This window comes from Notamacropus eugenii, chromosome 2, assembly GCF_028372415.1.
Source record: "Notamacropus eugenii isolate mMacEug1 chromosome 2, mMacEug1.pri_v2, whole genome shotgun sequence".
Lineage (NCBI taxonomy): Eukaryota > Metazoa > Chordata > Mammalia > Diprotodontia > Macropodidae > Notamacropus > Notamacropus eugenii.
Window position 1 is genome coordinate 72,555,794 of NC_092873.1, and position 72,089 is coordinate 72,627,882.

At 37.3% G+C, this 72,089-nt stretch overlaps 1 protein-coding gene across 3 annotated transcripts; it reads left to right on the forward strand.

Annotated features, from left to right (window-relative positions):
• The first annotated feature begins 29,484 nt into the window (after positions 1 to 29,484).
• On the forward strand, positions 29,485 to 57,605 carry ZKSCAN5 (zinc finger with KRAB and SCAN domains 5). Of its 3 annotated transcripts, XM_072640927.1 has the most exons (8): positions 29,570 to 29,625; positions 30,485 to 30,514; positions 30,762 to 31,211; positions 36,271 to 36,409; positions 39,353 to 39,444; positions 39,996 to 40,131; positions 54,359 to 54,970; positions 55,968 to 57,605. In XM_072640927.1, the coding sequence occupies exons 3-8, from the start codon at positions 30,801 to 30,803 to the stop codon at positions 57,089 to 57,091; spliced, it is 2,514 nt and encodes an 837-aa protein (XP_072497028.1). In that variant the 5' UTR covers positions 29,570 to 29,625; positions 30,485 to 30,514; positions 30,762 to 30,800; the 3' UTR covers positions 57,092 to 57,605. The 3 variants fall into 3 exon arrangements, with proteins under 3 accessions (XP_072497026.1, XP_072497028.1, XP_072497027.1); XM_072640925.1 differs by having other exon boundaries at positions 29,485 to 30,514; XM_072640926.1 differs by lacking the exon at positions 29,570 to 29,625 and having other exon boundaries at positions 30,081 to 30,514; positions 30,700 to 31,211.
• Positions 57,606 to 72,089: the final 14,484 nt, after the last annotated feature.

The following is a 72,089-nucleotide window of genomic DNA, read 5'->3' on the forward strand; positions in this document are numbered from 1 at the left end:
ATATACTAGGAAAAACATATTAAGTTCTACAAAGAGTTTGAAATCATCTCTGTTCTCTTTAGGTTACCTTAAACTATGCCAATATTCTAAGACTAGGCTTTTGATCCAGGCAGAGACCTAAGGCACTGCCAGTCTCCCCAGGCAGAAGCTTCCATAGTTTCGAAAGGTTAAATAATTGACTGCCTAAGGATTCACTCTCCTTGTCTTCATCTTTCGGAATCTGGAGAGAGTTGCTTCTAAATGCTTCTAAAAGAAATCACTGAAATTCTAAAGTGAATTTTAAACACATTTTCTGTTATGAGATATATTGACTTAATTTAAACATAAAGTGCAGATTTTAGCTTTGAGATCTCAGTAAATCAAAACTCAACTTTTCACTCCAGATTGCCTGTCTTTTACTTTGCTAATTTCCATTACAAAAGAGACTGTCCTTTAGGTGAGGTGTGGCATGGCCTGTCCCTCCCCTTGTGTGTCTTCGTCCTTCGTTGCTGAAGATCATGCTATCAGAGAAATGATAACATGACTTGCACTTGACTTTGTTTTGAGTGAGGGAGGGCTGTGTAGGTCACCAGCCTCACATCTCCTCCAGAGTCATATGAATCCAGTGACCAGATATTCATCAGGATAACTGGAGATGACCCAGGATGAGGCAGTTGGGATTAAGTGACAAGGTCACACAGCTAGTGAGTGTCAAGTGTTTGAGGTGAAATTTGAACTTAGGTCCTCCTAACTCCTGCACTGGTGCTCTATTCACTGCACCACCTAGTTGCCCTGCCGCTCCCCTATGTGAGGGGAAAAGACCTTCCCAGTTCCTTCAAAAAAAAAAAAGTTTTGAGTCAGATTAACTAAGGAGCCTACCTAACTCAGACAAAAGGCCTAAATAATTTGATTTAATGCTGGCAAAGTGTGACTTCCAAGCAAGAAGCTTGGGAGCTTAATAACTAATAGTAATAATATGAAGTCACCATAAACAACTTTTAAATCCAATAACCTTCTATAACTTTGTCTATTGGTTTCCCAATCAGGCTAAATATTTTCTGAAGTGGAATGGGGCAGGGGAAGGAAGTACAAGGTCTGAGCACATGGACATTCTGTAGTTCAACACATGTTCCCCCTCAATTACATTTCAGATAAACCAAATACTCATCAAGCTCTTCCAACTTCTTTGTTCCTTAAAAAAGAAACCTTAGAAGTTAAGAGTCTAACAGTTTATATCTCAAGAAAGCCACATTTTTTAAAGTTGAATACTCTGCAAAGAGTGATCTGAGGAAAAAGATTTTCCTTTCTTTTGTCTTTCTTTTCATATTCAAAAACTTGGTGAGAATGTGGAATGTAGAAAGATTTTTTTTCTTTAACAACTTTTTCAGAAGGTTTGCAAAATCTCTATTAAACACCATTTCTGCAAACAGAACAAACTGAACAGCGAAATATTTCTCTCTCTCTCTGTCTCTCTCTCTCTCTTTCCCCCCCCCCCCTTTCCCCCTCTACCCATCCCACTCACTCCTCTGAAACTGCTCCAGAATGGGGTGGAAGAAGGGGAAGATAATGGGGAAACCTTGCTGGCTAGCTACATTTATAATTTTACTAAACACTTCACAAGTACACCCAGACAAGACATTTAACAAAGCTTTTTAGAGTGCACATCCATTTTGAATTAGAATTTAGACCAGTCAAAAACTCAGGGATGTAATTCACTCTGATTTCTAGGCAATTTTAAAAGGATCATTCCTAGAATTTGGATTCTCCCTCCTCCCCCTCCTCCTCTCTACTCTCATTCAGGAGTAGATGGGAGAAGGAATACATCCAGAATTCCTTCAAAAGTGCTTCTGAAGGAATACTCAGAGGATTGTCTAGACCTTTCCTGCCATTATCTTAAGAGCACTCACTTTGCATCTTAATACTAATACTCCAAAGGTCTCTGAAGGACTAGTCATGCCTAAGATCCTGAGAGAGAAAAAGCAGTACTTAGCCACCAATATTTTCCTGCAGTTGCTCAGGTCCCTGATTTATGCTGCCTCTGGCCATTCAATCTATTGTTTTAGCTGCGTTCCTGGATTCACAACAATTCAAAACAGTCCCGGAGAAGTTAGCTTTCAGAAGAGGGAATGCTTGCCAGTGGATGATTGGGCCATTGAAAATAGATGTACTCCCATCCCCCACAAGCAAGCTTTTCTTCTGATGCTAAAGATCCCAGATGAGCCCCCAAATTGTGAGAAATGAGCCCATCTAACAAGCCCCCAACTCTGAGAAACATGCTCACATTAAACAAAGAACAATACCTGTTGTGAAATCAGGAAAGCTTTTATTAATCTTTACATTCATTCGCCCTGAATGAATGGGTAGCTTGCCAAGTAAGGTTACAGGAAGACTACAATTTGTTCAGACTAATGGGAGCTTCTTATACTGTTCTGAATTTTGGACCTCCCACCACACCATCCATTGCCACATGACTTCATGTTCTCCTCTTTGATAGGCTTTCCCTCAAATTCCTCATCCAGCTTGTGCACAAGTTCCTGACCTCTAATCTGACCATACTAGGTCACAAATCTGATCACCCAAAACAGTGGAAGCAGAACTTCCTTTTTTTCCCACATGAATTTATAAATTCAATTATTTAGTATTATAGTTTGTATAAGAACTATTTATTCCAAGAATTTCATATTTTGAGATTCACTACTTCTAGCTAATATACTGCCAAAGAGTTTAAAGTGACATTATAAAGCAAGAGGAGCTTAAGACACATAGGGTCCTCCATTTTTATTTCTCCTAGTCTTCTATAGCTTTGTCTATTGACTTTCAACTCAAACTACAAAATTTTCATTCTCAATCTGTCTACTTACAACAAAGTCAAATTTCTTCATATTCTCTCAACATACTTACACTGTCTGAAGTTGGTACAAGGGAATCCAGAGCAACCATGCAGGGACAGAAGGTGTTTGAAGTACATGGGCTTGTTGCTGCAGACCTTCTGTGTGCAGGGTATTTCCCCAAAACCTTCTTATATATCTTCCATGTTGTCACTCAAGTCTTTATTTCCCTTCCTAAATCGTTCAAACCAATTACACAGATATAATGCTAATGAGATTAAAGATATTCCCTACCAATTAATGGCCCTGCCCATTAAGGGGAGTTTGATATGGGGAGATTTGCAGGAAGGTTCATACCCTTTTTTAATGAGGCACTGGTTCTTAAGGGTTCTGATGCCCTCTGGCTCTAAAAAGTGTATATATACTCTGAGGTGAAGTTTTGTTTTGGGACTTACTCATTGGAAGTATTTATTTGGCCAGATGAAACTTTGGGCAGCCACTAAGGAACCATCCAGCTTTGAAAACCCAGATGTTGGTGCTTCTCTCTCTGGCATGCATGTATATATGTAACATCAAACAGTTATATCAGTCTGTTGGTCTATCAGACAGTTGGAAGCCCTGTCTATTGATTGACCTTTGTTTCTCTGTCTTTTCTCTGAAGTTCAGGGTGCTAACTTTTTCCTCTGAATTAAGTGAATGATGTATGTGCTTGATTAAAGTGATTGCTGACCCCTCAAAAGTTACCTTGCCTTTTCAAAATGCAGATCAAAGAACCTGTGATAGCAGGCCATCCCGTATATGTTGAGGTCCTTGCTTTTACATCAGACTATCCCACTTCCCTTTACATTTCAACCATATCCCAAACTGCACAGTGTCTTACTAAAACTTTACTTTTAAAGAGCTCCAAATCTCTCATTCTTCCAAAAGGAGATAAAAACCTGCACTACCTATTCCTCTTCCCAATAGAGGAAGAAGTTTGTGGGACAAATCTTTAAAAAATCCATTAAGATGCTTTTAGTAATGACAAAACCTTTTAGGAGGCATGCAGTGGCTTTATGTTCCTGTTGAAATATAAGAGTGGGGTTCTGGCTACTCCCAAACCCCATTTAGATTCCAAAAGGCTTGAATGCCTACTTAACACAGTTTTCCAAATGAAAAATCTTACTGACCCTCCTTTTTTTGTCCTGCTTGTCTTCACCTTTTAGAACCTGGAGAGAGTTAACATTTAGTAATTTACAAATCAACAAAGCTATATTTCTCTCACCCTTCACCAACATTACTTAATAAAAACAGTTTTTACAGTGTTAGTATAAAGTTTCAACAAATAACCGAAATTCTAAAGTAATTACATTTAAGGCTATGATATAAAAGCCCTGATCAAAGTGTCTTAAAAGACAAAAATCTTATTTTTGCAATTTCAGATACATTACCCTGATGTTAGCTATATTGGGGGAGGGGAGAGAAGGAAGGGAATGGCAAAGACAATTCTCTAGATTTCATTTAAAACATGCCATAGTGGTTTTAAGTAGCTTATTATTTAACCATACTTGAGATGTGAGCCTTGCTCTTAAAAAGTGCCATTGCAGGCTACAGTCAAGCCCATAGGCTGCTTGTTCTGAGATGTTATCAGTTTAGAACTACAAATTGTGTGTGTGTTCGTCCTTCGTTGCCGAAGATCATGCCATCAGAGAAATGACGACATGACTTGCACTTGACTTTGTTTTGAGTGAGGGAGAGCTGTGCAGGTCACCAGCCTCACTTCTCCCACAGAGTCATGTGAATCCAGTGACCAGATATTCATCAGGATGACTGGAGATGACCCAGGATGAGGCAGTTGGGGTTAAGTGACTTGCCCAAGCTAGTGAGTATAAAGTGTCTGAGGTGAGATTTGAACTCAGGTTCTCCTGACTCCTGCACTGGTGCTCTATCCACTGCACCACCTAGCTGCCCTAGAGCTACAAGTTATAGCCCACCAGAAGGAAAAAAAAAACCCAAAACTTGGCTTTTTTATTCAGAGAGAAAGATCCCTTCTTTGATTCTACTTTCCAAACTATTTCCTTGTAGAGTTTCACCCTGATTTTTCAATTAGCTTACTTAACAAGTGCTTACTTAACAAGAAAACCTCACACAAATGGACACAGACACAGACAAAGACAAATGGAACAGAACCTTAATGACCCAGAAAGTGAAAAGTTGAGAAAGATAAGGATAGTCAAGAACATAGAGCATACTCTCATAACCTTAAGTTTTGATATTAAGCTCTGTTAAATAGAACTCTCAAAAGTTCTCTTTGGCAAAACATTATATTTCCAAAAGTTTATGGCTCTTCTATTGGAACTCTCCTGCAAGAGACTTTGGATCATGCTAGCTCAGCAAGACTGAAATGATACAGGCCCCTATTCCACAGTATATCCAAACCTCCCAAGTAACTCTCCAAAAATCTGTGTGTGCAAGGGGACTACCCCTTATTGTTGAGAGTAAAAATTCAGAAAACTATAGTTCAAACACTTAGAACAGACATATAAAACATATATGCTTACCCGGAGATGATCAAAGTGGAATCAGAAGTTTTAGTCTGAGGAGAACCAAAATCTCAACTTAAGAGTTTTGTAGGAAAGAACTCCTCTCCAGGTAAAGAAATCTCACCATGAGTACTTCAAGAAGAATGGTTTCCTGGGAGACCTTAAGCTAGACCTGTCTGTTTTCCTTTATGGTCACCATAGATAGCTCATAGATAGGACAATAGGTCCCAGACTTCCTAGCACAGCATGAATGTAAATACTAAATAGTAACTAGTTCTCTTTTGACCAGCAACCTGAGGGTCATCCCCTCCCAGTTTGATTGATTGATTGATTGATTGATTGATTGATTTATTATAGAGACCATGCTTTGAGTAACTATTTAAAGAGGCCTATTCACTGAATGGGCAAATTGAGAACCTGAAAAGACTTTAGCCTAAAGGGGCAAGGGTCTCCCCTTGCACCCTGGGCCATCTCCAGTCATCCTGATGACTATCTGGCCACTGGACCCAGATGACTCTGGAGGAGAAAGTGAGGTTGGGGACCTTGCACAGCCCTCCCCAACTCAAATCAAAGTCAATTGCAAATCATGTCATCATCTCCCTGTCATTCATAGTCCTCTTTGAGAAGGAAAGACAAACACACCAACATAACTGTGATGTTTAAAAATGTTGGAAAGGAATAGTTTCTGTGTAATTTAATCACTTTATTAATAAGGTCATCAGGTTATTGATAGAATGGTCCTTTGGCTATCTCTCTTAGACTAAAAACAATTATGCTGGGCAGGCTCACAGTTTTATATCCCTCCAGTGGAGGGGCTGGTGTCACCCATCATCATGTCACTTTTGGGCAGAGAAAATATCTTTATATGAAGACCACTCCCAGCCTTGGGCTACCTAGACAAAAGGATGTCTCCACCCAGGTTTGAGTAGAAGACAACGAGTATGTATAGTACTCAAAATGATTGTGAGGGATGATTAAACTTTTGTTTCCACAGAAATTATATAATATATGACTTATGAAATCTAGGGGATCAATACATACCAAAAAGTCTTTTGACTTGCAGCAAAATAAATTGATTGTTGAAAACACTAACAACATAGACTAGTACTAGATTATCTTCTAGCAGAAGAGGGAAAATAGAGAGATATAATGGAGAAATTTGTTTCTATAAATTCAGAATAACAATCAGCAGAATGAGAGACATAATGAAGGAGTTGCGTCTCACATAAAAGATAATAGGCAAAGCCAGGATCCAACTGGTTTTTATCTTGTTTTGAGGTTAGAAGTCAGCTAAATAGAGTAAAAGTTAAATCTTGCTTGGAGAGCTCATGTGTAATAAGCTTATGAATATGAACTTCTCCTCAGGGAGGGCTAATGCTTCATTTCAGTGGTCATACAATGTATGTAGAGGGAGGGGGAGAACATGTGAGGAGGAACTACATAGTAGAAGTGTTGGAAAGTTGTACACCCTGTATTACACAGCCAGTGGGGAGACAGGGGAGGGACTTTGTGTGTTGGGCATAGGTTTTTAAGGCTTACTTTGGTTTCTGTAGGGTGTATCTATTTTGTGAGGCATCTACCACTGCAGTGGTATTAATAAATTTTCTTTTGTCTTCATCCTTCCTGAGCCTGAATGAGTTATTTCTCACAACTTCATCGTTCAAAGTTGTTCTTAGAACAACATTACTATTACTATGTACAACGTTCTCTTGGTTCAGCTCATTTTACTATTCATTATTTCGTGTAAGTCTTTCCACGTTCTTCTAAAATCATCCAGTTCGTCACAAATACAGAATAAAGAAACAATCACATATCATAAACTTAAATACAAAGTAAAAAAGAAAAATGGCACATCTTGTGCATGGCAGAACATAATAGAGGATTCAAAATATGTAACAATAAATTTTCATTTCAAGAAAGCCTGTATGATGAGTAATTCACTTTGCATTGTCCATCTATTCTTTGCTTCCTTGTGAGTTTTCTTTTGTTCACTGCTATATACTTTTTTTACTTTGTTCTTTTTTCCTTCCCCCTGTCCCCCTCTGAAGGCTACAATAAAGTTTAAATATGTTTCTCTATAGCTGTGTATATATATATATATATATATATATATATATATATATATATATATATATATATATATATATACACACACACACACACACACACACACACACACACACACACATATATGTATATATACACACACACACACAAACACACACACGCACACAATCTTTGTAGCCTTTCCTAAATGGTTTTGCTTTTTAGGGTAATATCAAGGTAAGATTTACCTCAGTCTTTGTTATGAGCTACCTAATTATTGATAAAAATCTTAGATATACATTTTACATATATAAATATATGTATATATATAATATGTGTATTATATATAAAATATATATAAATTATATATGTGTTAAACAACATATATATATATATATATGTATAGTAAACAATCTGTTCTTATGGTCAAAAGAGAAATCGTTACTATTTAGTATTTACATTCGTGCTGTGCTAGGAAGTCTGGGACCTATTGTCCTATCTATGAGCTATCTATGGTGACCATAAAGGAAAACAGACAGGTCTGGCTTAAGGTCTCCCAGGAAACCATTCTTCTTGAAGTACTCATGGTGAGATTTCCTATGTATCTCTTACACTCAATCATTGGTATACACCTTACATTTCTCTTGGTTCTTGTATGCAGAATCTTCTATCGAGTTCAGGATTCTTTTAAACAAAGCCTTGAAAGTCTGAGAGTTTATCAAATGTTGATTTTTTTTTCATTCTGGATAATGCTTAGCTTTGAAGGGTATGATATTTTCTGCCAGAGCCTCATTTCTTTGGCTCTTCCATATATTGTGTTCCAAGACTTGTGGTCCTTTAATGTCTCTGCTGCTAGGTTTTATGTGATTCTAATTGTGACTTCATCATATTTAAATTATTTAAATCTTGATGCTTTTAATATTTTATCCTTGAGCTGGGTGTTTTGGAATTTGACTATGATCTTCCTATGAGTTTTCCTCATAGCATCTCTTTTAAATGGTGATTGATGGGTTTTTAATTTTTTTCTTTTTCTAGTCTCTCCCCCCCACCCCCTGCCCTTGTTCTAATGCTTCAGGACAATTTTCTTTAATTATATCTTGTATTATTGTATCAAGATTCTTTTTTTAATTATAACTTTCAGTTAGTACAATTATTTTTATATTTTCTCTTCTTAATCTTTTCTCTAAATCTGTTGTTTTCTTATAGGATATTTCACTTTCTCTTCTATTTTCTCATTGTTCATATTTTAAGATCATACCTGTCTATAATTTTTTTCCTTTTTTGACAGGATTATTAGATTGGCAGATCAGGATTTTTTGTCAGAGGAGCTCTAACCTTTCAGTGGGCTCTATATGATCAGATCTAGGAAGCAGTCTGATTGCTAGCTGAAAGGTTCAATTTCAGAGTGATTGTGTGGATGACCTATTCCTGTTCTTGGCCCTGGACTAAATTCACATCTGCTCTGAGAGACATTGGGCTGCTGATCCAGCCCTATTTAGAGGCTTTGGGGCTAAGTCCTCTATCTTCCTGTCCCCTGAGTGATCCAATGCTGCTTTACTTTTCTACTCCCAACCCTCCTTATACTCTGAGTGTCCCTGCCTTGCTGTTTAGTGTTCTAGGGCCTGAGTACATAAGTCTAGCACTATTGCAATATCTCCCATGGCTGAATGCATTCTAGGAGGACACTTTATGGAGAAAAGCATTTAGTTAAAAGTCCTGACCTTATTAAACAAAGGAGAAGCCATGCTAGAGAGAAATCTATGATTGTGATGAATTTAGTCAAGGTGAAGCATATATGAAGAATCATATTGGAGGGAATCATGTTATCGTAGTCTTCCCACTGATCTAGTCTAGACCATGGTTTTGAGTACACATCTTCAGATTTGGCACAGATTTCAGATTTAAAATCTATTTCATTATTTATTTTGTGCGTGATGTTTTATCATAAAGGATTTAAAAAAAAATATTACCCTAGTCCTATTTTATGTAAACACAAAATAAGCAGTTCCCAACTAAGGAATGAATTGTGCTCCAAAACTTCATTTGTTAGGGTTATTTGGATATCAAAATTCATTTTCCCCAACCACAATTCTATAGGTAGTGACTGGGTTTCTAAGGTAGTTCACAAAACCTAACAACCAATAATGTTACTAGACTACCACCGTATCAACACCATTTGGATTATTATCTAGATGTGTGTCCAGAGGTCCTGAGCTGATGCTGGTTGGTAGCATGGAAAGCTTCTGTGTCAGATAGGGTAGCTACTCAAAAGCAGAATGGACTCTAATAGTACTCAAAAAGTACTCTAATAGACCTTTGGGATCTTACCATGAAGGGATGAAGTGTGAAGAGAGAAATATTTTAAGGTCCAGTTCAATTTGGGTCAGACTATTTTTTCCTTAAAACTTATTGAAATGGTTTCCAAAATTTAATTGACCCAACAGAGTAGAACTGAAGTTGTTATGTATCTTCCTGATTATTTGAGCACAAAAAGAACCAGAACACTAGAAGTTAGAGCTTCTCCCTCAGACTATAAATTAGCATAGGAGAGCTACACTCAGCTGAATCATCCACTCTTTCAACAAATATTTATTATGGGGCAGCTAGGTGGTGCAGTGAATAGAGTACCAGTGCAGGAGTCAGGAAGACCTGAGTTCAAATCTCACCTCAGACACTTGACACTCACTAGCTGTGTGACCTTGGGCAAGTCACTTAACCCCAATTGCCTCATCCTGCGTTATCTCCAGTCATCGTGATGAATATCTGGTCCCTGGATTCAGATGGCTCTGGAGGACAAGTGAGACTGGTGACCTGAACAGCCCTCCCTCACTCAAAACAAAGTCAAGTGCAATTCATGTCATTATTTCTCTGATGGTCTGGTCTTCTTTGGAAATGAAGGATGAACACACACATTAAGCACCTAAACTATTTGCCAGGTACTGTGCTAAGCACTGAGAAGTGGCAAAAATAGGCAAAAGAAAGTCCCTGCCCTCTGCATCTTCAATGAATATTTTCCTCCTGCTCTAACTGGCTGTGATCTATTGTGGCTAAGTAGACTATTTATTAACTGTTGAATGATCTAAGAGTTCCTCATTTTGTTCCAGTTTCAGACCTATGCCACCAGATCAGCCTTTTTACATTGTAAACGTAAATAAAATAGGAGTTGAGAGAAGGAAGGTCTGCCTGATGACAGACTAATGTAGGATACTTCACTTATTGAGTTTGTTGGTTGTTGTCTATTCTCAAAGAAGACCAAGATGAAAAATGACATCACTATGTTGATGTCAAGGTATGATGCGTCTGACTGTGAAATAAGTAAATTCAACCAATATGAGCTCAGAAGGCTCTACTACAGATTGGGCACAAATAGTCCACATGAACATTTGGAGTGGAGATGTCTCTAAATTTGCACATAGTAAATGGTAAGTATAGCATAGGAAGAGGAAGAACTAACTAGGGAGATTGAAAAGTAGTTAAGGAGATCAGTGAACCAGAAGATAGCAGCTATATAAGACAAAGTGGTGGAAAATATAGAGAAGCAGTGCATGATCAATAGTATCAGATGCCATAGAAAGTACAAGAATGATGAGACCTCAAAAGATACAAATGGATCTAGAATTTTTAAAAAGATTGGTGATGTTGGAGAGGGTAGTTGCAGTAAAATGGTAAATTGGAAGCTAAATTGCAAGAAGCTGGGTGAATGATTGGAGAAGGATGATATTTCTTATTTTGCCCCTAAAATTTGTGGGTGCATCTTGTTTGGGACCTGTAGAATCCTATTCATTGATTCTAGTAGGTACACTAAACCACTTCTAAATTTGTTAACAGTAACCTTCCTGCTTCTATTGTAGTTATCTTCTGTCTAATTCTCTTCGAAACAGTCAGCACTTGTAAAAATACAAGTCATTCCCCAATTGATAAATGGTCAAAGAATATGAACAGTTTTCAGACAAAGGAATTAAAGCTATCTGTAGTCATACAAAAAATGCTCTAAATCACTATTAATCAGAGAAATGCAAATTAAAACAACTCTGAGGTATTGCCTCACACCAATCAGAGTGGTTAACATGACACAAAAGGAAAATGTTGAATGTTGGAGGGGATGTGAGAAAACTGGGACCCTCATGCACTGTTAGCGGTAGTTAATTGTGAACTGATCCAGCTGCTCTGGAAAGCAATTTGGAACTATGCCCAAAGGGCTATCAGACTGTGCATATCCTTTGATCCAACAATACCATTGCTAGTTCTATATTCCAAAGACATCCAAAAAAAGGAAAAGTTTGTACAAAATTTGTACAAAAATATTTATAACAACTCTTTTTTTGTTGAAATCAAAGGACATGCTCCTCAGTTGGGGAATGGCTAAATGAACTGTGGTATATGATTGCAATGGAATATTATTGTACTGTAAGAAATGAAAAGTAGGATGATTTTAAAGGAACCTGGGAAGACTTACTCATGCATAGGGATGCATACTGATGCATAGTGAAGTCAACAGAAACAGGAGAACATAGGACACAGTAATGGCAATATTGTTGAATGAAGAACTGTGAATGACTTAGTTATTCCCTGCAACTCAATGATCCAAGACAATCTCAAAGGACTAATGCTGAAGCATGCTATCTGCCTCCAGAGAAAGAATTGATATTGACTAAATACAGACTGAAGCATGCTCTTTTTCACTTTCTTTCCTTTCTTCTTTTATTCTAGTCTTCTTGTATAAAATAACTGATATGGAAATGTTTTACATGATTGCACATGTATAACCTATATCTATCTGATTGCTTACAATATCAAGGGGAGGGGAGAGAGAAGGAGGGATAAAATTTGGATCTCAAAACTTTAAAAGAACATGTTAAATTCTTTTTAAAAATTATATATATGTATATACCGAGCAGCAAAAGGATACAACTGCAAGAATGCAGAGGAAAGGTCACCCAGATCCATGCATCTTCTCACCCACAGTGAAATTCCAGGTTAAATTGCATGACTTTTATAGCAGCTACCATTAGAATATGATGGGAAGTAAATAAGTTTTTTTTTCCACTGAAAACTAGCACAAATATTTGGAATGCCTGCTGAGGGGGAAATGAATGGAGAAGACAGGAGAGGAGGAGAGGGGAGGGAAAAGGATAGGTGGAATGGGAGAGGGAAAGTAGTATGAGAATAATGGAAGAGAAGAAAAGAGAAGAAGGAAAAGAGTCCTTAGACTAAAGACTCTTTTCTGTGCTCTTTTGCTCTCTTTACATCTAAAAATGGTAACTAACGCACTGATACTTTGGAAAAGCTCTCAAACACAAGGTACTTTTTTAAAAAAATACTTTTTCTCTCCCCAACATGAAGAAAAGTGTGAAGGAGTAACTATCAAAAAGCAATTTGCTATCTTTCCCACAACCCTATCCTAACTCTTATGATTACAGGATAAACACCTGTTAATATCATACTGTCATGGCATTAACTATCAGACTTATTTTCAGAGGTTTAAAATTTGGTCTGAATTCACCAAACTAATTTGAAGGCAAAAATCACATTAATATGCAAGCCAATTTTGTAGATTAAGGAAGGATTTGAATATGTTTCCAGAAAAGAATTTGTTGGACTTTTGAGCACTATGATTTCCTTACGTCCCAGACAAATGCCCTTCGTTTCTCAGTCTCCAAGCACATCAAGGTTGGTGGTGCAGAAATACTGGGTGCCCTGCCAGTGTAACCAATTACTCTGTCACAGAGAAAAGACTCTTTTAGTGGCTATGCATGTTATATTAGGTAATAAATGTAGATATATAAAGTGAATGAATATGTTCCTTGAATCTCTTGAGTTCTTGTTATGTCCATTACGGCATACAGATAGACCTGCATTCCCTAAAGCTACAACAACTGAGTATAAGATAGAAAGTTTTCAAGTATGGTAACAATCCATGTTATTGATAGGCAAGAACCAATCTTGATTACTTCAACAAGATTAATTACCAAGTTGTTGATCCCAGGGAGGTAAATTTTCTTTTGTAACATGGCTAGTATGAAATGTTTTATATGACTGCACATGTATAATCTACAGAAAACTGCTTGCCTTCTCAAGGAGGGGTTAGGGAAGAGAGAGTGAGAAAATTTGGAACTCAAAATTTAAAAAAAATGAATGTTAAAATTTTTTTACATGTAATTGAAGAAAAAGTAAAAATAAAAAATACAAATGTTAAAAAAAAATAGTCAACACATTTGCATTCCCCTCCTTTTGCTTCTGTGATATTACACTTTCCCACTGTGACTGTTTCTTTCTTCACTGGTTCTAGATTTCTTCCCACTGCAAAATAGGTTATCCTCAAGGACTCTGTTCTTAGTTTTTGCCTTTTGCTGTATAGACTGTTTTTTACTACTTTAGAGTAGGGGAAAGAGCAGAAGAAATAGAGGAATCTGAATAAGAAAAATATCCTGTATGGGATTTGGATTAGTTAAGTAGGTCAAAAGTTGAATTTGGGGAGGAGAAATTTTAAAATATGTAAAGGAGAATGTCATACAAGTATAGAGTGGAGTTTGAGTAAATGGCATACAGTAACAGCTGGATGGGTCAAAATGATTTATTGATACTCAGATCCAAGCAAAGGATAAGAGGGTATGGAAAGCAATTCAGTCAAGGATGGAGCTCCTCCCTAATCTTATCATCCCATGAGGCAGCATGCACGGTTATGGCCTGGATGAACAATGGGATGGGAGCTTTGGTTGAAAGCCAAAACTGTCATAGGATATTCAAAGAGCCTCTTGTTCAGCTGCCACATTGTAGTTAGAGTGATGGTGTTAGGGATCTTAGACCAATAGAGCAGCAGAACCCACAACAGAACAGGGTGAAACAATTATCCAGCCTAAGGCAACTTAGAAGGTCAGCAATAAAGGTCTGTGACAGCAGGTTGAGAGTAGAACACAGTTCAGCACAGGCAACCCCAGCAAGCCACCAGCAGGCTGGGCCTAGGCAAGTCAGCAGCAAGCTTTGGGGGCAGCTTAACTAGTAGCAATGGCTTCTGGAGCTCTCATCACACAGACATTAAGGGGACCAGACAACTAGTCCAAAGGAGATTATAAGGTTCCTTTTGTTGGCACTAGGTGCAGGACTTTATTGCATAGTTTGTATTTAGATCCAGGTTGCAGTTCCAAATCCCAATGCCAGGAAGAGCAATAGTACACAGCTCTGGTCACAACTCTCAGGTGGAAAACAGAACTTGTGGTTGCTCACAGACCAGAGCACAGGCCAAGAAAGTACTAAAAGTGCATTTCCTTGAATGATACCACTTTGGAAGAACTGAAAAATTATAGGACCCCTCCACCCTCAACTAGCTGCGCAAAAAACTTGAAATTTGGCAAAGTCTCTCTTCTACACCAGAAGTAGAGCCCAACTTTAAAATAAATTAAAAATCAAGAGAAATAGGCTGGAAAAAACCAGCAAACAACAAAAACAAATCTGACCAAAGAAAGTTACTAGGGTGACAGGAGAGATCAAAACACAAACTCAAACTGAAGACAACAAAGTCAAAATTTCTACATTGAAAGACTCAGTGAAAAATGTGAATTGGCTTCAGGCCCAAAAAGAATTCCTAGAAGACTTCAAAAAAGAGTTAAAAAACTAGAGAGGGAGAGGAAAAATTGGGAAAAGAAGTGAGAATGATGCAAAAAAATTCATGAAAAAAAGCCAACAACTTAGTAAAGGAAGGACAAAAAAAAAATACTGAAGAAAACAACACCTTTAAAAACAGAATAGGTCAAATGGTAAAACAGGCACAAAAATCCACTGAAGGGAAGAACTCCTTAAGAAAGCAGAATTGGCCAAATGGAAAAAGACATTAAAAAATTTCACTGAGAAATCTTTAAAGACTTCTTAATTGGTCACATGGAAAAAGATGCATAAAAGTTCATGAAGAAAAGAATTCATTAAAAAGTAGAACTGGCCAAGTAGAAAAGGAGGTTAAAAAGCTCAATGAATAAAATAATTACTTGAAAACTGGAAGTGAACCACTTCTAGGCTGTATTTGTATTGTTAATGTATTTTTATGGAAAGGGAAGATCTTTCCCATCCATTAATAGGTCTATATGACCTGCTTAAGTCATGTGGAAGCCTAAGTAACATGAGTTTGAGTCACATGAAGCCTGTGGTGGGAGGAAGAGGTGTAGCTAGAGCAGAGCTGAAGGGAAGTTGGTCAGACCAATTAGAGCTGGGAAGGACAGAGAAAGAAGGTAGATGGCTATGAGTGAGAGAAGGGCATTTTGCTTAGGGGAGCCTGTTTGTGGGAAGGCCTGGTATTGTATATAGACTTCTTTGTTACTATGATGGATTTCTTTGTTGCTCTGATGGATTTGTCTTTCTGGTGTTGGAATTCAGTTTTCTGGTGTCTAAATAAATGTTTTAGTTCTATCTTTCATGTAGAGAGTCTGTTATATTTTGTGATTCAGAACTGTGCTGGCATATTCATAACTGCTGTGCTGTTCATAGGTGCTATGAATATCACATTGGTGCTACAGTATCCTAAAGAGATCATACAAATGGGAAAAGATCCAACCTATACAAAAATATTTATGGTAGCTCTTTTTGTGGTGACAAAGAACTTTAAATTGAGAGGATGCCCATCAATTGGGGAACGGCTGAACAAGTTGTGGTATATGAACGTAATGGAATACTGTTGTGCTAGAATAAGTGATGAGCATACAGACTTCAGAAAAGCCTGTAAAGACTAACACGAACTGATGCTGAATGAAAAGAGCAGAACCAGAGGAACATTGTGTACACAGTAACAGTCATATTGTGTGATGGCTAACTTTGATAGAGTTGGCTCTTCTCAGCAATGCAAAGTTCTAAGACAACTCCAAAAGGCTCATGATGGAAAATGCTATCCACATCCAGAGAAAGAATTATGGAGTCTGAATGGAGATTGAAGTATTTGCACTCTCTTTTTGTTTTGTTCTGTTTTATTTCTTCTTTCTTGTGATTCATTCCATTGGTTCATTTCATAATTCTTCTTTGCAACATGACTAATATGAAAATATGCTTAATGTGAATGTATATATATAGCGCCTATATCAGATTGCATGCCATCTTTGGGAGGGGAGAGGGAAGGAAGGGGGAGAAAATTTGTAACTCAAAAGCTTGTGAAATTGAATATTGTAAATTAAAAATAAGTAAATTTAAAAAAACCATGAAATTGAGCAAGTGGAAGCTACTGACTCTATGAGACATCAAGAAACAATGAAGCAAAATCAAAAGAATGAAAAAATAGAAGAAAATGTAAAATATCTCCTTGGAAAAACAACTGACTTGGAAAATAGATCAAGGAGTGATAATTTAAGACTTATTGGATTACCTAAAAGCTATGATCATAAAAAGAGCCTAGACATCATCTTTTGAGAAATTATCAAATAAAAAACTGTCCAGTTATTCTAGAACCAGAAGGTTAAATAAAAATTAAAAGAATGTGCTAATCATCTCCCAAAAGAAATCCCAAAATGAAAACTCCCAGGAATATTATACCCAAATTCCAGGTCAATGAGAAAATACTGCAAGCAGCCAGAAAAAATAATTCAGATATTGTGGAGATACCTGATTTAGCAGCTTTCATGTTAAAGAAGTGGAGGACTTAGAACATGATATTCTAGAGGTCAAAAGAACTAGGATTACAATCAAGAATCATCTACCAAGCAAACTGAGTATAATCTGCGAGAAATTCTTATTTTGGGGAGATTCTGAGCTTTCCCTTTTCCCAAAGTCCTGATTTTTTAAAAGTTCAGTCTTTTGAAGGACATTACTGATAATGAGGTTGCATTAACTCCCAATCTTGGTCAGACCCTACCCAATTTGACAAGGACTTTAATCTAAGGTGGTGGAAGATTATTGTGGTCTACTCAAGCTTGGGTGGAGACAGATACTTTTGTCTAGATAACCCAAGGTGGTCTGAGTAGAGAAAATTTCTCCATCCAAGGATCTCTCTTAGTCCATTATTGACCACCTATTCTTTTGAAGGGTATATAAACTGTGAGTCCACCAGTCATGATTGTCTTTGGTCTAAGAGAGATAGTCAAATGACCATCCTTTAATTACTAACTTGCTGGCCTTATTAATAAAATGATTAAATTACCCAGAATCTATGTCTCTCAGACCTTTTTAAATGTCACAAATCTTTCAAGGAGAAAAAATGAACATTCAGTGAAAGAGAGAATTTTCAAGTATTCCTGATGAAAAGACCAATGCTGAGTAAAAAATTTCACTTTCAAATTCAAGATTCAAGAGAAGAATAAAAAGGCAAGCAAGCAAGAAAAAGAAATAATAGAGGATTCACTAAGGTTAAACTTTTAAAATTCCTATATAGGAAGATGATACTTTCTCATTTATTAGGGCAGTCAGAAGGAGTATATATAGACAGATAGTGTGAGTTGAAGATGATGGGATGATATTTAAAACACAAAATTAAGGATTAAAAAAGAGGAATGCACTGAGAAAAGGGAAAGGAAGAAGAAGATAAATTATCTCACATAAAAGAGACACAAAAGAGCTTTTACACTGGAAGGGAAGATGGGGGAGGTGGTGGAGGGAGCAAGTGAATTTTACTTTCTTTAGAATTGACCAAAAGAGTGAATAACATACATAGTCAGTTGGGTATATAAATCTATCTTACCTTACAGGAAAGTAAGAGGGGAAGGGAATAAGAAAAATGGGGTGCTGATGGAAGGTGCAGTTTGGGAGAGGTGGTAGTCAGAAGCAAAACACTTTTGAGGATGGACAGAGTGAAAGGAGGGAATAGAATAAATAAGAGAAAAAACAGGATGTAGGGAAATACACAGTAATCATAAGTGACTTTTTTTTACAGTTTCTCTGATAAAGAACTTATTTCTCAAACATATAGAGAACTAAGTCAAATTTATAAAAATAAGAGCCATCTCTCAATTGATAAATGGTCAAAGGCTATGAACAGGTAGTTTTCAGATAAAAAAAACCCCAAGGCTATCTGTAGTCATATGAAAAAAATGTTCTTAATCATTATTGACTAGAAAAATGCAAATTAAAACAGTTCTGAGGTATCACTCCACACCTATTGGATTGATTAATATGACAAAAAAGGAAAATAACAGATTTTGGAGGGGATGTGGGAAAATTGAGACACTAATGCATTGTTGATGGAATTGTAAACTGATTCAACTCTTCTAGAGAGCAATTTGGAACTAAACCAAAAGGACTATATAACTTCGACCCAGCAATACAGTTACTAGGTCTATATCCCAAAGGGATAGAAGAAAAAAAGAAAAAGCATTTATATCTACAAAAATATTTGTGGTAGATTTCTTTGTGTGTGTGTGTGTGTGGTGGCAAAGACTTAGAAATTGAGGGGATGACCATCAACTGGAAACTGGCTGAATAAGTTATAGTATGGTTGTTCGTTGGTTGGTTGTTGTCCTTCATCTTCGATGAGAAGATAAAGTGAAATTTCAGTGTGTCGACTGTGGCTGATCAGACCAATAGGAGCTCAGAATGCTCTACCACAGGTTGGGCACAGATAGTCCGCATGAATATTTGGGGTGGATATCCCAAATTTGCACATCTTGCATTTATCTTGTGCTGTTACAATTCTGCTTTGCTCAAAGAGCACAGCACCGTTTCTGATGTGGGCACACCATGCTGAGTGGTCCTGTGCCAATGTCTGCCATGTTGCACAGTCAAATCCATAGTTCTTGAGAGACCTTGAGAGTATCCTTGTGTCGTTTTTTCTGACCACCATGTGATTGCCTGCCCCATGTGAGTTCTCCATAAAACAGTCTTTTTGGCAAGCATACATTTTGCATTAGAACATCGTGGCCAGCTCATCAGAGTTGCTTTCTCTGAAACATAGTTTGAATGTTTGGCAGTTCAGCTCAAGCAAGGACTTCAGTGTCTGGCACTTTATCCTGCCAGGTGATCCTCAGAATCTTCCCAAGACAGTTCAAATGGAAGTGATTCAGTTTCCAGGCATGGCCCTGGTAGACTGTCCGTATTCATAAGCATATAACAATGAGGTCAGCATAATGGCTCAATTGACCTTCAGTTTGGTAGTTAGTCTAATACCTCTTCTCTCCAAAACTTTTCTTCAGAGCCTCCCAAACATTGAGCTAGTTCTGGCAATGCGTGCATCAACCTCATTGTCAATGTGTACATCCCTGGAAAGTACACTACCAAGGTAAGTGAACTTATCCACAGCATTCAAAATTTCTCCATTTGTTGTAACTGATGGTTCCACATATGGATGGTATGGTGGTGACTGATGGAGCACCTGTGTTTTCTTGGTGTTAATTATTAGGCCAAAATTAACACAGGCAGCAGAGAATTGATCCACACTTTGTTGCATCTCAGCTTCAGAGGCCTCACTGAGTGCACAATCATCTGTAAACAGAAAATAATGCACCAATACTCCCTCCACTTTGGTCTTGGCTTGTAGCCTTTTCAAATTGAAGAACTTGCCATCAGTATGGTAGCTGACCTTGATGCTGTGTTCATCCTCATTGAAAGCATTTGTCAACATGGCTGAAAACATCATGCTAAAAATCATGGGAGCAAGCACACAGCCCTGTTTCACTCGATTGGTGACTGGGAAGGCACGAGAGCATTGTTCATTATCCAGAACCCAGGCAAATATGCCATCATGAAATTGACATAGAATATTGATGAACTTCTCCAGGCAACCAAATTTTGACAAAATTTTCCATAAGCCCTTATGACTAACAGTGTCAAAGGCCTTGGTCAGATCTACATATGTTGTGTACAGACCTATGTTCTGCTCCTGGCATTTCTCCTGAAGTTGTCGGGTAGTAAACACCATATCGACTGTTCCTCGAAACACTTTCTGAAACCACACTGACTCTCAGGTATATGATCATCTTCCAGGTGAAGGATCAGTCTATTAAGGAGGACTCTAGCAAGAACTTTGCCAGCAATGACTAAGAGAGAGATCCCCTTGTGATTGTCGTAGGACAATCTATTCCCTTTACCCTTATAGAGATGGACAGTGGAGGCATCCTTGAATTCCTGGGGGATAACCTCCTCTTGCCATCTTGCCACTGGAAAATTTCAGTCAGCTTTTGTATGAGCAATGGTCCCCCACCTTGTAAATCTCAGCTGGAATAGAATCAGCACAGGTGCTTTGCCACATGAAAGGAGTCTAATGGCCCTCAAAACCTCTTCTCCAGTTGAAAGTTCAGCTTAAGGAGGGATTGACTTCAACCTGAGATAAATGGTCAATGGCCTCAGCATTGATTGATGATGGTCTGTTGACAACAGTATGGAAGTGTTCAGCCCATCTCTCTAGGATCACGTCCCTATCACTAATCAATGTGACTTCATCAGCACTGAGTAGTTGTGATGCACCATAGGTTTTGGGTCCATAAATAGCTTTCATGGAATTATAAAAGTGCTTTGGATTGTTATTATCAGTATAAAACTGAATTTCATCTGCCTTCTTACTGAGCCAGGAATCCTGCATCTCTCTAAGCTTTGCTTGTACTTTGCTTTTGATGGAATTCAATGCTACCTTCTTAGAGATGGGTGAACTATCCTGCTGGTAAATCCTGAGGGGTTCTCATTTTTCATTTAGCAGCTTCTGAATTTCACCATCATTTTCATCAAACCATTCTTGGTGTTTGTGAGTGTTCTGACCCAGATGAACAAATGCAGTGCTGTATACCAAATCTCTGAAAGCTGCCCACTCCTTCTCTGCTCCCCTGTTGCCATTTGTGTGTTGGCTCAACTTTCCCTGCAAGTCAGCAACAAACTGTTCATGCTCAGAGAAGAGCTCTAATTTGTTGACATTAATTCTTCTGGTAGTCATTTTGCCTTGGGGGAGGCGATTTTGATGAATGCGAATATTTAGCTTAGAAAGGATAAGTCTATGATCAGTCCAGTACTCTGTACCACACATTGCTTTTGTCACTCTCACATCTTGTCTGTCTCTTCTCCTTACAATCACATGGTGATTGTATATGTAGTTATATATATGTTATAATATGTGATTATGATGGAATACTACTGTGCTATAAGAAATGGCAAGCAGGATGCTCTCAGAAAAACCTGGAAAGACTTACAGGAATTGATGCAAGGTGAAGTGAGCAGAAACAGAACCAGAACCAGAATCAGAATTGTTCACAGAAACAGTAATACTGTATGATGATCTATTGTGAATGACTTAGCTATTCTTAGCAATACAATGATCCAAGACAATTCTGAAGGACTTATAATGAAAAAACCTATCCATGACCACAGAAAAAACTGATGGAGTCTAAATGCAAATCAAAGCAAACTTTTTAATACTTTCTTTCCCTTTCTTTTTTGATCTGTGTTTTCCTTTGCAACATGACTAAAATGGAAATATGCTTTGAATGACCACAAATGTATAACCTATGTCCAATTGCTTCCCTTCTCAAGGAGGAGCAAGAGGAGGGAAGGAGGGAGAGATTTTGGAACTCAAAATTTTCCAAAAAGTGAATGTTAAACATTATTTTTACATGTTTTTACTGGGGAAAAATAAAATACTAAACAGAAAAACAAAATGCACTCCATTTCCCTCCTCTGTGCTGTTTCATTGCCTTTCGCCCAGACCTGGAATAAAGATGCCTTAAAGCTTATATGGACTACACTTGAAATGGACCAAGGAGATTTGAACACACAGATATACACATAGAGTTTGTTGTAGAAACACAAAAAATTTTAGGGGGGAACAAGCAGGGGTGGAGAGCAGAGTGGTTAAGAGGAAGAATAAAAGTGAGGAGGGAATTTTGTTACTCAGTCATTTTTCAGTTGTATCTGATGCTTCCTGATCCCATTTGGGGTTTTCTCAGCAAAGACACTTGACTGATTTATCATTTTCTTCTCCAGAGAAGTCACAAACAATACAAAATTTTTGTATAGTTCTCAGATGGAAAAATCACTTTAGTTCCTCATTTGATTTCTTGATCATTATTCTGTCTAATGTCTACTCTGCTTACTTTTCTGTAACAGTTCATATAGATCTTTCCAGGCTTCTCTGGGTTAATCATATGTATCATTCCTTACAGAACAATAGTATTCCATTATATCCATAGACCACAGTTTGTTTAGTCATTCCCTAATCAATGGACGTCTATTTTGTGTCTAATTCATAAGTATGAAACAAGTGCTGCTATAAATACTTTAGAGTATATGGATGCTTTTTTCTTATCAATACCTTACTTGGGATAAAAAGCCCAGTAATAGTCTCTAGTTCAAAGGCATAGACATTTTAATCACTTTGTTTGTATAATTCCAAATTGTTTTCCAAAATCGTTGTTTCATTTCATAGCTCCACTAACAATGTATTAGTGTATCTGTCTTCTTATAGCTCCTTAAACATTGGTTGTTGCCACTTTTGTCATTTTTGCCATTTTGCAGGGCATGAGGTAAAATCTCAATTGTTTTGATCTACATTTCTTAAGTGATTTGGAGCATTTTTTTCACGGGGTTGTATATAATTTGCAGTTCTTTTGAGAACTGTTTATTCATATATTTTGACCATTTTTCTATTAGGGAATTGCTATTAGTCTTATTTGTTAATTGTTGAATTTGTTAATTATTTTAGATACCAAACCTTTATCAGAGAAATTTCATACAAAGATTTTTTTTCCCAATTGACCACTTACTTTCTCATCCTATACGCATTAATATTGTCTCTACAGAAGCTTTTCAGTGCCAAGAAATAGTAGCTATCTATTTTGTCTTTTGTAATTGCCTCTATCCCTTATTTAGATATAAATAGCTCTGATCTCTAGCATGATCTGTTTGTCTTCTAATTTTTTTAAGGATGACTTTTAGTTATGTTTTCAGGTCACATATCTATTTGGAATGTATTGTAGAATATAGTATAAGGTATAAATCTGACTTCTGACAGACTGTTTTCCAGTTTTTCCAGCAGTTTTTTTTTTTATCAAATAAGGAGTTTCCCCTAGGTAACTTATGTTTTCCATTTTAACAAACACTGAATAAGCATTTAAAAATTAAGAGAGCTGAGAAATAATTGAGTTTTATTGTGTCTGAATCTCTCTTGTCTAGTCTATTCAATTGATGTATCTCTCTATTTTTTAACCAATACCATGCAGTTTTGATGACTGCTGCTTTATAATATAATCTGAGGTCTTGACGTGCTATTCTCCCTTTTTCCTTTCTTCTTTTCATCATTTCCTTTGATATTCCAGATCCTTTGTTTTACTAAGTGAATTTTATTAATATCTTATCCAGCTCTCCAAAGTATCTTCTTAATAATTTGATTAGGATAGCATTAAAAGAATAAATTACAGTTTGGTAGTATTGCCATTTTTATTATATTGGCATATCCTGGCCATGTGCAGTGAATATTTCTCCAACGATTTAGATTGTTCTTTAATTCTTTAAGAAATGCTTTGTAATTAAATCTACATACATCTTTTGTGTGTTTTGGAAAGTTAACGCCCAGATATTTTTTGCATTGTAGAGACTGACAATGGGATTTCCCTTTGTATTATTGTGTCTTCTTGTTGTTTTTTTTGCTATTATATAGAAATGCTATTGATAATTGAGGATTTATTTTGTAGCCTACAGCTTCACTGAAGATACTAATTATTTCAGTTGTTATCTTTGCTGTTCCCTGGGTCTTTTCAAGTAAATCATACCATCATGAGATTGGATAGTATTTTTTAAAATCTCTTCTTTACCTATTTTTATTCCTTTAATTTCTTTCACTTGTCATTGCTATTACTAATATTCCCAGTATTATAGCATATAATAGTGGGGAAGTGGGCATTCTTGCTTCTCTCCTATATTTACTGGAAAAGGTTCTATTGAATTCTCATTGCATTTGATGCTTGATTTTGGTTTTAGGTAGATGCTTTTAATAATATTTTTTTAAAGGTCCCTCTATGCTTATACTTCGTAGGTTTTGGCGTGTGTGTGTGTGTGTGTGTGTGTGTGTGTGTGTGTATGTGTGTGTATGTGTGTTTTAAGAATAAAAAAGTGTTATACTTTGTCAACGGTCTTTTCTGTATCTATTGAGATGATCGTATGATTTGGGATATTTTGGATTTCAATATGATTGCTTATGTTGATGTTTTCCTAATGTTGAACCCATCCTTGCAACCCTGGTATAAATCCAGCTTCATCATAATGAAAGATTTCTGTTCTAACTCAATGTAATCTGTTTGATAGGATTTTATTTTAAAATTTTGAGTCAATATGCATTAATGATAATGGCCAACTGTTTACTTTCCATTTTCTGTCTTTCCCTAGTTTAGGTATTAGGACTGAATTTGTCTCATAAAAGGATTTTGATAGAATTCTTTTTCAATTTTTGAGAATAATTTGTGAAGTATAAGTACTAACTATTCCTTAAAAATTCAATAGAATATTCCTGTGAATTCATCAGGTCCAGGATTTTCCCCTTCCTTTAGTAGTTACTTTATAGCTAGATCTATTTTCTTTTCTGAGATTGGCTTATTTAAGATTTCCATTTGGTCTTCTTGTAGTTTGTGTATTTCATATTTTTGAAGGTTATTCCTCTATTTCTTTTATGTTCTTAATTTTGTTAGCATATAACTGTATATAGTATATTCTGATTATTCTTTTTATTTCTTTTGATTTTATTGTGATTTTACCTTGCTCATTTGCTATTTTGTTGATTTGATTTTCTGTTCTTCTTGAGCAGATTAGCTAAGGGCTTTTTGACCTTATTAAAGTTTTTAAAAAATAGCTTTTAGTTTTATTTATCACTTCTAAGGTTTTGTTTCCAACTTGCCTATTTCCCCTCTAATATATAATATCTCTTTTGTACTTATTTTAGATTTGTTTATTTGTCAGTTCTCTAATTTTTAAAAATGCGCATTCAATTCATTAATCTTCTTTTCTGTTTTATTAATGTATGAGCATAAGGATGTGATTTCCCCCCAAGAACTACTTTAGCTGCATCCCAGAAATTTTCATATGATATTTCATATTATACATGGTTAATCATGTTTTCATGATTTGCTTTTTAGCTCACTCATTATTTAAGAGTTCATTGTTAAGTCTCCACTTGGGTCTGTATCTTTTGTTTGTGGTCCCTGAATCAATTTCTAGTTTTATTACACTATGGTCTGTAAAGGATGTATTGATTATTTCTGCCTTTTGATATTTGTTTGAAATATCTATGTGCCCTAGAACATGGTCAAGTTTTGTAAAAGTTCCATGTAGTCCAGAGAAATATATACATACTCCTTTGCTGACTCATTTAGGAGATGCCATGAGTCTTTTAACTCTATTTTCTCCAGAAATTTGTTCAGTTCCATATTTCCCCTTTTGTTTGTCTTTCTGTTATACTTTTTCAAAACTGAAAGAGGGTCTTCTAGCACTAATTTGTTATTGTTTATGTCTTCTTGAAGCTCAGATAATGCTAAGACATTTGGACCATGTAAGTTTATTCCTGATATTGGCTTGTTGCGGATGAGTTCTTTCATCATAACATGGTTTCCTTATTTATCTCATTTTATTTTTTGAATGTTTGTTTTTGCTTTGTTTGATAGTATCATGGCAACTCCTGCTTTTTTTTTTTATTCAGTGATGCATAGTAAATATTTTCCTATCACCTCAGTTTTATTTTGTGTATATCTTTGTATTTTGAATGTGTTTCTTGAGCAACAAATTGTAGGTTTTTATTTTCCTGTCCAATCTGCCACTCCTTTTTGTTTTACTGGATTATTTAATGTATCACATAGTAAAGAGTTTTATATTTTCTTCCATCTATCTCTAAAATTCAGTTTTATTCAAGCCATTATTTTTCTCCCTCTTCTGCTGTAAACTCAGTATTATGTTCCTTCAATTACGTGATTTTAATCTTTTTTTTAAGTGACCCTTTTCCACTGGCTCTCTTCATTTCATCCCTGATTCCTTCTCATGTATTGCCCTTTCCCCTTTTTTGCCTTTAGGGTTTTGTTTATTATTTACTCTTTCCTTTTCAAATCTGGTTATATATTTCTACTCTCTTCCCTTCTCCCAACCCCTTTATTTAAGTAGGTAGATTTCCTCTTCCTTTCCTCCCCTCCAGTTAGTCCTTTTCATTAGTTTTTAAAATTTCATTTTTTTGTACTCCTTTCAAAAATATTTTTTCATTCTTTTTATAATCTACTTTTTCTTTTTGTTTACTCTAGACCCTCAGTCTTTGATTCATGGCCTCTATAATCATCTGATCTGTCTCTTTCTCTCTACATGTTCTTTATAAAATCAAAGCTTCAGAAGTATCCTTTCTTGGTTCTTATCTCTTGGTGCTTTCTGCCACTGCCTTGTAGGGCTTACCACAGGGATTCCCCTTTTCTATTGTGTCTCACTCTCAAGAAGGATCTTAACATCACCAGTAACCACAATGGTGTCATTACTAATCTAACATCAGACATTCTGGAGAATGAAGTCAAGTGGGCAATTATGATGTTGGAAAAGACTTTTGAGAGTTCCTTGGTCAGCAAGATCAAATCAGTCAATACTTAAAGAAATTAATTCAGTCTATACACTGCAAAGTCAAATACTGAAGCTGAAGTTTAAATACTTTGGCCCCATGATGAGAGGTTGGAAATGGGTCTCATTGGGAAAAAAACCCTTAATATTGGGAAAGAGTAAAGGAAAAAGAGGATGGCAGGAGATGAGATGGATACATAGTGTCATGGAAACAATGCACATGAATTTGGAGAGACTTAGAGAGACAGCAGAGGATAGAAGGGCCTGTCATGCTATAATCCATGGGATCATGAAGTCAGAAACCACTGAACTACTGAAAAACAACTCAGAACAATGTTATTTATTGTAGATATCACAGAGGACACTGCCACAGGATAAGGCACCTCCCTCATCACTTGCCCACCCCACCACTGATCTATACTTTCTCTTGTTAATTTTTTTTTTAAACCACATTTGTCTGTAAATCTCCTTGGTGTTCCTACTCCTCTAGGTGCTAGTTCCCCCAAGGGGTTCCAACTACCCCTATTCTTAGGACAAGGAGATTTTTCAGGCACAAAAATTCCTAGTCTTCATCCAGTGTAAAGTCCTCATCTTCCTTCACCCACAGAAGCATTCATTGATGGAACACCCTCCCATCTTTAAAGTGTGGCCTCTTTCCTTTCCTCTCTTTTTCAGTCTTTCTCCTTTTCTTCTCATCCACTCTCCTGTAGGATCTTCTATTTCTGAGACCACAGAGGTTGCTTTCCCCTCATGACTAGTCCTCTGATTTGACCCCAGCACATCACTCATTCATTTCCATCCCTCTTTCCCCTGCCCCCTCTTTTACATACTCTCTAATTTTGTAATGTAGTTGTATGAGAGGAGCCTTCATCTGTCCATCTCTTCACTGATGCCTCTTCCAGATTGCTGCTTTCACTCTTGTCTCCTTGAGTATATTTAGGAAGAAAGTTCTCCCTGTTCTTCTGTTGTGACAGAATTGCTGTTAGCTGTATTTATTCACTCCGCCTGAATTTCAGTTGTTTGGGTGTTTGAAATGCAAAAATATCTTTAGTTCTGTGTTTTTTTAAACACCTCGAACTCTTCTTGATCTTTATTTTATTGCTGTAGCTAGAATTTCTAATACAATATTGAATAATAATGGTGATAATGGATATTCTTGCTTAATCCCTGATCTTACTGGAAATTCTTCTAGTTTATCCCCATTATCGATAATGCTTGTTTTGGATTTCAGATAGATACTACTTATCATTTGAAGAAAAGCTTCACTTACTCCTGTGCTTTCTAGTGTTGTTACTTTTAAAAACAGGAATAAGTGTTGTATTTTGCAAAAACTTTTTCTGCACCTATTGGTATAATCATATGATTTTCATATGGTTTTCCTGGTTGAACCAGTCTCACATTCCTAGTATAAATCCAGGCAGGCCATAGCGTATGTGAGCTTTGCTGTGAGCTCCTTGCTTGTAACTTATATTTTAAAAAAAAATTTGCATTTATTCATTAGTGAAATTAGTCTAAAGTTAACTTTTTCTGTTTTGACTCTCCCTGGTTTAAGTATCAAAACCATAGAAGGAACTGATAGGATTCCTTCTTTACATATTTTTTTTCCAGTTTGCATAATATTGGAATTGTTTTTAAAATGTTTGGTAGAATTCACTTGTAAATCTATCTGGTCCTGAGGTGTTTTTTTTTTTTTTTTAAATCAGAGAGCTCATTTATGGCTTATTTAATTTCCTTTTCTGAGACAAGGTTTTAAAAATATTCTGTTTCCTCTTCTTTTAATCTGGGCCATTTATATTTTTGTAAACATCCATGCAATTTTAGATTGGCACAAGTTAGGCAAAATAACTCCTGATAATTAAGAGATAGACATTTCAAGTGAAGAAAATTCTTCGTACAGTACCCTAAAAACCAGTAGGGATGAATGGAGACTACTGAATCCAGTGGCAAAATCTTTTCTAATGCTTCAACTTGAGAGCCTCCTGAGGGACGGACACAGGAACATTGCCAATCAGCTCGGGACCCTAATAGTGTCAGGTTTAGGTGGACAAACCTGTTGACTACCATTGGTATAGGGTAGAAGGCCTGACAGACCACAGGAAGGTTAGGACTATCTGTCCAGTAACTGGCCACCAGGGTTGGTTTGTGACCATACCATTACACCTGCTTTTGGATTTACCTATTCAATAGCTAGCACTGTGCTTGGCACGTATTACGCCTTTAACAAATGCGTTTCATTTAGAGTTATCCCTCATTTACATTTGGGGTGAATGTTTATGATATCCATTTTTCAGAGGAGGGACATAGCCTAAGAACAAAAGGACTGAAAACCTGAAGAGTAGGGTGGACAAGAAGAAAAAAGACACAGTAAAGGAGAGGGACATTAAAAGACCACTCTCCTTTCCTTTTCAGGGACTGACGTAGAACCCCGGATGACTAAGGGAAGATGTCTCCTATGGATTCCAACTGCGGGCCCCATAAACGGGTGTCCCCCTCCATCTGATCAATACGCCCAGCAGAGGTGGCTCCTGGCAGCGGTTCCACCTCCGCGCTCTGATTGGCTCTTTGGCTGGAAGGAAAGCGTCTACATGACATCAGCCGGCGCTTGGGACGTAGTTCGGCCAGCAGCTTTTTAGAGGACGTAGCAGGAAATTTGGGGATGAGGGCAATCTCCTGATTTTTCAGGCTGATCTCGGGCTGATGGGGTCGGGGCCAGGATCCGGGTCAGGGTGAGCAGGAGGACGTAGAAGGGAATGACAGCTGCAGGGCTCACTGCCTGAGGGCCCAAGGAAGGGGTAGGTGCGAGTGTCCGGACTGAGCAGACCTGCTCCCTAGCTTCGCCTTCTCGGCGCTCCCCTCCCCCGACCCCCCACGCCCCGAAGGCTAAGAGTTGCTCCCAGCTTCCGAGCGGCCTCTCCCCGCCCCTCCCCACCCCTGCCCCCGCGGTCCGGCAGCTTCCAGCGGGATGTCGGAGGCCCGGGAGCCGGGCAGCCGTTATCCTCTTCGGGGAAGTTCACCCGTGGGCGCTCCCCGGTGTGAGGACGGACGCGTGCGTCGCTAGGAGAGCCCGATCCCCTTTCTCTGCAGGCTCCGCCCCGAGCCGGGCAGCAGCCGCAGCGCTCCACTCACAGAGACGCGAACCTCCGGGATTCCTAGAGAGGACTCGGAAGTTTATTCCGGGAGGGGAAGGGGCGGGATTTAGCGGCCCGACCAGCCAAGGGCAAGGAAGGCATCGATTTAGTAATTTCCCGTGAGTTTTCGGAAGTCTGGGGATCGAGGCGACCCCTCTAGTGCCTCTTGGAAAGAGCCCCTTACTTCCTTCCTTGATTCCGCCTTGTGGAAGTTGTGTTCCCCGAAGAACGAGACTCCGGGCAGAGAGAAGGGAAGGGAGCCTCGGGGCTTCATCCCCTGCTGACTAGGCCCGGCTCTGGTCCTAAGTTAGATCATCCTGGGTCCCTGGGGCTGGGTCCCTAACCCGGCTTGATGACCTGAGCCTTTTCCTGGAGCTGCGAAGTTTCTCCTGAGAAAGCTTATCTGGGGTCTTTCAGATCTTGTTGTCTTAAACAGGAACGATATTTTTTTTCCTTCTTTCATTTCTTCTTTCTGATCCTGGGCCGTTTGGAATTGCCATTGGGGATCTGGCCAACAAATAAGAAAGGATCAACCGGTCTGGATAAGTTATTTGTAAGTTTCAGACTCATTGCTTGTTACTTTAGTAGCTGTGGTTTATGTTGCTTCGAGTCAGTCTGTGGCAAATCCTTTCTGAAATTGACTTTTGCGGTTAACCTTCAGTAAATTTCCTTCATCTTAGCATTTGCCTGAACTTTGTCGTTTCTTTATGCTAATAATTATTTTTAATATGTCATTAGGTTGCATTCTACCTAAAGTGCCATTCAAGATTTAAAAGCAGAAGTGCCTTTGATCTCTACAGGTCAAACCTCATAGTGAAGCATTCCTTTGGGTGTGAATCATGCCCAGAGACTCAAGAGAAGCTGCAGCTCTGTCCACTACAGTTCATCCTCCGCAGGAGCAAGAAGGACTTCTGATAGTGAAAGTGGAGGAAGAAGATTGCACCTGGATGCAGGAGAATTCTCCTCCCAGTATGGAGACCTTTAACCAGCGCTTCAGACAGTTCCAGTACTATGAAGCATCAGGGCCCCGGGAGGCTCTCAGTCAACTAAGGGTGCTCTGTTGCGAATGGCTGAGGCCAGAGATGCACACAAAAGAACAAATCCTAGAGCTGCTAGTGCTGGAACAGTTCCTGGCCATCTTGCCTGGGCAGCTTCAGGCATGGGTGAGACAACATCATCCGGAAAGTGGGGAGGAAGCTGTGGTTTTGTTGGAGGAATTACAGAGAGACTTTGATGAACAAGGAGAAGAGGTGAGGAGGAAAAAAATAAAACAACAAATCTAGGCAGTGAGGTAATAGAAGGGAATTAAGGAGATGACATGGGAATCACCTAATATTTGTTGAATTAAAGAAAAAATTGGGAAAGTGTCCATAAAGTTCTTTGCATCCTGATACCCCATCAGAATTTTTTTGTTCTCTTAGGTTCTACTTGAGGCCTAGGCTCAAGCAAGCATTTATTAAGTGTATGTTATATGCCAGGTACTGGGGTTTCAAATTTTTTTAAAAAAAATGAAACAAATTCCTAATCTTAAGGAGCATAGTAGTGCATAATAAAGATTTTTTAAAAAATTTAAAAAAGAAACTATTCATTGTGCCTACCTGGAACAGTTATGGGCTTTTAATATCTCACTTTCACTGTTCTTATGGAGAGATGGGTGGATTTCCTTGTTTTTTCTGTAATGGTTTTTTTCCCCCATGCCTCAGGTCACTTTGGGCTTCTGGCTGTACTCTGGATTTCTCTCTAGAAACTCCTTTTCCTCACTTTAGAAACTTCACAGGTTCTTTCTCTGTGAGTACCCTGGGTACCTAAAGTAGCAGCTTTAGGCATGGAACAGGCCAGAGCCTTTTGGTCCTGGCGTCTTTGGGCAAGGTTTCCAATGGCCTATTTAACATTTCATCCTTTTGAATTGAAGTAGCAGCATACTTCAACCTAAGACAAATAACCTTGATTTTAGAAAATGGCTGAGGGAACTGCTAAATTTTCTTCTTGCTCTGCTGCCACTTACTCTGTTTCCACTAAGCTCATTTAGTTCTTTTGTACTATTTGCCAAATTCTCTCAGAACAATAATAAACTGCTCCCCAGGTCTTACTTTAGATGAATACTTAACCACCCTGAACAGCTTTGTAAAGGGTCAACATTATTAGTTTATAATGTTCATTGAGTTAAATACTGTAGGGGGCAAGAGAGTCAGCATCAGATATGAACTTCCCATAAAGAGGCTACTTTTTTCTAAAGAGAAATATAGTACAAAAAGAGCTCTATAAATATAATCAATTGCAGACCGATAAAGGAGACTGCCAGGGTAGCTAGGTGGAGTGGGATTAGTAAAGATTTACATTAAGCACTATTTCTTAGACATTTTATAAACAGTGGTTCTTTGTTTCAAACTGGAGATATAAGGACTAAGCGTGCCAAAAGAACATTTCTTGATAAAGGAAAAAAAAAGCTTTTGAGTTATTTGAATTTTTCCTATCAGCTCTTCATTGATATGTATATGGGGTGCTCAGTTCACTTTGTATTTTTCTGTACCAATCTTGCTGGTCTCTTCAGATTTTTCTTTTTTCCTTTAATGCTTTATCCTTTAGCCATGTCTAATGTTTTTTGTGTTTCCTCACCTTTTGGTGCTTTTCTCTTAATTGGGTTCACCAGTATTTCCTCCTCAAAGAGCAGAGATATAGGTATAGATGTTGAGGGACTCCATTGTAGGCATGGTGGACATATGCCAGATGGAGGTGGGAGAGGGCAGGAAGAGATTCAGGAGTTGTTGTTAGTCTAGTTTGGGACAGGTAGAAGTGTGTGAAATAAGACTTCAAAGGAAAATCGAGTCTGCAAAGTCTGAAAGGCCTTTAAAGCCATAGTTTACTGTGCTGGGACATTTATATTTTGTCCTTGAGAAAGTAAGGATACCCTAGAAAATTTTTGAGCGGGGAGTGATGTGATCAGAATTGTGTATTAGAAAGATTACTTTAGCAATGGTGTGAGTAATGGATTAGAAAAGGGTTACTGAGAGACCAGTTAAGAGACTATTATAATAGTCTGAGTGAAAGGAAATGAGTCCTTGCACTGTGGGTAGGGAGGAGAGGATAGATGGAATAGATAAGTCCAAACCTCTGAAACTGGGACTTTAAGGTTGTGAGGAGTGGAAAAGACCAAAGAGTCAAAGATGACCCCAAGGTTGGTTGGGAGATTATCAAAGAAAGGGAAGCTGGAAGACCTCCCCCCTCCTAGGGTTTTTTGTTTGTTTGTTTGTTTTGTTTTGAATATATTAGTGCCTTCCCTCAGATTACATCCAATTTATACTGTGTGAATCTTGTTTGAATGTACTGTTTTGGAGAGTGACACCTCATTACATTGTGGGCTTTCTGGCTGTTTTTGTCTTTCTTTGTATCTCCAGCCCGTAGCATAAGCCCTGGCACATAGCAGATGATAATAAACACATGTTGACTTAACTGACAGTAAAATAGTAAGTTAATTTTGGATATGCAGAATTTGAAGTGATGGTGAGTTTTTCAGATGGATAAAATTTTGCCACATTAGAAATTTTCAACTTGGAGCTCAGGGTAGAGATTGTGACTAGAGATGCTAGATTTGGAAGTCATTGTATAGAGGGGATAATTGAAACATGTAAGTGAATGAGACTGCCAAAGGAGAATGTGGAGAAAGAAAAGAGAGCTAAAAATAGAGTCTTGAAGGACATTTAAGGGTCAGAAGAACTGTGAAAGAGCAGTTAGAGGTATGGGAGAATCAACAAATAAACATTGTCAGAAGCTAGAGGAAGAGGGAATCTGAAGAATGTGTTTGGAGGTGTCAGATCATACAGAAAGATCAAATAAATGACTAAGAAAAGAGGGTTGGATTTATTCATTAGAAGGTCATTAGTAACCTTGGAGAGTTGATTTCAGTGGAATTTTGCAGACTGAAACCAGATTAGGCAGAACTGGAGTAGAAATTTTAAACAGGCAAATCTAGGATTGAGGTAAAAAAAGCTTTCTATGAGTTAGAACTATTCATAAATGAAAGAGGTTGCTTTGGGAGGTGATAGGTTTCCTTCCCTCCCTTGGAGATCTTCAGTTAATTACTGTTTAAAAAAGGGACCTCAGAGGTGATTCCTGTGCAAATGCAACTTGTATTAGATCACCTCTGAGGTCCCTTTTAACACTGACAGCTTGAGACTGCAAGCAGGAAAACTTTCTAGTTTGGTAGTGAAGAGGAGGAAAATGATATGATTGGAGGAATTGATAGCCAGATGACCCAGTGCCTGTCAGGCTGCTTGTCTCTGTAGAAGGAATGGTTGGAAAACAGCAGCAATGTTGGAATCATAGAAGGTTAAAGCTGGAAGGGACCTCCGAGAAAAACTGATCCAATCCACTAGTTTTATTTTATTTCTTTTTTATTAGAAAATGTTTTGTTTTCTTTTTCTCCCATCTTCTCTCTTCCCTCAATTGAAAAAAAAACCCAAACCCTTTTTTAATAAATATGCATAGTCAAGTAAAATAAATTCACACATTGGTCTAGAACTGCATGTCTCACTCTCATTTTGAGTTTATCACTTTTCTGTCAGGAAGAGGACAGTGTATTTCCTCGTCAATTCCCTGGAATCATGATTATTAATTGCACTGATCTTTCAAAGTTACTAGTTTTTGCATTGTTGTATAAATCAGGGCTTCTTAAACTTTCTACTTGTGACCCACAGTTAAGAAGCAATAGACTACAAATTATTCTGTTGTACTCTCAGTTTGCTTTGCATCAGTTTATGAAAGTCTTTACAAGTTTTTTTGGAACCATTCCTTTTATCATATGGCACAATAGTATTCGGTTACATGTATGTACTGTTGTTCACCTATTCCCCAGTTGATGGACACCCTTTTAATTTACAGTTCTTTTCCACTATTAAAGATCTGCTACAAATATTTTGTATATATGGATCCTTTTTCTCTTCCTTTGATTTCTCTGGGGATATTGGCCTGTTAGTGGTATCGCTGAGTTCACTGACTAAGAAGCAGTTTAGGGACTTTGGGCTTTGTTCCAAATTGTTTTTACAGAATGGCTAGACCATTCAGCTCCATATGTAGATCATTAGTGTGCCTCTTTTCCTGTATCCCTTCCAACATTTGTCTTTTCCTTTCTTTTTTTGTTTTGGTCTTTATCAATCTGAAAGTTGTTATATTGAACCTCAAAGTTGCATTTCTCTAATTGTATTTGGAACATTTTCTCATAGTCTTGTTGATAGCTTGGATTTCTTCCTTTGAAAATCATCTATTTATATTTAATGACCATTTATCAATTGAGGAGTGACTCTCTTATAAATTTCAATCAATTCCTTATATAGCTTAGAAATGAGACTTGTTTTAGTAAAGATTTTATTTCCCACTTACTTTCTTATCTAATTTAATTATATTTATTTTGTCACACAAAACTCTTTTTAATTTTATGTTGTCCATAAAATTGTCCATGTTGTCTTTGGTGATCCTTCCATGTTTGGTCTAGAACTTCTCTCCATCCATCTATACAAATTTCTTCCTTGTTTCTCTATAATTTGTTTATGATGTGACTTTGTACATCTAAGTCATGTATCATTTGGGACTAATCACATATAGTGTGAGGCGCTAGTCTAAATGTAATTTCTTATTGTTCAGTCACTTCAGTCATGTCTGACTTTTCTTGACCCCATTTCAGGTTTTTTTGACAAAGACACAAGAGAGTTTAACATTTCCTTTTCCCAGCTCATTTTACAAATTAGAAAACTGAGACAAACAGGGTTAAGTGACTTGCCCAGGGTCCTACAGCTAGTAAGTGTCTGAGGCCAGATTGGAACTCAGCTTTTCTTGACTCCGCGCCTGGCACTTTATTCACTGTGCCACCCAGTTACCCCCAAACCTAATGTTTATCAAACCGTTATTCAGCTTTCCCAGCAGTTTTTGTTGAATAGTGAGTCTTTACCCCAGGAGCCAGGGGCATTGGCAGCTTGTTCATTCTGTAGGTGAATCAAGGCTTAGCAATGTTAAGTAATTCTTTCAAAGTAGCAGAATCTACAATACCTTGTGGCCTTAGACCTAGAGATCTTTAAGACTAAAGTGAAAACCAAGAGAAGATGATTGTAAAGCCATTAGAATGGGTTTTGCTATTAATCTCCATCTCCCATCTTAAGTTTTATCCCATCTTATGTCTTGCCTTGCTCCCTGTGAAGTTGAATAATATTTTAGCTCCTTCTTTATATTTTATCTGTCTAATATGAAGGCTTGGATTTTTGTAGCATTCCTGCTATATATACCCTGTTCTCTAAAGTGGTGCTTATTTGTTGTCCTTAGGTTGCTGCCTATCCAGAAGTACCCCTTCAGGAAATGATGCAACAGAGAATGGTGCAGGAGTCCCTGAATATCCAGCTCCAGCCCATGGACATCCAGTCTGAGAGTGGTCCCCAGAAACCTCTCTCCTTAGAGGCAAATGGTGAGGGAGCGGCACTGTGCATTGATGGGTTTTGGGAAATCCCTGTAGAGGTTAAAGTGGGAGTGTTGGCTATAGCAAGGAAAAGGGAACTCTGAGAAAGCAAGGCAAACTACCACTAGAAGGGTGTGAAGTTGAGGACTGAAGTTGGAAGTCAGGTCAAAGAAGTTTAATTCAACTCAACAGTTACTAAGCACTGGAGATAGGGAGATGAAATGAGACCCAGTGCCTGCCCTCAGGAATCATGTAGGTCAATCGAAGGGATGAGACGCATACACAAGTAATTATATGAATACAAGGCAAAATGTGATAAGTGTGATGGAGATGTCCAGACAGAATACAGTGAAGAGTTTGGGAAGAGATTGAGGGGGATTAGGGAAGGAGGTAGCACCTAAGGTGGGCTTTGAAGGCCCAGACTTCAATGGGTGGAGTTGGTAATTGGAGGAGACCTGTTCCAGGAATGGGGCAGTCAGAACCATTGAAAGGGGAAAGAAGAGAATGAATTGTCCATTTTGCCTGGAATGTTCAGTAAACATTATGTGTGTATGTTTACAAACACCGTACTAGGCACTCAGTATACAAAGACAAAAATAAAACAATTGCCCTCAAGGAATTTTCATTTTACTGCAGTGCATAAGAAGAAGAGTAATGGGAGATTAGAGGAGGTGGAAGCCAGATTAATAGCAGCAGCAGGAGCAGTAGCAAATAAATAAATGAACAAATAAGTAATAGCCAGCATTTATGTGGCGCCTGCTGTGTTCTGAGCACTGTGCTGAGTACTTTATAAGTATCATCTCCTTTGCTTCCCCTAAAACCTTGGTGCTATTATTATCTGCATTGTACAGCTGAGGAAACTGAGGCAAACAGAGATTGTTACTTTTCCTGGATTACACAGCTAGTAAGTATGAGGTGGAATTTGAACTCAGGTCTTCCTAATCCATTGTGCCACCTACCTGCCTCGTAGAGAACCATAAAGTCAGGATAAAGAATACATGAATCAGTAGATAATGGAGTCACTGAAGGTTTACAAGTAGAGGAATCAGTGATACTTTAGTAAGATTACTAAGGCAGCAGTGTTAAGGATGGACTGAAGGAAAAACAAATTAGGAAAACCAGTTATAATGCTCTTAAAGTACTGCAGGTAAGAGGTGATAAAGGCTTGATTTAGGGTTCAGTGAAAGCAGAAAGGAGGGAATGGATATAGAGATAGACACACTGTAGAAGCAGAGTAGACCGAATTTGGCAACTTATTAGATGAAGGAGAGAGAAGGGACGACTTTAAAGGGTTCTGCGTGAGGAGCTAACTGACCCAAACAGGAGAGGATCAGAGCTTGCACAGGTGCGTCTCTTTCATCCTCCTTTGCAGTTGAAAGGATTGCTGATAGTGATATTGTGTTTGCAGATATGACTGGAAAATAAAAGCTGCACAAAAGCCCTTTCCCAACGTGCACATGTAATGTGGTGCTGCTGTTTATAGAGCCCACTACTGTTTGTAAATCTCTTCCCTTAGCTCGGCCTCCCAAAATCTTCTCGGAAAGAATCCTCCTTTGCTTGGTTGCTGCATGCTTACCTGATCCTGCTGTTTCCCACAAAGTGATTATCCTACCAGGTTCTTTGAAGCCGTGCTTCATTGTCTCCTTAAAACATTTTCTTTTTTTTTTTCTGGTCTCATTTCACCTTGTCATACCAATTTGCTGACTTATTTCAAAGACATGATGGAAGGTGAACAATTAGTGACCTAATACCAATCATTTGTTGCTTGTAAATCTATTATGAAGTTAATCTCCATATTTTTGTAATCTTTGGAAATCGAAATAAGAAATAATTCCTGTTGAATTTCCTTTTCTTCATATCCAAACTCTATTTGATTCTCTGCTGTCTCCTCAAGTCCCTTAGGATTTCCCCAACCCCATTTCTTTCCTCTAATAAGGTGTCTAGTAAACACTGCTCCCCCCACAATCTCCCGGTTTATCCAGAGATTTTATTCTCTAACAGGATACCACTCGTGTTCATATCCTTAATGTCTTTTAAGAGTTATCTAGTAATAATTTAGTGGTCATGCCAGATTTTCTATTTTTTAAATTTATTCCTTTTTTTTTTTTTGCTTTAATGATACCTGGACTGAAGATCAATTCTTATTGCTACTTTTTTTTTTTTAAATCACACATTCATTGCTTTCTTTCATTCAAGACTTGCTTTAGCCCCTTGACGTTACTTATCCTTGGTGTTTGGTCCCTTCCTGTTTTCAGTCAGTCTTCCCTCCATTCGACCTTTAAGCCACAAACAGAAAGCAGTTCATATGTACCAGGCAGGTAGTAAGCACCAGAAAAGCTGTAACTAGATCTAAAAAACCAAAAGAGTATTTGGTCAAGGGAAATTATAAGGTAGATCAGCCTCAGCCAAGGCACATAGCAAGGTCAGGGTAACACACAGGTTTGAGCTGGGTGATGGTGAAGCTTGGGATCACGGAGGAAGACATGCAAGGAGCAAGCAAAAGTGGTAACAAAGGATTGAATGAACAGCAACATTCATAGAAATTCAGAAGTAGAAGATAAGATATTTGTGTAGCCTAGGGTATTGGGAGAAAACATGGAAAACTTGAGTTGATCCTGATTAGATTTTATATTTTCAGAGATGAGGGCTTTCCAAATAGAAACCTTACCAACAAAGGTGCAAAGAGAAGAATAATCAGTATGATGTATGTAGGGGACAGAAATGGCTTGAGTGAAGCACAGTGTCCATATTGGGAGAAAATGGTGAATAAAGTTAGTGAGGTAGAGTATGGAACCCAATTATTTTGGGCACTAAGAGTTAATTAAAGGAGTTTGAACTTTGAACAACAGGCAGTGGGGTCCCACTGTAAACTCTTGAGCAGGGGAATAACATGGTTACTTTGAGAGGAGAGCAAGACAATTCTCACTCACAACTCCTTTTCTCCTCCTTCAGCTCTGCCTGTGTCCCAGATTCCAGCTGTTCCTCAGAAGGGAAATCTTAGAGACCAGCAGATGGCAGCTGCATTTCACATGACTGGGGCCCAAGTGAGCTATCGTCCTTTCTCTGCCTTCATTGAAACCCTGTGGCTACTCCCTGATTGTGGCCCTGTATTCTCCCCTCATCCTGGAGTTTCCTTAGGACTCCCTCCATCCCCACTTAGGAAATTTATCTCTAAATACTTTTCCCAGAAACTAAGCCCATCTTGGATTGGCCCCTAGTTCCCCATGTATTTTCAACTCTGCTTTCCTCCTCTCCATTTAACACCTACTCACCCTTTCTAGAGAGGCACATAATTTAGAAATGTTAACACTGGAAGAAATTAAAAGATCATATTGTCTAACAACCTCATTTGACAGATGAAGCTATTGAGATCAGTAAAGGCTTAGTCACTTGCCCAAGGTCACACAGAGAGCTAGTGGCCAGAACCGAGAGTAGAATCAAGGTCTCCTAACTCCTAGTCCAGTGTCCCTTTCATGTAACATCACTCTGCATATTTCCTCCCACTTCATCCTGCTTTCATATTTGATGCTCTGCTGTCCCTTATTTAAAAGCAGAGCACAGGGAACAGGAACTGAGTAGGGATCTCATGTTTCAGACATTGGTGAAAATTGAGGATGTGGCCGATGTGGCTGTATCTTTTATCCTGGAAGAATGGGGGCATTTGGACCAGACTCAGAAGGACCTCTCTAGGAATGACAGACAGGAGAACTATGAGACTTTTACCTCAGTGGGTAAGAACTGTTTCTATTTTATGGACTAGAATACATTAGTTTTATTGCCTTGTGTAGAACATTTATGTGTATATGTGTATATACATATATGTAATTGTGTGTATATCTACATGTATATTCCCCCACCGTTATGACTTAAAATTTTTTCATTATGAACTAGAAAGTCACCAATAAACATGAACATTTCCATACATAAAGATGGTAAAAGAAGATTGGATAGGAAATAATGAATCTGTTACAAAATGGTTTTAAAAACATGTATTAAACATATAGTAGCACCAACATTATTCTGCTTATCTACGTTACCTTGTAAACTTCCTTCAGTTGTTCTTTTGTGTATTTTTAAATTGTTTCACTGTTGTCCTTTATTTTGGTATCACTATTGCTGTCTCCTCCTGTGCTCCACACATTAAAAAGCCCTTCTTTCTAATAGATAAACTTGATCAAGAAGAACATTTGTGTTTGAATGTGTCTGAAAATGCTTGTCTTGTTCTGCAGTAATGGTGGAAAACTGCTTCTTTATCAGCCTTCTAGAGTCCTGATGGTTCACTTTTTTGATTCGTGTTCTTAAGTCTTTCAAAGTTGTTTTCCTATTTACGGTGTTGTAGTAATCACATAAATAGTTCTCTTGGTTTTACTCACTTCAGTCTATATCAGTTCATTGAATTCTTCTGAGATTCTCTGAAACCACGCGTTTTGTCATTTCTTACAACACAGTTGTGATACAACTTACAACACAGTAATAATCTGTTACCTTTATATAGCATAATTTATTCAGCCATTCCCAGCTCTTCCCTAGTTTGCTTCCAGTTCTTCGCTGTAACAAAAACATATTTATACAAAATATATGTGTAGGGTTCTTTTTGTCTTTCTTTGATCTCTGTGGTATATATCACTAGTAGTGTTATCACTGGGTCAAAAGGTTTGATTTAGTGACATTGGGTATAGGTCTAAATTGTGTGCATTACTGTACCTGTTCTTGACTGGTCTTCCAATAATTGTAATTTTCCTATTTGGTCAGTTTTGTCAGTCTGGTAGGTGTGAGGTATAGTGATTTTAATTTGCGTTTCTCATTGTTAGTGATTTAGAGCAGTTTTTCTTATGGTTGTTTTAGTAACTTGCTTTTCTTTTGAGGAATACCTGTTCATATGACCTTTTATCTGTTATCTGAAAAAGGCTTTGATTCGTAAATATTTGTATCCATCCCGCATATTGCTTGGCTATCAGACATTTATCAGAAAAATTGGCTGCAAATTCTTTTTCCAGTTAATTGTTTCCCTTCTAATTCAAGATATATTGATTTTATTTGGGCAAAAACTTTTCAATCTTATGTAATCAAAATTGTCCATTTTTATCTCCTGTGATCCTCTCTGTTCCATCTTTAATCAAGAGCTCTTCCTTTACCAATAGATGTGAATGCTGTCTCCTTCCATTCTCCTTTAATTTTTGTTACGGCTTTTTATAGGTCATATACTTCATTGGAACTCATTTTGGTGTATTATGTAAGTTGCTGACTTAAGCCTATTTTGTCCAGACTGCTTTCTAATTTTCCCAGCAGTTTTTGTGTAATAGTGACTTGTTACTCCAAAGAGTTGGTGTCTTTGGGTTCATTAAACACCATTCTGTTAATATGCATTTACTCTAACATCTTGTACTTAATCTGTATTGTTAATTGATCCCTCTATTTTTAATCAGTTTTTGTGATTATTTCTTTGTAACATGATTTGAGATCTGATATTACTTGGTTTTCTCCCTTCCTACTTTTTTTCCATTATTTTTCTTGAGATTCTTGTCCTTTTGTTCCTCCAGATGAATTTTATTATGATTTTGTCTAGTTCTGTAATCCTTTGGTGGTTGGATGTTGCAGTGAGTCTGTAAATTTAGGTGGTATTGTCATTTACATAAGTGTGGCTTAATTATTCAAGTCGTCTTTTATTTCTGTAAAAAGTGTTTTGTAATTGTATTTATACACTTGGTATATAGGAAATATACTTATTTGGTCTTGGTAAATGAACTCGTAGATATTTCATATATCTTATAAGTTTCTTTGGAATTTCTTTTTCTGTCTTGGCTAGGTTTTCTTGTTGTTATACAGGAAGACTTATGATTTTTGTGGGTTTGTCATATATTCTGCTACTTTACTAAAGTTTCTACTAATTTTTTATTAATCCTCTTAATGCTCCTATTAATTTTTCAATTGATTCTCTCGGGTATCCTTATCTACAAAAAGAGACAGTCTTGTTTCTTAGCCTATACTTATTCCCTCAATATGTATTTTTAGCCTATGCTGTTTCTTCTTAGTCCATGCTTAGTCCCTCACTTTATTTTTCTTATGGTTATACTTAGTATTTTGAGTACCTTATGAAATAATAGTGCTACCAGTCGCCATCCTTGACTATACTCCTGCTCTTACTGGAAAGACTTCTAATATTTTTCATTATATATAATATGTAATTCTTGGTTATATATAACTCTTGGCTAACAGATAGAACTTGTTGACCTTAGTAAGGAAAAGTTTTATTTATTCCCATGCTTTGTAGTGTTTTTTAGCCTACCATTTTTAAAAAAGCTTTTTCTCCATCAGTTCCCATAGTGACATGATTTTTATTAATTGTTGTTTAATATGGTATGTTATGTTTATAACTTTTGTAATATTGAACCAACACTGTATTCATGGTATGAATCCAACCTGGTCATAGTGCTATGAATAAGTAAAACAATAGCAGTAATATATAAAAATATATAATATATTTCATATTATAATTTATATTCAAAATATTCAAAAATTATGTTATACAATTATGTTACATATAGACATAATACTATATTAAAATATCTGATATATAAAAATAAAATACAATAAAATCATATTTTTAATATGTTGAAATCTCTGGTAATTTTGTAAATTAATTTCTAATAGTGGTGCTTATTATTATTTGTTTTTCTCTCTGTTTTGACTCCTTATTTGAGTTATTATCATATTTGCCTCATAGTAGGAGTTTATTAGGGTGCCATCTTTCTCTATTTCCCTTGAAAGCATTTATGTAAAAAATTGGTGGGTTTTTTGAATGTTTAATAGAATTCACTTGTAAATCTAGCTAGTCCTGAGGTTTTTCTTTGTAGCTAATTTATGGGTTGTTCAATTTTTTCCTGAGATTGCATTATTTAAATTCTCTTTTTTTTGTTCTGTTAATCTGGGTATTCTCTATACCTAAATACTCACATAGATTTGTGATCTTATCAGTTCTGAAGTTCCCTTCAATAGTGCAGATTGCAGCCCATCCAGCGTCAGCCTATCCTGTTAGATTTTAGTGCTTGCCTTTTCTTGTTCACCATTGTGCTGGAGGCCTTCTTTGATTTTTCCTGATATTTTGAAGTCACCAATAGAGTACTCTGCCTATTTACCTGTCTCTCTCTTGTACTGTCACCAGATTAACTTTTCTTTCTGTCACAGGTGGTACCCTTTCCTTCTGTTCTTCTTCATACTGTTCTTCCCCAGTTCTTTTGCTTCTTTCTGTGTAGGACTCACCTATAGATCTTCAGTGGCATTGATATTCTGGGTCTTGAAATACTAGTAAAATATTTATATTGAAAAGATAGGTCTTTGCTTTTATGGGAAGGGTCGTATCAGAAAGTGTTTTGCAGTTTTCCAAAAACAATTCAACAATTCTATCCTCCTCAAGATCATTAGAATTTCTTGGAGGATATAAAAACAGAAATAACCATGTTCAATGACTATCTGAAATCAGACCTCAGTGGAGGAATTAAACAGGGAGATCTTTGTGAACAAAAATATTTACCAATGTGATGGAAACAAACAATTTGATATTGACCATACATGTGAAGTCATATAAAACATATTTCCATATTCGTTACGTTGCAAAAGAAAACATGAACCAAAAAACAAGAAAAAAATTTTTTTTAGTATGCTTTAGTCTGTAATCAGAATTCATCAGTTCCTTGTCTTGAAGCGGATAGCAGTTTTCATCATGAGTCCTTTGGATGTTGTTTGTATCATTGTCTTGATTAAGGGTAGGATCATCTTCTTGATTAGCGTAGCTAAGTCTTTTATAGTTGTTCATCATTACAATACTACTGTTACTATGTGAAATGTTCTCCTGGTTCTACTCACTTCATTTTGCATGAGTCCATATAAGTCTTCCTTGTTTTTTCTGAAACCATCCTCCTCCTCATTTCTTAGCACAATAATATTCCATCACAATTATATGCTACGCCTTGTTCAGCCATTCCCCAGCTGATGGACATCTCCTTGATTTCTAATTCTTTGCCACCATAAAAACTGCTGCTATAAATATTTTTTGTATAAATAAGTCCTTTTCCATTTTCTTTTCATCTCTTTGGGATATACACCTAGTATTGGTATTTCTGGGTTAAAGAGTATGCATAATTTTATAGGTGTTTGGGCATAGGTGCAAATTGTTCTCTGGAATAGTTGGATTAATTCACAAATCCACCATCACTGCATTAGTATCATTATTTTTCCATATTCCCTCTGGCATTTATTATTTTTCTTTTCTGTCATGTTAGCCAGTCTGAATAGTGTGAGGTGGTACCTCAGAATGATTTAATTTATACTTCTCTAATCAGTAGTGATTTAAAGCATTTTTTCATGTTACTATTGATAGCTTTGATTTCTTCTTCTGAAAAACTACCCGTTTATATCCTGTGACCATTTATCAACTGGGGAATGGCTTGTATTTTTAAAAATTTAGCTTAGTTCCCTATATATTTTAGAAATGAGGCTTTTATCAGAGAAATTTGCTGTAAATTTCCCCCTAGCCCTAGTTTCCTGTTTTTTTTCCTAATTTTGGCTGCATTGATTTTGTTTGTGCAAAAGCATTTTAATTTCATGTAATTCAAATGATCTGGTTTGCTTCCTGTGATTCTCTCTCTTTCTCTCTTAATTTGTCCATAAACTTATCCATAGATCTGACAGGTATATTTTTCCATATTCCCTTGACTTACTTGTGAGATCATCCTTTATGTGTAAATCATTTATCCATTTTGACCTTATCTTGGTATATGGTATGAGATGTTGGTCTGTGCCTAGTTCCTGCCAAATCACTTTCTAGTTTCCAGTGCTTTTTGTTGAGTTCTTACCCTAAGGGCTTGAATCTTTGCATTTATCAAATACTAGATTATGATGGTCATTTACTACTATGTATTGTGTACCTAATCTATTCTACTGATCCACTGCTTTATTTCTTAGTGATAACTAGATTGTTTTGACGATTACCACTTTATAATATATTTTGAAATCTGGAGCTGCCAGGTTGCCTTCCTTCACATTTCCTTGATTCCCTTGTTATTTTTGACTTTTTCTTCTTCTAGATGAATTTTGTCATTGCTTTCCCCAGCTCTATAAAATAATTCTTTTGGAGTTTGATTGGTATGACACTGAATAAGTACATTAACTTAAGTGGTATTTTCATTTTTATCATACTGGCTTCGTCATCTTATGAGCAATTACTATTTCTCCAATTGTTTAAATCTGTCTTTATTTGTAAGAAATGTGTTTTGTAATTATGTTCATATAGTTTTTGCGTTTGTATTGACAAATATACTCCCAAGGTAGGTAGCTTGGTGGTGCAGTGGATAGAGCACCAGTGCAAGAGTCAGGAGAACTTGAGTTCAAATCTCACCTCAGACACTTGACACTCACTAGCTGTGTGACCTTGGGCAAGTCACTTATTGCCTTATCCTGCGTCATCTCCAGTCATTCTGATGAATATCTGGTCACTGGATTCAGATGACTCTCAAGGAGAAGTGAGGCTGGTGACCTGCACAGCCCTCCCTCACTCAAAACAAAGTCAAGTGCAAGTCATGTCATTATTTCTCTGATGGCATGATCTTCTTCAGCAGTGAAGGACAAACACACGCCCCCATACAGACTCCCAAGTATTTTCTGTTGTCTGCAGGGAGTTATGTTATTCTTAGTGATTTTGTGACATTTACTTTTCATTGTTTTTTGGTGGTTCTTTTCATTTACGTTGCTGTAGTCATTGTGGATATTGTTTTTTTGCCTCCACTTTACTTGGCATCACATCAGGTGAATCTTTCCTTGCTTCTCAGTATTTATCACGTTAGTCATTTTGTGTGTACCACAGTTAGTTTAGCTCTTCCTCACTCAGTGGGTATCTATTTTTTTTCTAATTCTTTGCTAATGTAAAAAGTGCTACTATAAATATTCTGGTGTATATGCAAACTTTCTTCTTATCAGGGATATCCTTTGATATAAGCCTAGTAAGTAGAATCTTTGGGTCAAATGATATGGACATTTTAGTCATTTTATTTGGATAATTTCAGATTGCATTCAGAACTCTCCCAACAATTAATAAGTGTGCCTGTCTTCCCTTCAACATTGACTATTCAAATATTTTGTTATCTTTGCAAATTTGCTGAGAGTGATGTAAAATCTCAGGATTGTTTTGATCACTCTTATTAGTGATTTGGAGAGATTATTTCATGTGGTTAAAATTTGCTCTTAGTACTTACGAGAACCGTTCATATCCTATGCCATTTTACAGAAAAAAAAATTGAGGCAATTTTCCATGAGCTCTTTCATCTCACCTCTTTATCTCCTATCGCTCAGATGCCTTTGCCACTATCTTCTTCACCCCGTCTCACATTTTGAGGTGTCCTTACACCTTACCAAGGCCTATCCCTCTATCTGCTCAAGTGATTGCATTCCATCCCATGCACTCCAACTGATTGACCCCTTTGTCTTTCCCACTCTGTCACTTATTTTCAGTCTTTCCCTAGCTACTGGCTCATTTTCTTCTTTCTGAGATCTTTAGTAATGTCAGTCTTTTTTCTCCCCTGATTTTCTCCTCTTCACTTTCTTTGTCCCTTGTGATAGAGGAGACAAGGGTGTAGGGATGGATTTTGTTGTAAGCAGATATGTTGTCTTTGTGTCTGCTAGTGTACCCTCTTGGAATGTGGGAAGTAGGGGAGGGTTGTTGAGTGAATTCAGGGTTAGTGAACATCAGTCCATGGGTGTTTTGCATTTTTTTTTAACCTTTTGGATTCTAGGTGTCCTAGACCATGGAGACAGAGGAAGTTGCATTATCTTTGGTACATAATTTCTGTTTTGGAAAGGTCTGAGAGGTCATGGAGATGAGAGAAAGTATCTAGTCCTCTATTTTGTTCCTCATGTGATGTGAAAGTCTTGTCCCCCTTTTTTTTTTTTTTTGCAATTATGTAAAATGTCTCCATATTAATCATTTTGTACAAGAAGATTTAAGTAAAAAAATGAAAGTGAAAAATAGTATGCTTCATCATGAATCCTTTGAGATTGCCTTAGATCATTGTATTGCTGAGAATAGCTAAGTCATTCATAGGTCTTCATTGTGCAGTACTGCTGTTACTGCGTACAACATTCCCATGGTTCTGTACACTTCGCTTTGTATCAGTTCGTGTAAGGAAGTCTTTCCTGGTTTTTCTGAAGTCCTCCTGCTTGTCATTTCTCATAGCACAATGATATTCCATTACAATCATATACCACAGCTTCTTTAACAACATTTATCAATTGATGGTCATACTCTCAGTTTCCATTTCTCTGCCACCTCAGAAAGAGCTGTTATAAATATTTTTGTACAAATAGGTCCTTTCCCCTTTTTCTGAATGTTTTTGGAATGTAGACCTAACGGTGAAACTGCTGGGTCAAAGGGTATGCTCAGTTTTATAGCCCTTTGGGCATAGTTCCAAATTGTTCTCCAGAATGGTTGGATCAGTTCACAATTCCAGCAATAGTGCTTTAGTGTCCCAGTTTTCCCACATTCCCCCGACATTTATCATTTTCCTTTTTTGTCATATTAGCCAATCTGATATGTGTAAGGAGGTACCTCTGGGTTATTTTAATTTGTGTTTCTCTGATCAGTAGTGATTTAGAGCATTTTTTCATATGACTACAGATAGCCTTGGTTTCTTTGTCTGAAAACTTCCTGTTCATATCCTTTAACCATTTATTAATTGGGGAGTGACTTGTATTTTTTATAAACCTGACTTAGCTTTCTATATATTTGAGAGATGAGACCTTTGTTAGAGGTACTTGTTGCAAAAATTTTCCCCAGTTTTCTGCTTCCCTTTTAATTTTGGTTGCATTAGTTTTGTTTGTGCAAAAACTTTTAAATTTTATATAATCAAAATTATTTAACATTTTGTAATGCACTCTACATTTTCTTTGACCCTCAATTTTTTCCTTATCCATATGTCTGATAAACTATTCCATACTCTCCTAATTTACTTATGGTATTACCTTTATGTGTAAATCATTTACCATTTTGACCATATCTTGGTATGTGGTGTGAGATGTTGGTCTATATCTAATTTTTGCTGTACTGCTTTCCAATTTTCCCAAAAGTTTTTTTCAGATAATCAGATTTTGTTCCAAAAGTTTTCATCTTTGGATTTATCATATAATATATTACTATGGTCATTTACTGTAATGTAGTATGTATCTGATCTAATTCTACTTATCCACTGTTCTGTTTCTGTTTCTTAGTGTCAGATTATTTTGATAAGCATTGCTTTATAGTACAGTTTAAGTTCTGGTATGGCTAGACCTCCTTCTTTCACCTTTTTTCATTGATTCCCTTGATATCCTTGACCTTTTATTCTTCCAGGTGAATTTTGTTATTTTTCTAGCTCTACAAAATAATGCTTTTAGTCCTTTGATTGGTATGACACTGAACAAATAGATTAATTTAGGTAGAGTTGTCATTTTTATTACATTGGCTTAGCCCGCCTATGAGCGGTTAATATTTCTTTTTTTTTTTTTTTAACATTCATTCTCAAAATTTTGGGTTCCACATTTTCTCCCCTTTTGTCCCCTCCCTCCACCCCAAAACACCGAGCGTTCTAATTGCCCCTGTCTGCCAATCTGCCCTCCCTCCCTCCCCACCCCTTCCCTTTGGAAGGCAAGCAATTCAATATAGGCCAGATCTGTGTAGTTTTGCAAATGACTTCCATAATAGTAGTGTTGTGTAAGAACTAATTATATTTCCCTCCATCCTATCCTGTCCCCCATTACTTCTGTTCTCTCTTTTGATCCTGACCCTCCCCATGAGTGTTGACCTCAAGTTGCTCCCTCCTCCCCGTGCCCTCCCTTCCATCATCCCCCCCACCCTGCTTATCCCCTTCACCCCCACTTTCCTGTATTGTAAGATAGGTTTTCATACCAAAATGACTGTGCATTTTATTCCTTCCTTTAGTGGAATGTGATGAGAGTAAACTTCATGTTTTTCTCTCACCTCCCCTCTTTTTCCCTTCACTAAAAAGTCTTTTGCTTGCCTCTTTTATGAGAGATAATTTGCCCCATTCCATTTCTCTCTTTCTCCTCCCAAAATATTTCTCTCACTGCTTGATTTCATTTTTTTTTTTTAAGATATGATCCCCTCCTCTTCAGTTCACTCTGTGCACTCTGTCTCTATGTGTGTGTGCATGTGTGCATGTGTGTGTGTGTTATCCCACCCTGTACCCAGATGCTGAATAGTTTCAAGAGTTACAAATATTGTCTTTCCATGTAGGAATGTAAACAGTTCAACTTTTGTAAAGTCCCTTATGACTTCTCTTTGCTATTTACTTTTTCATGCTTCTCTTCATTCTTGGGTTTGAAAGTCAAATTTTCTTTTCAGCTCTGGTCTTTTCATCAAGAATGCTTGAAAGTCCTCTATTTCATTGAAAGACCAATTTTCCCCCTGAAGTATTATATTCAGTTTTGCTGGGTAGGTGATTCTTGGTTTTAGTCCTAGTTCCTTTGACTTCTGGAATATCCTATTCCATGCCCTTCGATCCCTTAATGTGGAAGCTGCTAGATCTTGTGTTATTCTGATTGTATTTCCACTATACTTGAATTGTTTCTTTCTAGCTGCTTGCAATATTTTCTCCTTGATCTGGGAACTCTGGAATTTGGCCACAATGTTCCTAGGAGTTTCTCTTTTTGGATGTCTTTCAGGCAGTGATCTGTGGATTCCTTGAATACTTATTTTGCCCTCTGGCTCTAGAGTCTCAGGGCAGTTTTCCTTGATAATTTCATGAAAGATGATGTCTAGGCTCTTTTTTTGATCCTGGCTTTCAGGTAGTCTCATAATTTTTAAATTGTCTCTCCTGGATGTATTCTCCAGGTCGGTTGTTTTTCCAATGAGATATTTCACATTATCTTCCATTTTTTCATTCTTTTGGTTTTGTTTTGTGATTTCTTGGTTTCTCCTAAAGTCATTAGCCTCCATCTGTTCCATTCTAATTTTGAAAGAATTATTTTCTTCAGTGAGCTTTTGAATCTCCTTTTCCATCTGGCTAATTCTGCTTTTGAAAGCATTCTTCTCCTCATTGGCTTCTTGAACCTCTTTTGCCAATTGAGTTAGCCTATTTTTCAAGGTGTTATTTTCTTCAGCATTTTTTTGGGTCTCCTTTAGCAGGGAGCTGCTCTACTGCTCATGCTTTGACTGCATGTCTCTCATTTCTCTTCTCAGCTTTTCTTCCACCTCTCTAACTTGATTTTCTATGAGCTCTTCTATGGCCTGAGCCCATTGAGTGGGCTGGGATATAGAGGCCTTGACTTCTGTGTCTTTGCCTGATGGTAAGCATTGTTCTTCCTCATTAGAAAGGAAGGGAGGAAATGCCTGTTCCCCAAGAAAGTAACCTTCTATAGTCTTATTTCTTTTCCGTTTTCTGGGCATTTTCCCAGCCAGTGATTTGACTTCTGAATATTCTCTTCTCACCCACTTCGCCTCCAGATCCTCCCAGCCAGCGCTTGGGGTTTGAGATTCAAATGCTGCTTGCCAGCCTCAGGGCTTTTGGCGGGGGCAGGGCTGCTATTCAGTGTGAGATTAAGTTTAGGTGCTCAGGTGGGGGCAGGGCTGCCTCACGGGCTCAGTTCCCTCAGGGGGTTTATGCAGAGACCTTCAACAATGGATCCAGGCTCCTGCCTGCTTGGGGAGCCCCGGTCTTCTCCCGTCTCTGCTGTTGCCTCCCGAGGGGACCTGAGTTATGGGGGCACCCCACTCCCCTCTCGACCTGCCCAAGAGACCCTCTCACCGACCCCTGTCACCTGTGGGTGGAGGGACCCGCGTGGCCGCTGGAGATTCCATCCCTGAAGCCCGCTCGGATCTTTTCCTCTTGGTGCTGCAGCCGCGGCAGGGCTGTACTCAGCTCCCAGTCCCGGCGCCCAGTCCGCAGCGCAAAGGACCTTTTGCGAGAGGTTTGCAGGTCTCTCAGGAACAGAAATCTCCCTCGCTCCAATGTTCTGTGGCCTCTTGGGGCAGAATTTGCCTTGAGTTACTTTTTTGTAGATGTTCTATGGGTTGTGGGTTCGGAGCTATGTGTATGTGCGTCTTTCTACTCCGCCATCTTGGCTCCGCCCCCGCAGTTAATAGTTCTTCAGTTATTTAGATCTGTCTTTATATGTACAAATATTTTATAATTGTGTTCATTTAGTTCGTGTGTGTATTTCAGCAGGTAGATTCCCAATTATTTTGTATTGTCTGTAGTTATTTTAAATGGAATTAATCTTTCTGTCTCTTCCTGTTGGATTTTTTGGGTAATATACAGAAATCCTGATGATTTTTGTGAGTTTTATATCTTGAAATTTTATTAAAGTTATTTGTTTCAATTAAGTTTTTTAATTGACTCTAAGTGAACTATCATGTGAAAAGTGATTATTTTGTTTCTTCATTGCTTATATTTATTCCTTCAATTTATTTTTCTTGTCGTATTGCAATAGCTAACATTTCTAGCTCTTTATTGAGTAGTAATGGTGGTAATGCACATCCTTGCTTTACCCCTGAACTTACTGGAATGACTTCTAACATTCCCGTTATAAATAATGCTTGCTCTTGCTTTTAGGTAGGTACTACTTCTCATTTTAAGGATAGTTCTATTTATTCCTATGCTTTCTAGTGTATTTGACAGGAATGAGTGTTGGATTTCATCAAAAGCTTTTTCTGCATCTGATTTTTGATGTTTTTGTTTTTAATATGGTCAATTCTATTTATAATTTTCCTAATTTTGAACCAGCCTTGAATTACTGGTATAAATGTGGGCTGGTTATCTTTGTGATATGTTGGGGAATCTCCTGACTAATATTTTATTTAAAATTTTCACATCCATACTCCTTATTGATATTGGTTTATAGTTTTCTCTGTCTGTTTTGACTATCCAAGTTTAGGTTTGGACCATTTTTGCTTTATACAAAGAATTTGGTAGAACCTTTTCTTTTCCTGTTTGTCAAAGTTTATTTGTAGTAGAAATTAATTATTTTTTAAATATTTGGTAGAAAGCATTGTAAAATCATTTGATCTTGCATTGTTTTCTTTTATGACTTCATTTATGGCTTGTTCAATTTCTTTTTCTAAAATAGGATTAAGTACTCTGTTTTCTGTAGTGTTAATCTGGGCAATATGTATTTTTATCAGTGTTCACCTACTTCTTTTAAATTGTCAATTATATTGGCATATAATTGAGCCAAATAATACCAAATATTCGCTTCTTCATTGGTTACGAATTCATCTTTTACACTTCTGATACTGATAATTTACTTTCCTTTTTTAAAAAAAATCAAGTTTGGCTTATCTATTTTTCATCCACTCTTTCCTGAAAATTGTAGTTTTGTTTTTTAATTCAATGATTTTTTTTTCAGTTTTTAAAATCTTTACATTTATTTCCAGGATTTCTATTTTAGTGTTTAGTTGAAGGGTTTTATTTTAATTTGTGAGTTTTCTAGATTGTCTTTTTTTTTTTTTTTTTAGTTTTATGCTCTATTTGTTGATCTGCTTTTTCTCTTTTATTGATGAAGAGTACTATGTACCTTAAAGGATCTCAAGGGAGGTTCAGGCCAGTGAGCCACCAACTTTGAGTTAGTCTGATCTAGGTCATGATCTTAATTTTTTTCCCCCACTCTTTTACTTTGGACCCCAGTTTGGGTTTGGGCAACACTACTGCTTACCTGTAGTTAGAACTCCTATGGATAGTTGTTGGTCCTATCTCCTGTCAGCTATTTGGAAAGTTCTAGTTTGCAGCCCTCTTCCTTGGTCATTGTCCCCTGGTCCTTGGTTATAATTCTGTTTCATCTGAGTGGCAGACCCAGCATCCTACCTTGTTCCAGGCCTTCTCCTGTGTTGATTTCTTAGTTCATTCCTGGTTAGCATGACATAACTTTGTGGTATTGATCTGGTTGTAGAGTAACAGAGCCACTTTTTCTACCCCTAGTCTGTGCTTGAAAGTTATATCCAAGATCCCTTTACACGTTTGGAGTGAAATAGCTGCTGGCCCACCCCTTTAATGCAATTTCTGTCCTGGGCCCTTTACCTGTGGGTTGAATTTATGAACTTGGGCGGCAAAAATTACCCATTGTGATTTTCCTTGGATTTCCTGTTTGCCACTTTGGCTATCTTCATAGATCTTTTTTGGAGAAGTCATGATAGAAAGTTCTGTTGTGCTATTTCTCCCTACTCCACCAGTTTTGCCAGTCCTGTAGAGACCTCTTTCTGCATTTACATTGAACCATTATTGATGACTCTGGAATCCAGCCATTCAGCATATTCTAAATCCTTTTCATTGTAATGTCTCTTTTCAGTATGCAGAAATAATGAATGCTTTTTTCTCATAGTTTAATCCATTCCAAATTGAGTCTGTTTCAGCACTGAAGAGAGTAGGAAAGACTTTCTAGGAATTAAGAGGAAAAGGAAGGTAAAGACTGAGTTAGTTTAAAAGTACAAAATTAGATTTCATTATGAATATTTATATGTAGAATTTTAAAGTATTCAAATATGTCTCACAGTAAAAGGAAAATATTAACATTAAAGAGACATACTGTTTTCCCTACTTAGAGGTAGCTAATCTTGGAGCCAGAAAAACCTGGGTTCTAGACCTGTCTCTGTTATGTACTATGTGACCTTGAAAAATCACTTAATCTCAGTATTCTGGGTAGCACTCTTAGGGTTGTAGAGAATACATTGATAGGGACAGTTTCTTTATCTGTGAGTTTCATATACTAATGAAATCACAGGTTTAGTCCCCATCACTTTTGCTTTCCTGTGCTTATCGATTTCTAAGTCTTCTTGCTGTTTTTGACCTTATCTTCTGATTTCTAGATTTTTTCTTGAATGCTTATCTCATTTATTCACTTGAATATTCTAAATAAACCTAAAAAGTTTCTTTATTCCAGAATAATTGACATTTGCATTTTTTTAAAAAATTGCTTTTTCAGATTATGAGCCCAGGAATGAGAATATGGAGCTGATTGTAAAGCAGGAAATTTCTGAAGAAGCAGAATCACTCTGGATGACTCCAGGAAGTATCCAAAAGAATGATTCTCAGGATCAAGAATATGAAGAACTCTCGAACTATGGAAGCCACTTAGAAAGACAACAAGAAAATTATATAGTGGATAAACCAAAGCAATATCCTTCCCAGAAAAGGGGTTTCAGGGATATTATAGACATCAATAAAAAACAAACAGTGAGGGTAGAAAAAGGTCATAAATGTAATGACTGTGGCAAATTCTTCCTTCAAGCCTCAAACTTTATTCAACATCGGCGAATCCACACTGGCGAGAAACCATTTAAATGTAATGAATGTGGGAAAAGCTATAATCAGCGTGTGCACCTTACTCAGCATCAGAGAGTCCACACTGGTGAGAAACCATACAAATGTCAGGTGTGTGGAAAAGCTTTCCGTGTGAGCTCACATCTTGTTCAGCATCAGACCGTCCACAGTGGAGAGAGACCTTATGGATGTAATGAATGTGGGAAAAGCTTCGGTCGGCATTCACACTTGATTGAACATCTGAAACGCCACTACAGAGAGAAAACCCGTCAATGTAATGAAGAGAGAATTTATATTTGGGGGAAAATGAAAACAAAACTGTGTAGTGCTGTTGAATGGGGTGGGAGTGTTAAAGGAGAATGGATAGACAGGATAATAGAATTTAATTAGCATGGGGTAAAGTCATTCTTAAGTTTTGCAGTCTGAAGAAGGGTAGTGGTGTTAATTAGTCAATTATTTTTTTTTTAAAAACCAGCTGATTGGCTATTTGTCTTATATATTTTTAAAAGCCATTTGTATCCTTTGTTTCAGCCTAACATTCTAGTGAATTCGCAGCCATTTTAAAAGTGGAGTTAAATTACCCATTTTCTTTAGCCAGTTCCATCCCATTTTGGAGTCTGATTGGCTTGTTATGATATATACCCCTAGTCTTTAGAATAGTTACTTTAAACTAGGTGGCACCTTTACAGTTAACCTATTCATCCTCACCCTTTTAACAACATTTCTTGTTGATCCCTTCTTAGTACTTTGACATTTCCTACTCATTCTTTTCATCCATATGATTTCCCTTTCCCCCTGCCAGTCCTGCTTATTATAACTTTTTTTAGCCCACTTACCTTCAGTCTTTCTAATTCTTGCCCCTTTCCATCATCCTACTTTCCCCAATTATTGACCCATTCATTACTCTTATCTCTTCACTTCCTCTTTTCCTTCTATTATCTAATGACCTCTCTCTTCCCTGCCTCCCCTACGCACCTACTCCCAAATCAGGATTCCTTTCCCTCCTTATTAGTTGATATTTTTATTCATATTTTTGCTATTTACCCCCACTGGGCACACTTCTTGATCAGCTCCATCTTCTGTTAACTTTGCCTTCTTTACCTGACCCAATCACCAAAATTTTGCTCCTTAAAGCCCTATAATGGAAGTCTTTTCCACTAGCTATTATGTAATAGTTTCATTTAATTAGATAATGATGTTTACCTTTTATAGTTTGCTTCCCTTCTGTATAGGAAACAAGTGACATTTGCATTTTCTGTTCATTGTTTCAGGTGGTGAGAAAAGGGGTAAGAACATGAAGGTACTAAAGAAGAAAATTTCTGATGCCACAGAAACATACAGAGAAATTTCAGCAAAAATTCAAAAAGATGTTTCACAAGGTCAGGGGTTTAGTGACAGCCGTGAACATGAAGGTTGGTTAGATAGGCAACAGGGAAAACTCACAGGGATGATACTGGGGAAGCCCCCTTCCCAGGAGAGAAATTTTAGAGAAATTATAGATATCCACAAAAAAAACCCTACAGGAGAGAGACCACATAAATGTGATGAATGTGGGAAAAGCTTCATTCAGAGTGCACACCTTATTCAACATCAGCGAATACACACTGGGGAAAAACCCTTTAAATGTGATGAATGTGGAAAAAGTTATAATCAACGTGTACACCTTACTCAGCATCAGAGAGTCCACACAGGGGAAAAACCCTATCAGTGTCCCTTGTGTGGGAAAGCTTTCCGGGTCAGGTCGCATCTTGTTCAGCATCAGAGCGTTCATACCGGAGAGAAACCCTTTCAGTGTAGTGAATGTGGGAAAAGCTTTGGGCGGCGTTCACACCTAGCAGGACATCTAAGACTCCATTACCGTGAGAAAGCAAACCGATGTCGTGAATGTGGAGAAAATTTCCATCAGTATAACAGCCTAATTGAGCATCAGATGATTCATAGAGGCCAGAGTCCTCAGAAAGATGGTACTTGTGAGAAAGCATATGGTTGGAATTTATCATTGATTGAAAATAAGGAGGTACTTATGGAGGAAAAACCCTATAAATGTGATATATGTGGGAAAGCTTTTTGTTATAGTTCACACCTTGTTCAGCATCATAGAATGCACACTGGAGAGAAACCCTATGAATGTGATACATGTGGGAAAAACTTTGGCCAGCGTTCTCACCTAACTCAACACCAGAAAAGCCACTCCTGCAAGAAACCTCATCAATGTAATGAATGTGGGAGAGCCTTTGCACTAAAGTCTCATCTTAACCAACATCAGAGAATACACACTGGTGAAAAACCCTTTCAGTGCAAGCAATGTGGAATGAGTTTTAGTAGGAGTTGCAGCCTCATAAAACATTTGAGAAGCCATGAGAGGACAGACTCCATAAGCAACTTCAGCACATAAACAACTTCACTTTGGAGAATAATTATTTAACTTTAGAGAACTTCTCCTATAGAAAACCTATATTAGTGTAATGAATGTAGTAACAGCCTTTACTTTTATTTACATTTTTTATTTGTTGTTTGGAGGATCTACATTGAAGAAATACATTCATTGTTAAGATTGGGAAATACTTCACTTAGCAGGTTCACCTAAAATAAGAAAGCTTAAAAGAATGTAATGGATGAGTGAAAGCATTTGAATGACATTCTTTTGTCAATTAACTTTAGAGAGTAGATACTGGGAAGAATGATCTTAAATACAGTAGACTTAAGTCTTTTCATTGGTAGTGCCTGCTTTAATTCACATCAAGGATTCCATATAGGTCAAGAGCTCAGTGGTTCAAACAGTTAAAGAAGTCTTATGCAGGCCATCAGATAAAATCCCCATCACTGAGCTCCTTCAGAAGAGATCTCCTTTTAACCTATGAAGGGCTCTAGTTGGGTCCTAATTTGAACATTAAAAACTTTAAAAAGAAGTTGGCTTAGGGTGTCTGTATTTGGGGACTTGGGAGCCCAAAAGACTGGTAAACCATCTCAAGCACTTCGTTTATTTCAAAACTTCTTCATGAGATCCAATCCACTTTTTTATTGCTCAGGTTGGAATGGATATTAGTAAGAGGACTTTATACTAAGTGATCTAGGGCCTGACTAGATATTTAGCCTAGGTTTAAGCAGTAGATGTCAGTGGGAAATGGCATAGTGTGGCTGAGTGGTCTAAATTGCCAGATTAAGGCTCAAGTTTCTTTTAAGGTATGAGTTTGAATCTCACCATTAGGAATGGATTAATAAATTGTTTTTCCAGATCGTGTTTTTACAGCTGGGGGGCAATTCTGTTTCTAATACACAGGTTTTGGTTACTCCGGAAGAGAGCATTAAGACAAAGGGATCTTTTAGCATAATCATGGTATAGTGCAGGAATTCTTAACTTTTTTTTATCATAGAGTTTTTTTGGCAGTCTAATGGAACTTGTGGATCCCCTTTAAGAATAAATGTTTTTAAATCATTGGAGATAGTAAATATCAGAGGTCAATGAATATGAAGATAATGTTTTTCTCATACAACTTCTAAGACCACCTGAAATCTATCCATGGATAACTCTTGTATAGTGGAATATGGAATCAAAAGTCTTGGCTCTGAATTGGCTTTGATACTTAACTGTTTAATCTTTGAGCCTTTGATTCCTTCATTAGTAAGATAAAGTTTTGTTTTCTTAACCAATACCTAAATTTTCCTATGCAGTGTCTCCTATTTCTGCCATCTGGGCACAGATAGAAAAAGTCTAATTCCTTTTCCACAGGCCAGCCTTTCAAATACTTAAAAGACAGTTGTCATTTCTTCTTGCGAATTTCTGTAAACAGAACATCCTCAGTTTCTTTAACTGCTTCTTGTATGGTATGGATTCAGTGCCCTTTACTTCTGTGGTTCCACTCCTTTAAGCATCTTCAATGTCATTTCTTATTAATGTCATTTCTAAACTATGGTGTTTAGAACTCCAGATGTGGATTGAGAACTAAACACAGTACTCCAGATATGGATTGAGTAGGGCAGGATCCAATCTAACTATTCACCCCATTCATGGAAACTATGGTATAAAAGCTCTTGATAGAGCCTAGTATTATATTCACCATTTTTAGTTGCCATATGACATTGATGACTCATTGAACTTGCAGTCCACTAAAATTACTAGGTCTTTTTTCACACAAACTGCTGTCTAATCATATGAAGTCACTTTTGAAAATAAGGGAAAGGCTTTACATTCATTTCTGTTAGGTTCTGAATTAACTTTCTTCCAGATCTGACAATCATCACTTGTCCTTGGTGATTTGTGTAGGAATAATATGGCACCAATTAGAAGAGACCTTAGGGCACTGGGAGTATCTCCAGAGCTGTTTATTGAAGATAGAGGATTCAGAAGACAAAGAATTTGAAGTGAATAACTTACAATATGGAATCTAAAATAGGTTTTAAAGGTCTGAATCACAGTTTAAAATAAGGGCCACAGGTAGAGTATATCATAATAATAAGTAAGTGAAAAAAATGCTTGTTTAGAATTTTATAATTGGATCAAGAAAACTAACCTGAAGAGAAGAGGTAGGAAGAAAAATGTATAAGTTTATACATAATATGTTTATGAGTAAAAAAAAGTGACATTGCCACCAAAAAAGCATATAAAATATTGGGCTACCTTTAGAAAAGTATAGCTTTATGAATAGTGTTGCATTTTGCCTTACTCCACATCTGGATTTATACACACATGTAAATATATATTAACCTAGGTGCCATAAACATCTGCCATAGCATCAGCTACAAGATGAGCAGTGGAGATCAAGTAATTTACAGGAGACAAAATCCAAGAAAGGAATCAGCGATAAAATCCATGTGTTAAATATGGAAATTCACAAAGTATAAGTGAAATAGAAAGCTGAATGATAGGCAAATTTGACCTCATTTCACTGAGAATTCATGGGATAGGGCTCAAAAGTAGAGTATGTCTGTGGGGATAAATCTTACTCAAAAGATGCAGAAAAAAGGCAGAATAAGTAGCCTTTTATCTTAAGAGTATATGTTCACATAGGGAAATCCAGTTAGGAATGAAAGAAAAATAATGGAAAACATTTGGTTGAAGATCAGTGCAAGGAGAGTTAGAAGTGATTATTATGGAAGTAACTTCTAGAACACCTGGTGAGGAAATAAATATGAGTGAATGTAGGGTTACAGGGATAAAATGAAGATATGGTAATGGAAACTTAAGTTATTGTACATCAATTTGAGCTCTGCCAAAACTAGAATAGCTGCTGATGTTTGTGACTTAATCTTGATCATTTTTATCTTCCAGAAGGTGAAAAAGGTAACAACAGAAGCTATTGGACATAATTTTGACAAGAAAGAACTGTTTCCTAAACATACACCTTGACAGAAACCTTAAAGGCAAGGAACTTGTCTATCACAGTTCATGACAGAGGAGAAGAAATTTGATATGCACTCTGACTTTTGAGAGAGTGGACCAGACTCTAAGGTAGTATGAGATATAGAATCAGAGGACCTAGATTTGACTAACTTTGCTGCTTGTATAACCTTGGGTAAGTCACAAATTCTCTGGGCCTTAGTTTCTCATCTATAAAATGAAAAGTTGGACTAGGTGGCTTCTAAGGTCCCTTACAATTCAGTCAATAACTATCCTGATGGAATCTATTGCCTAATATTCAGTAAGAGGAGTTTGGCCCAAGAATTTTCAAGAGTGAAATTCTAGACAGGAGCAGAAATTATTTCAGTGAAAGAAGGAGGGAATTCTCTAGAAGATACTAAGTAGGTTGAACAGAGCCATTGGGCATTTCAGATTTTTAAAAGTGAAAATGGAAACGTGGGCAGGTAACTAAAGAGGAATACAAAAAAGTACATGATCCATCCTTATAAGAATGCTAATAGGGAGTCCTAAACTCCAAAATGAGCTGAGCCTGGTAACAAATGCTTCTGACAACATAAATTTTGTTTTCCTGATAAAACCTAGAGCACATTATTAAAGGAATGATTTTTGAGCATTTCAGAAAAGAAGCAGTGATCACTGAAAGCCAGCATAGGTGTTTTTTTTTTCAAATCAAGAACTAGTCATGACAAACCTTTTCTTTTTGACTATTACTACTAGTTTGGTTGGAAAATGCTTCAGACCTATACTTAGATTTCAACATAGCATTTGACAGTCTCAAACTTGTAACTATCTTGAGGGATCAATGATCAATATTTTTGATTGATTCAGATTAGGTACATTTGTAGCTGACTATGAAGCTGGAAGGTATAGCTAACATTTTGAATATCAGAATCAGGATTTAAAAGTCTTTACTGGCTAGAATGTTGGGTCATATTTAAAGATATATGTATAAAGTTCAGTGCTTGGGATCATAAGTATAGGATGATGCACCACTAGCTTAACATTTTTTAATTGAAAATTTTCTTTGGGGGGTTGGATTGGTGGCCTGTACTCAAAGAAACATTAGTGGAGCATGACAGCCAAAAATGTTTATGATATTGTAGGCAAGTATTAAGAGATCCACAGTGTTCAGGATGTAATAATCCTTGTGTAATATGCTTTGGGCAGAATGAATCATGTACCGTATTTTTGGATGCTACAGTTTAGGTATGCTTTGTCATGCTGCTCGTTCTCCTGAATATTCAAGATGGTGAGAAGAGTAGAGACCATGCCATACAAGGATATGTTGATGGAAATGAAATGTTTGACCTAGAGAAGAGAAACTTAATAGGATATTATGGCTACCTACAGGGCTATTAGAAAAGATGATAAACTTGTTCTGCATGACCCAAGAGGCCAACACTAGGAACAAATAGGTAGAAGTTGTAGGAAGGCAGATTAGTACCTCTAAAGAAAAGCTTCCAGACAATTAGAATTATCCAAAAGTGCAGAACTGCCTTAGTATAGCAGTCTCTCCTCTAGAAGTCTTTTTTTGAGTAGAGGTTAGATGACATCTTGTCAAATGATATCAAGGGAATTCTTGGTCAGAGGTCAAATTAGAGGGTCTGTCAAGTCCTTTCTAGCTCACAAATTTTGTGATTTATGAAAGAACAATATAGAGGTAAATTTTTCTCAGACTTAAGTAAACTAGTATTTATTTAGCACCTACTATGTATCTAACACTGGAGACACAAAGGAAACATACCTTTCAAGGAGATCACAGTCTAATGGGGAAGACACAACTATGTACAAACGATACATACAGAATAAATTGGAGGTGATCTCAAAAGAAGGGTACTAAGATAAAGGAGAATTGAGAAAGAATTTTTAAAACTGGTGAGACTTCTATTGGAATTTCAGAGAAGCCAGTATGTAGAGATAAAGAGAGAATTCTTCGCATTGGGGCAGTTGGAGAAAATGCCTGGAACTGAGAGATACACTATATTGTTTGAGGAATAGCAAGGAGGCCCATATCATTGAATTGCAGAGAATGGAAAGAGGAGTACAGTGTAAGAAGACTAGGTAGGGAAGGGGAGAAGGAGCACAAGTAATGAAGGACTTTAAAAAGTGGACAGAAGATTTTATAGTTGATCCTGCAGACAATAGGGAGTCACTGGATTTTATTGAGTAGAAGAATGACATAGTCAGATCTGCATTTTAGGAAAGTCAGTTTGACAACTAAGTAGAGAAAGGATTATTAGAGTGGGGAGACCAGCATGCAGGCTATTGCAGTAGCCCAGGTGTGAGGATGGGGACCTGCACTGAAGTTACTACAGTGTAAACAGAAGGGGTATGTGTCTATGAGATATTATGAAGATAGAAATTGACCACTGATTGGATACGTGGGTATAGGGTGAGTCAGTGAGAGTGAAGAGTCAAAGATGATACATGGGCACTGTGTCTAGGTGACTGGAAGGCTGGTGATATCCTTGATAACAGTAAGGAAATTTTAAGGAAAAGGTTGGAAGTGAGGGAAAAATAATGAGTTCAGTTTTAGACATGTTGAGTTTGAGATGTCTATGGGACATTCATTTTGAGATGCCTAAAAGGGAGTTGGAGATGTCAGACTGGAGAGCTCTTAATTCTGTCACCTCTTCTCTCCCTGTATACCACATGGAGGATTTGTTTATGTTTATGTTAGACTAAGAACAGCATAGAAGAGGACAAAAAGTTCCCTGAAGACTGTCTTTGGGGAAAGATTGGAGTCCTGGAAACGAAGGAATGGTCTTCCAGCACTGAAAAAAGCACTGATCTTGGAATCTCATGGCCTGAAGTGAAGTCCTAGCCCTGATCCTTATTGTGACCTTGGGGAAATTTTTTAAACCCTACGAGCCCCAGTTTTCTCATTTACAAAGTGAGCATGATAGTACTTTCATTATGTTCCTCAAAGAATTGTGATAATATCACTTTGTAATATTAGAAAGTATCTGGTTGCTTTTATATATGTTGGATTTCTATGCAGAGATTGGCTTTCAGATCTGTAGGAGAGCCTCAGCCTCAGCCTCAGCCTCAGCCAAAGAACAGTAGAAAGGACTCTTCCCTTTGCATTTGTCTTAGTCACTGCTCCACCAAAGTCTGATAAGTCATCACTTACTGAGTTCCCAGCCGCCTTTTATTTTGACCACTTCTCCAAGAATCCTGCAGTTTTTATTTAGTAGATAGTATGAACTGGCTCTTTTCATCAAGTTTCAGGGCCTTAAGAGTCTCAGGAAGGGGTGGAATTTAAAATGGTATTTTGTTGATCTCATCAGCACCTTTTAGTTCATTTGTTAACTATTTGCTTTTTTGGATTCAGCCACTTTTTCACCTACCTGCCAACTTCTCATCCAAGTGCCCACTTCCATTTATTTATGTGATTTGTTCATACGGTGAACTTTCTTCCCACCTACTAATTAAGAGTATTGGAACATGCTGTATAACTATTTGTGTATTTCGCAGGCTTATTCCAATTTGTGAAATAGATATGCCCTTGAGAAGTTAATTGAATATATTCGTTTTATCCACCGAAAATAAGCGATGTGCTTTTATGGCAACAAGGCTGGCTACAGTATGTTCTAAAATTATACTTGAGAATTTAAAGTTTAATCTTGAAAAGGGAAACATTTTTCTGATAAAATGTTAGCTTTCAACACCATGTAGAGTTCCTAGGGTTTGAGTTAAATGAGTTTAAGAGTTGAAGGGAAATTTCCCGTAGCTTAGCCAAAGAGAACATATTGTGGCCTCTCTCAAATCTTGTTCCCTTACACTAAAACAAAACAATCAAAAAATCAGGACAACATGAAAGTTTCTAGTTATTCAGACTGCTTTTTAAGACTTTTATTTTAGCAAAACTTTTTGTTTTTGGAGTGAGATGAAAGTAAAAGATTTCTTAAAAACAAATTCAACATACATTAGTTAATACACAAAACTGGGAGACTGTGTAGTAATATGTCTGTGTAACATATGTAAATACATGTATAACATATAGTAAATGTGAAGTACTCAGGGAAGCATACTCAAAACCCACAGCTAAAGACTATCAGATTCTGTAAAATGAATTGTTATTAAACATTACATAAAATAGCTCCCTGTAAATGAGTGTATAATAAGGTTCAGGTTAACAAAGTATACCTGTATATCTGAGTATATCTGAAGCATGTTCGTGTATTTTTAAAAATGTGTGTATATTTGCTTTATGTGTCAGTATTTCTATCTCTGTGGACATGTATCTTTGGGGATTTATAATTTTGTGACCTTTAAAGCGTGTTATTTAATCTCTATTAATCTGTAAAAAAAAATAGGGATAATACCTGCCTTTTCTACCTCACTTCTTTTCATCATAATGATATTTAGAAGATTATTCTAGAATAGTAAAGCACTTTGAAAAAGTTAAGCATTATACAAATGATACATAAGGGAGATACTTTGTCATTTTGAGAAGGAATGAAAAACTTTCAGTGCATTTTTGTAACGATGGCAATAACTGTGAAATGATTTATTTAAGAAGATGGGATAATATGAATGCATGTACCTTTTAATCATTTCATCTTTCAAAGGGTTCAAAGAGAAGTAATGAAAAAGAGCACGAAAGCAGTAATTCTGGACTCAGAGGACCTAGGATCAGGTCCTACATCTGATACTTACTACTTGTGACTGATTGGACAAGTCATTGAATTTCTGAGTCTCAATTTTCTCATCATTAAAATGAAGGGATTCTGCTAGATGTTTTCTGAGATCCCTTCCAGGTCTACATTTATGATCCTATAATTTAGTTCTGCCCCTCCTCACCTACTATGTATCATGTTTATGTATTTTTCATTATCTCATATTATCTATCTAGCCCCAGCCCACTTGTGAAGTGGGGAACAAGAGAGACATGGACCCTTCTGCACAACCTTATGTATTAACATGGCAGGAAGACCATATTGTGTAAATGGGAGTATCATACTTAATTTAATTTTTTAGGCAAGCATATGAGACATACTGAAATGAATGTTATATTCTAGTGATACTGCTTGCTGTCACTTAATACATTTTGTACTCTTGGGAAGTTGTTTTCAAAGCTATTTTAGAAGTCACATATACAAAGAATTTGGTTTTATTACTTTATAGCTGTACCCACCTTACTAAAAAATTAGGACCATTCACTATAGCAATTGAACTGAAGACTTTCTGAGTTTGAATAGGTTAAAAATGAGAGTTGATTAGTTTCTTTTATCCATGTCATTTCCTTTATTTGGTGCCAAATGCCTCTACCCTATTATAAGGTAACACTATATCTGAGTTAAAAAAGTGAAGAAAAAACCCCATGCACAAGACTTATATGTCTAAAAGAGATCTATTAAAGGACATTTACAAATGACTGAAGATTGGGATGGGGTACTGTGGGACTGCAAATCTGCATCTAGGTAAGAGTGGTGGTATGACAGTTCTCTAGGTTAGGGTACTGATGTGGCACCTTTGAAGTGGCAACTGATGATGGCTTCTCAGCTTTCCCTTTTGGTATTGAAGTCTCAGATGAAAGCAATTTGTTCCTGACTAGTTTCAGGAATAGAAAAGTGTTGATATGGTCAATTACCCTATAGTGCTTATCCTGGGTCTGCTACTTTAATGGAATTAGGAACAGTCAGGAGGCATGATGATTTTGTTTGGTTCTGTGGTCCACTGTAGGCTGACAGGTGCCATCTACCTTTCTCATGGGCCTATAGGTTTCTGCCTGAAGACTATTGGTACCTTTCCCCATTAACATGCCCATTTTAACTTGTGCTGTTCCAAGATCTAGTAGCTGCCCTGTGCTTTAATTGCACGATTCCTAAAAACCAAGAATTCTGTCACTGGCTGCTGTTAGGCCAATTTACGGGCAGCTTTCTTGTGCTAGGTAATTCAGATTCTCCATTTCATTATCCCAATTGGCATCTTCCAGCGTCCACTGAACTAATTGTAACACATAGGTAGGGATTATGTACCATTTAGGGGACTCTTTTACATCACTAAAAGGGCCCTTGCCATGGGGTGCTACTTGGTATATCTGTTCATCCGCCCCAACTTCCATATTTGTATTGTTACCTTTAAACATAGGTTGTGGTAGAAATACCTCAGTTATTAAAACCATTAGTAATATTTAAGGATATTTTACGTGAAACAAAACAATTTTAGCTTTCACAATAACTGTAATAGAACACTAATAATTAAATCTAATTATTCTTATATTGGACATTAGCCAGTGTTTTGGCATATGGACATAAGATTTTTAAAAGACTGAAGGTTTCACAATCCAAACAAAACAGTAACAATGCACTCAATTAGACTCAAGGCTTCAATTTTATGGAATTTTTCAGTAAGCCATATGCAATCCATTTCTAGCTTGGAGAGAGAGATGTTCCAATTAGCATAGTACCTCATACCTTCTAACAGGACTTGGACCCAAGAAGATTTCAGGCAACAGAATCTTTAACCAGGGTGGGGAAAATATCTTACCATACAGTTTGGGGTTAACATTCCACAATAGATATCCTTAAGTTCCTTCCTGGACTGCTTTCCCTTAAAAGTTTTTTCCAGTGGTCAGCATCTTAACTTTGAGTTTCAAAAGAGAAGACATTGTCCTCAGATTAGACATAATGCCAACCGCGGCTGGTGTGTGAGCAGACAATGATCCAGTGTAGACAAAGAGTTACTCTGTCTCAAAGGAGGCCCTAGTTTTTGTTCCTTCTATTTTCTTAAAGGGAACTGCCTGGAAAGGGTTTTAGGCTAAAGATGATGTTTCTTAATATATGTAGAGAAATATTTTTTTAAACCTGCCTCCACACCCCTTTTCATCACTGGGAGCAATAATAAATGGGCATCATATTTATATTTAGGGGCATATGGCTGCCTTGGGGAGTGTTTTCTGATCATCTCTATTTTGTGGCAAATATAAATTTGTTTCAGCTTTAAAACCCAATGCCTGGCAGGCTGCACATGATAGGGATGACAAGAATGAATCTGTAATGGGTAGGATGTGGAAATAGGGAGGACAAGGAAAAGAGCAGTGCAGTTTTATTTTGTGCTGATTTCCTTAAGTATCTCTGGTGACTAAGGTATGTTTGTATATTTACATCCATACTCTCAAGATGGTGGCTACCAGAAACTAATCCTCTGCTGGAAAAATCTTCCGGGATCCCACACAAAAATACACAGCTTGATCACAGTTGTTGAATTAGGCTTCCATCTTGTCTATCAGTCTTATCTTTATTTTAAATCTCCCTTTGTAAAACTTTAAAACTCACTATTTTATCTCTAAAATTAGATTCATTTTGATCTCAAACAACATCAAACTTAACAGTGCAGCTATCTAGTTTTCCCAGGCATGGTTGCTATGATAGCTTTCTTTTTGTAGTGCCTTCGAAGTCACATTCTGTAGATAAGTTTGACTGTCTATCTGGGAATTCTTTAAAGCACACTAACATTCCTAAGAAAACTTGTTGAAAAGCAACAGTGTGTTCGTCCTTCATTGCCAAAGAAGACCATGCCATCAGAGAAATAATGACATGACTTGCACTTGACTTTGTTTTGAATGAGGGAGGGCTGTGCAGGTCACCAGCCTCACCTTCTCCAGAGCCAGCTGAATCCAGTGACCAGATATTCATCAGGATGGCAGTTGGGGTTAAGTGACTTGCCCAAGGTCACACGGCTAGTGAGAGTCAAGTGTCTGAGGTGAGAGTTGAACTCAGATCCTCCTGACTCCTGCACTGGTGCTTTATCCACCGCACCACCTAGCTGCCCCCGAAAAGCAGCAGTATTGAGAAATGGAATTACATGACTCCTCTACCTGATTTGTAAATTTCCTGTATTTAATTTGTAAATTAACCTCTTTAACATCCTGTAGCTTTTCCCAGCTCCTCAAGGCTATAGTAGACTTGTCCCTTCTGAGTCCTCAGAGTTTCTTAAAATAAGGAAACAAAAACATTTTTTCCCAAAATAATTCATAGAGAGACAATCCAAGGAGATCACGTTTCTACAATCCTCCTTGTCTAACACCTTTAACCTTTGGGAAAGAGGCCCAGCCAAGTTATATATCTTCAGCGTTGGAAACATTAGAATCCCACTCATGCCAAGGAACAAAGGTAATCTCACTATTGAGATCTGAAGGGAGGAAGAGATCAGAAGCATCAGAACCAGGTACAGAATGAGGTGCTATATAGTAGGGTAGGAGGATACCGTGATGGAGATACCTTGGAACTGGGCAACAGTTCAGTACAGGCCTAGAGTCAGGTAGGAAATTCAAAGATGATGACAATGCTTGATGATATTCCAAAGTCTCTCTGGGGTCGCCATTGCTTGATATTTAGAGCCCCCTGAATGGGGAAGTTCATGAACCTAAGGAAGAGGCAGGCATGAGGAAGGAAAGAAGAAAGTGATACCAACCTTGACCTTTTTACACCTTCTCTTTGACTATTTGTTTAATAGGTTATCCAGAGCCAGTTTAATACAGATTGTAAGAATCATAACTTACTTTACATAGCATTTTAATGTTTATACAATTCCTTGCATATATTTCATTTGGTCCTTATGCCAGCTTTGGAGCTCTTACCCTAGGGCTCTACCCAAGTTAGTACAAGTCAGCAAGCACTTATTAATCACTTACTATGTTCCAGGAATTGTGCTAAGCACTAGTTATAGAAAGAAAAGCCTAAATAAAAGCAAACAACCCATCTCAAGGAGCTTGCAGTTCTAAGGGGAGAGAACTGGATTAGTGCCTGACTGTGCAAACTATCCCACTTAGCCACTATATCTACTGTTGGCCCTAGATAGCAGACCATGGTTTAATTTCACATCCTATTCAGCTGTCCACCCAGGGTATTGCACTTCCTTGGTCTCAGGATACCCTTTCCCTCCCTGCTCCTCCATCCCATTTGTTTTCCACTTCTTGGAACTTTTTTCCCTATACATCTTGTATTTTGTTTTTTTATTATAAATCACCAACAAGCACATTTCCATACAGAAAGAATAGAAAACAAGAATGGATCTTTTAAATTGTTTTTTATAATTTTTTCCCAATTTCATGGTGGAACATTTTTTTAACATTTAAAAAAATTTTTTTTGAGTTTCAAATTTTATCCTTCCCTTTCTCCCTCCCTTGCCCCATCCCTGAGCTGGTAAGCATACGATGTAGGCTATACATGTATATTCATGTAAAACATTTCTATATTTGTTACTTTGTAAAAGAGGATTGAAACAAAAAAGAAAGTAAAAAATAGCATGCTTCAGTCTGCGTTCAGACAATGTCAGTTCTTCCTCTGGAGGCAGATAGTGTACTTCTGAGTCCTTTGGGATGAGTTCCTTGCTGAAAATAGCTAAGTCATTTAAAGCTCTTCATCATACTGTGTACAACATTCTCCTGGTTCTGCTCAGTTCTCTTTGTATCAATTCATGTAAGTCTTTCCAGGTTTTTCTGAAATATCCTGCTCATTATTTCTTATATCACAATAATATTCCATCATAATCATATATCACAGCTTGTTCATCCATTTCCTAATTGATGGGCATCCCCTCAATTTTCCATTCTTTATCACCATAAAAAGAGCTGCTATAAATATTTTTTTGTACAAATAGGTCCTTTTCTCTTTTTTAAAAAATCTTCTTGGGATACAGACCTGGCAGTGGCATTGCTGGAGTGTGCACAGTTTTATAATCCTTTGGGCATAGTTCCAAATTGCTCTCCAGAATGGTTGGATCACTACACAACTTTTAAGCATATATGTTATTTAGCATGGTAATTCTAGTATTCTCCTGCTTGTCTGCGGCAGCTAAATTGTGCAGTGGGTAGAATGCTAGGCTTAGAGACAGGGAAAACCTGATTTCAAATGCAGCTTAGATACTAGCTGAGTAACCCTCCGCAAGTCACTCAATGTCTGTCTACTTCAGTTTCCTCACTTGTAAAAAAATCTATAAAATAATATCTAATTCTATGACTGTTGTGAGGATAAAATGAGATCATATTTTTCAAGTGATTTGCAAATCTTAAAGTGCTAGCTAATGTTTGTGTTCCTTTCTAGATTTCCTTTTCCTTTTTCTTCTGTAATTTAAAATTTTTTTCACTGATGTTCTTTTCTTTAGCATCATTATTATGGTTCCTCCCCATTTCCCCCCATGAACAAATCTAGAGAAAATAAGATATGTAACAGATAAATTTATATTCGGAGTAACACAAATCTACTTGATATCCTTATCTGAAAATATGTCCAATTCTGTCAAGAGATTTAAAGTGTGGGTCATCACCAGTCTTCTGGATTGAGTCACCATTATTATTCAATTGTAGAAATGCTAGCTATAGGAATAGCGATAGGGACTAGACTTGTGATTTCATTGTTATATAAAGAAACTCCTTCTACCCAGGCAGGTCAGCATCTTCTTTGCAATCTATAAAGTTGGTGAGTCACGTAGAGCACAGAGAATTTAAATGACTTAATGAGGACCATGCATCCAGATTGTGGCAGAGGGCAAGATTTCAATCCAACTTTTCCTGACTTGGAGCTCACCTCCATGGCATGATGCCTGGCAGGGAATTCCCCTATCAATTTTTTAAAAATGAAGTTGATTTATTCTTTTATTCTCCCCCTTTCTGAAAAGTTCTGCATGTGCTTCATGGGTATTTTTTCACCCTCTTAGAGTGGAGAGAAGGTCTAGGTGTACAAAGTGTAAGGGAGGGCAGTCATAATTAGACAGCCAACACCTCCAATGTGGTTGAAGTTCAAGAAGTTGCATGTTTTTTGTATTTTTGAAGGACTAGATATTAAATACAAAAGGATCTCAGGACCACAGAATACTATTAGGGAACTTGAGGGCATAGGGTGATGTGGGGAAACCTGTAACAGTCCTATCTGATGGGTGGATATAGTGGTTTTAGTAGGTCTCAGGAGAGAATGTAGGCCAGAATGGAATTGGATGAGTACATGGGATAGGGTTTGTCTAGTCACTCTGAAGGAAGATCCCAGCAGAGCTATCCTAACCATTGCCCTGCCAATCATTCACCATCAAATTCTACTCCCTTCAGCTCCCAGTAAAGTCCTATGAAAGTGCTGCTATTTCCTCCAAGTAAGTGGCCATCTAGGAAGTTATGGATTATACTTTGACCTCCTTATCAGTGTTTTTCATATACAGTGCTCCACCAAGGGAGAAAAATGGCACCATTAGGGTCAAGTTCACTCTATCCTGGAAAGGTCATTCACTGAATTAAAACTCTGATACGCTATCCCCTGGGGTAATAGGGAGAGAGACAGAGAGGGAGGGAGAGAGACAGAGAGAGAGGGAGGGAGGGAGGGAAAGAGGAGAGAGAGAGAGAGAGAGAGAGAGAGAGAGAGAGAGAGAGAGAGAGAGAGAGAGAGAGAGAGAGAGAGCGCACACATCTATTAAGCACTTATGTTGTACCAGGCTCAGTGCTAAATGGAAGTGATACAAGTACAAAAATAAGAAAATAAGAGTGAGCACAAAGACTTCTGGATCATGTGACCAACATGGAGAGCTAGACACTTTCTCAAGTCTTCCTGACCTCTCAAACTTCCTCATAATAAGAATTATATGCAAAAGATAAAACAATTTCGGCTATCTTCTATGATCTAAGACACTATGAAACCTAATGAACATGATGAGGTCTGTCCCTACCATGTAGCATGGGAAATTCATTGTGTGATTCAAAGGAAAGCAGAATAGATCTCTAGTCTCTTATTCTTCCACCTTTCTCCAAGGGAGACTTTAATTCTCAGGAGGGGAAGCAAGATGTTGGGTCCAGAAGTTCTGCTGTCATCAGAGTGAGGGAGTTCTAGGCTAGAATTTTATACGTATATGTAGGTGTATATGTATATATGTATATGTATGTATGTATGTATGTGTGTGTGTGTATATATATATGTATATATATACATTCCTTCTGACATATCCTATTATCACTAGTCCTGTGGAAACAGAATTCCTTCTTTTGTTTCCCATAGTCCAGATGATTCCCACTATGTATGTATGTATGTATATATTCCTTTAAATA

Bases quoted from the DNA above. Each gene is read 5' to 3' on its own strand.
- ZKSCAN5 (XM_072640925.1), top strand. From the start codon at position 30,801: ATGCCCAGAGACTCAAGAGAAGCTGCAGCTCTGTCCACTACAGTTCAT. The intron at 39,445-39,995 runs GTGAGCTATCGT...CTCATGTTTCAG, and splicing joins TTCACATGACTGGGGCCCAA to ACATTGGTGAAAATTGAGGA. The intron at 54,971-55,967 runs GTAATGAAGAGA...TCATTGTTTCAG, and splicing joins CAGAGAGAAAACCCGTCAAT to GTGGTGAGAAAAGGGGTAAG.